At 40.0% G+C, this 68251-nt stretch overlaps 1 protein-coding gene across 2 annotated transcripts; it reads left to right on the top strand.

Moving 5' to 3' along the window:
- Positions 1–13938: 13938 nt before the first annotated feature.
- On the top strand, positions 13939–45199 carry EHF (ets homologous factor). Of its 2 annotated transcripts, XM_009573828.1 has the most exons (9): positions 13939–14021; positions 32386–32485; positions 35014–35259; positions 35571–35630; positions 38029–38097; positions 38189–38257; positions 41264–41323; positions 43821–44016; positions 44869–45199. In XM_009573828.1, exons 2-9 carry the CDS (start codon positions 32389–32391, stop codon positions 44966–44968), a joined length of 897 nt encoding a protein of 298 aa, XP_009572123.1. In that variant the 5' UTR covers positions 13939–14021; positions 32386–32388; the 3' UTR covers positions 44969–45199. The 2 variants fall into 2 exon arrangements, with proteins under 2 accessions (XP_009572123.1, XP_009572124.1); XM_009573829.1 differs by lacking the exons at positions 13939–14021; positions 38189–38257 and having other exon boundaries at positions 32389–32485; positions 44869–44968.
- Positions 45200–68251: the final 23052 nt, after the last annotated feature.

Genomic DNA, 68251 nt, shown 5'->3' with positions numbered 1-68251 from the left:
AGGAATGCCCCTTCCAGAAAGCCTCCAGCTATGCGGCTCAGGTGGGCGCTGCTGGTGGCATGGAGCCGTGGTATTGATTGCCAGGCTAGCACTATCTGGTGTCCTTGAAGTAGATGGCACATGTCTTCTGACTTTGCCCTCTGCATTTAGATTTGGGTGCTGGGTGTTAAAGTACTCTTTTTTTTTTTTTTCCCCTCCATAGACACTATGGTAAACACTCTGCTTAATTAGCAGAAAACTCAATGTCTAGGCCAAGTGAGGATCATGAGACACTCTGCAGTACTAGCAATGACAGTCGCCCTTGGCACCCACTGAGACGTCGTAGCTCCTGTGGCTGATGCACCCTTTTCAGAGGCTGTGAGAATTTCCTGGGGAAATGCATCTAGTTGAAGGTCTTTCAGCCACATCCCTTTTTCTCTTTAGGGCATAAGAAGAGCCAACAAAACTGTACTGTATAGGTCCTGTATATTAGCGAAACAATGATGAGTTTCTCTCTCTGTATCTTTCTCAAGGGAACTGGAAGAGTGATTCAAAGAGCTTTGGGAATGTATGTTTTAATAACAACCCTGGACTGTACTTGCTGGTCCTTGCATTTGGCTTGACATTTTGTTTACTATAGTGTTTGTGAAACAGGGACAAGCCATAAACATCCATCTAGCTGCATCTCTGCAATGACATGCTCTGACATGCATGAACATTTTCAGTGGAAATGTTCCTGCAGCCATCTTAGATCTTTGTGGGTTCTCAAGTCATCCAGTTAGGGAGAAAAACAACCATAACATGTTACTGAGGTCACAGGATGAATAAGACATTATGAATAGTCATGCTGGAAACAAAAGCTTTGGTGAATACTCAGTGAGAACTGTGGGGGTTGACAAAAGTTTGCAGAGCAGTTCAAAATAATGAAGCACATGGAAAAATGTTAGCTTGTGGATAATTTCCAGGCAAAAAGAGTTTCTGAATAAACTGTTCAATGTGGGGATTTCACTCATCCTTATTTTCATCTGAGCTGTGAATCATCTGGTCATCGTTTTGAAGGTAAATCTTTAAGTAAAAAATACGGGGGTGTGTGCGGAATTAAATGTGTCAGGTTTACCCTATGGTCCAGAGCAGTGAATAATTGCTTTGTGTTGCTGTAGCAACTGATGGCTTAATCGCCTAAGCTTAAGCTTCTCACCAGCAGTATCAGATCTTCTGAGTGGGTCATAAATAAATGTGAATATATCTTCTTTGCATCAGAAATTTTGCCGACAGATAAAATACCTTTCTTTCCTATGCCCTTTAAAGAGGGCATATACTAACATGCCCACATAACTTGTCCATTTGTGACAAAGCTTTTCTCCATATCACATCTTACTGTTGATTCACAACTTCCTTCATGAACTGCTGGAATTTTATCTGGAAGTTTCAATCAGACGTATATTTATAAGCTTTTCTCAAATATAGATTGTGAACATTTATACATTTTTTCTCCCAGCATCTGTATAAAATGATATAATGTTTTACAGGTCTGGACCTGAAATACGGTTATCATATAACCTGCCTATAGTCTTGCAGAAAGTCTATGGTATAAAGAGAAATACACTCCAGATTTCCTAAGATCAACCTCAGATCCTTAAATACACAATCATCCAAGCTAAACATCAACTCTGTGATCATGGGTACAGGCATATCTGTCCCTAATATGATAAATGGCAGAAATATACTGGCACAAAATGATGGGGTGAGGTTGAGTGTTAGAATATTTACTTTTCTCAGTCTTATGAAATCCTTGCATGTTGTTCTGGTTTTTTTCTCCTTCTGAGGTAGATTTTCAGATTTTTTCTTAAGCGATGCATCTCAGTTCAAGTTCACTTTGGTCTTCCGGTCACTTATTTCCCCTTTCTTCCACAAAATATGAAGAGGTTTGCCACCTGTTAGGAAATTTCCAAGGGAAGAACAGAGTTTGTAGCAGCAATCAGCTGAAAGGATGAATGCGCTTATTACACAAAAGTGCATGCTTAGCAATTAAAATATTCTAAAATAACATCGTAGTTGTTTTTGTGCTTTATGTACAGTATTAAAAATAAAATAGTCTACCACAGGTAATTTATGAAAGCAGCTAATAATGAGTTCATTATTGCATAGCAAGCCAATGTTGCAGTCGTGGTTATAGGCCTAGCCAAGGTCTTTGATCTTTTGGTTCATTAATGTATAAATGAAAAGACTCTAGCTTTCATCTCACATTCATCGGCTAATTATCTCAGTAACTGGTCTCACTCAGGTCTCACTCAGTTCTTATTCAAGGACTTACCCTTTCATTTTCCATCCTCTATACAGGGAGTGAGTCACCAGAGTAATGATTTATTGTCCTTTCGTATACGAGATTTGTTATTTTCACAGCTCTGTCCAAGGGACTCATCTGTCTATAAAATTTGCAGTTGAAACAATTTGAAACATACCAGGTGATGTAGCTATTTGCAGTGACACCACTGGATATTAGTCAGGAGGAGCTCGTTTTTAATAGGAAAATGCAACACTTAAGAGTTCAGCCAACTGCAGGGCTGAACTGAGTATCATCAGAGCATTACTGTACTCTTCGGACTTCTTCCTCTGCTCCCAATCGATCAGGACATGAAACCCATGACTGTGAATAAGATTTAATGCTAAGAGGGTGTTTAAAAAACCAGGGAAATTGAATTCTTGGATCTGTTAGCCTGGGTATTTGAGTGCACTCTGTCAGAAGTGAACAGCAAATAATTTCCTCTTGGAAAACTTCGTATCAGTTTAAAGCTTCCTGTCAGCTCCAGGATCTCTACACAAGAACATGGTGTAGTTTAAAGCTTTCATTCACTTCCAAGTATTGCAAATGGGCACTTCTATTCAGATCAATTTCAGTCAAAATTATATATATGCAATAGTCGTATATATATATAAAATATTCATTCTCAGTTCTAAGTGAATGAAATCTGATCTGGATGGTGATTTTAAAATGGGGTCTTTGTTTTTTACACAGATTGTGGTTTTCACCTTGCATGTCAAAGAATCTTAATAGTTACCAAATGGTGCTTAATAGCTGATTGCCAGTCTCTCTCTCTCTCCCCCCTCCATCTTTTTCATTATTTTAACAATAATACTACAATGTCAACAAACAGGAAGATTAAGTTCCTGACTTAGAACTTGCATACCAAATATTTTATGCTAGGATGCTAAGACACAATCCTATGTTTCTTATTACTGTAAACAAAACACATTTCTTGAAGAATTATGTCATTAGAAACTCACATTAAATTAATAAGTTTTATGGTGTTAAAAGGATGAATGCTTGGAATGGTAAGACTGTTGATATACCTGCAAGTTCTACTCTAATTTCTTTTTTGTTCTATCTTTCAATGAGTGATGAATCCATGTATGAACATATCATGGCTTACCTGCCTTGACTGCCATTGATTTTCCAGAGATGAGAGCTGGTGCTGGGAATGGAGCTTGTTCTATGCAACTATGCTATATGGAGAAAAATGCTGAAGGTGATATTCAGCAATGGTTGGATTCACGAATAATTAACCATCATTTTCAGGGGAATTTGCTTCTGTTATTTTTTCACTATACACAACTGCACATGAACAGGTGGCTGCTTTCTTTTAACTTGTACCCTTATGGACACTGGATTTCATGGTGCCTCAGTGCCTCTACATATAGCATTACTGGAGATGTGAAAAGGGATATGATGTACAGTTTAGAAGATGAAGTGACATGGCAAGAACAATATGACAGTGGATTATAACTGGAGCATATGGCTGAACATGAGCAGGGCAAAACTGAGCCAGGTGACTAGGATAAGCTTCTTGCCAGAATGTGATAAATCATTAAATAGTCTTGTAAAGGAAGGGGTACAAGTGCCATCCTTAGGAATACTTAAAACTAGTCTAGATGATAGACTAGTTACAATGGTAGTTATAATAGCAGTTTCAATTCATGGAATACACCTGATTGATCAAGGAACTGATTTAGAGGGACAAATAAAGCTCTAAAGCCCTTAGCAACCTGGTCTGATCACTTATCTAACTGTGGTTTGAGCAGGAGGTTAAAGTAGAGACCTCCTGAAGTCCCTTCCAACCTGAATTATCCTATGAAATAAATACATCAAAGTGTACGGTGAAGAAAAGAAATATGGAAAATGACTGTACCATTTCCTATACAGTCCATAAGTTGAAACTCCCCCTTCCCCCGGCTTTCCCCTTTTTTTCTCTTTCCTTTTCTTCTCCTCTCCTTTTCTTCTTTTGTAAGTCCTGGGCATATTAGCATGCTTTCCCCTGTAGCTGTGTTGCGATCCAAGAACATGCTTTTTGTGCACTTTCTGTCCATCTCCAAGAATGCTCCAACATAAGCATGTTGTGCCAGTCACCATTTAGATTAGATCATCAAGACCAATAACTAAATTATGTAATTGGCAGTCATGACAGAATAGCTAATTCATTTCAGTAGCAATGGTGCAATCTCCTCATACAGAAATAGACTTAAAGACTGTGTCCATTCTTTCCTCCAGATGTGGCTGCTCCATAGGTGTTTCTTTCAGGTATGCTCTTGAGAGGCATTTCTGCAATGAGTGTATTTGTGTGGAGGTGTGTGGTAAAGCCACCTGTCTGCTTAATCAGCAGCTCACTTTACTCTTTTGAGGGGATTGACTCCCACTATTAGGGTGATGGCAGCAGGCGTTGCTGCCTGTTCATATGTCCTGGCACTTAAATAGAATTACTTTCACACAAAATAAGCTCCCCTGTGGAAACTGCATGTAAGTAGAAGGATTGCCTGCAGGACATGAGACCAGCGGTGGAGTTTCCTGAAGATCACAACTCCAGCTCCAAGGCTTTCACTGGCTTACTAGAAGAACAGGGAGCAGCTCAAGGAGAGCCTCAGTCCTTTGAAATTCAGGGCTGTGTTGCTGTGGGTCACTGAGTCTAGTTTGCAAGCCACAGAATGAGTCCTAGTAAAGTCACTACAATTTTTCTCATTCTTTCCTCCCACAGATGCACCATGCCAGCTGCTAAAAGCCAATTCAGAAAGGGCATAGGAGAAACCTGGGAGAAGGTTTTTCTTTCTAAACAAATCAAGTAATTAATTCTGAGTAATGCAATATTGCATAGTAACCCTGTACAGGGGTGATGAAGCGCCAGCTTCATGCCAGTGTGCCTCACTGAAGTACCTGCGATATGGTTTGCATGGTCACTTTCCACGATTTAACAGCCTGGCTGGTAAAAGGCAAATGCACCTCTTCAGTGCTCACTAATCAAACAACCACATAGCTGAATAAAATTGGCCCCTTCTCCTGGCGAAAAGGATGTACACGTACTTCCAGCTGGGAACAATGTGTCAAATGTAAGCATTAGAAAAATGAAATCTTTGCAGAGTAAAAGGTATAATATTATAGCTATCAGACACAGACAGCCTGTCTCAAAGACTAATGCAGCAGAACTCTAAAGACAAGGGCTGAACTTCTGTGCCCCCCAAGTTTAATTAGCATGATAAGCACTAGTACAATAGTCTGGTATATGCAAGACCATCATTTATGGGGTGCCTACTTAACTCTGTCGAGTCTTCATATCTAGACATACCCACTGAAACTTGGAATGTCTCAGAAACAGGAATGCATTCCTCTTTATAGTGTTACATCATTTCAACAAGAGTTACCTCATTAGCAGCATAGACTAGATAGATCTAGAGAGACAAATTGCTGAAAGGCTGTGGCAGAACCCAGAGGAATAACCCAGGCCTCTGAAGTCCTATCTATGTCCTGCTTAGCAAAAGTATCTGCTCCACAGTGCAAGTTTTGTAGTGGGAACCAGTTGACTTTGAGGTCAGCGTAAAATATTTGCTTAATCTGTCCTCTATCTCCAGTATAACAATATTTGCCCTGGTCATGCATGCATTGAACATGCATATTCCCTGGCAGATAGTGTACTGGTATGTACAGCTAAGGGATGTGAAGGAAACTCTTGGGACATATAAGGATATGGCACATATATCTACTGAAAGATTTCCTTTTAACCACTAGCAAAGTGAAAGTATAGTAAGGAAAGGGTGCATTGTTTCAATTTCATTATACAAACAAATAAAAGTACTTGCAGTTCCATGGAATTTTAACACAGTTAATCATAAACCTGATATTTGCACCTCACGGGCACTGAACATTGTGTAGATATTGGAGTTGGAATAAACTGGTTTGAAAAGATTTGCCTGCTATAGCTATGTTCAAGGGTTAACCCTCACTCCCCTACTCAGATGCTGGCAAAGGAAATCCTCTCATAATCACAGAGATTGGAAGTTAACTTACGAATTGTTCACACCTCATGCTATCTTGCAGGTAGCTGCTTGCTTTGAGATGTCCCCAAAAGGTCTGTTCTGGAATGATTCCTAAGGCTAACTTGAACCATGAAGGGTTGGGTTTTTCATGTCCTTTGTACCTATGCTATGTTCTTAGACCCCTTCATTCATTTCTGTGAAGCTATTCCAACTTTGCCTTATGGCAGATGTGTCCACCCCCTGACTCTAAAGGCTGAAATCTTGGAGGCTTCTTTAACAGCCTTTCTCAAATACATGAATGTACCCATTTGAATGCACTCAGCTCACATTTATGCACCAAGACAGACATATGCATAATGAGTTTCTTACTTTATCCCCTCCTCAGTCATTCAGTCATGCAATGCTCACCCACATGCATGCAGACGTGCATGAAAATGCACTCATACAGAATCTTATTACTCTTCAAAGTCATGAAGAGTGAGAAGCTCACATTGAAGAACTTGGTCACCCACATATTCATGCTGCCATAGGTCTCTGTTGGGCGTATTCTTACTTGAGCAACCCAGGGGAGCAGCACTGGTGCCATAGATTCCTTATAACTAATCGAATCCATAATCTCCCAGTCAGACGCTCTGCACCCCAACCTGTCTGTCTCTGTATTCTCAGTTAGGACCTGTGTTGTGCCGTCCTTGAACTGCTTTTGATCTAAATCTGGATGTAGGTATTTGTGTCCAGGGATGCCCTTGACTCCTCAACTCTATTTCATCTTGCCATGCCGTATGGATTACAAGGGTGACTGCCTTGAAAAGTAGTTGATTACAGTGTGAACAATTTCCATTTTCTCATAACTGGCCGTGCCATCCCTTTTCATTCCCATTTTATTGGCTCCTTGATCTGTCCTTATGATATATAACTGGTCTTTTGGCAGCCTGTTGTCCTAACTTTTTAATTTCCTACTTTCCCAGCATATAAAAGAAACCATGCATGCTCCTTGTAGGTGTCTGCTGGAGATTATCTCAAATCAAATCCTCTCCTCTGAACAGCTTTTAAGTTTGGAAATGTTCAAATGATTTAGATTTATAAAGACTCCAGGGGTCCTTTAGGGAATCCAACACCCTTAAACTGGGAAAAGTTTAATTTCATAAGAAACACAGTTAGAATTGGCATTCTGCAGCTGGGAGCTACTTACCCATTTGTAGGTTTCCTAAAAAGTTTGACATTATATACTGTATATAAAACGCCATAGTGAAATACAGGTACAGAGTCACTGATGAGGAATGAGCTTGTCCAGCCAACCTACAGTGCTTATCCCCACTTTTTCCTATGTTTGTAGCTTAATAACAAGGTATCCACATGACATGATCTCTTCTAAGCCCTATAGCTGTGCTCCAGTTCTTATCTCTGTCAATCAGTGGCAGCTGGGGGATTGCACAGTGGTTTGTAGTTACAAATTGTCCTAGCACAAACATACTTCTATATTCACCAAATTTTGGGAGCGAGAGGTGCAACACTCATAGAAACGGTTGTGCCACTCCTGGCCCCTGTGGCTTTATAGTGTCCTGGTTTATGAATGTAACAGGAAAAGTACTTGAGCCCTGCTAAAAATTTATCTCACCATATTTGTGCTCCTTTGTTTATCTTTGTGCATTACTTTGTGTTTGCATTCAGTGAGAGAGAGTTTTATGTTCTCAAAAATCAAAGGTTTTGTTTTGCTTTGGTCCTGGCAGCATCAAGGTGTTTGCTAAGAGATTCAAACCACAACAGATAGAAAATACCCATTAGGTCATTTTGCCCTGCCTGTTGTTTAACACCTACTATTGGATACTTATGAAGCTTTTTCTCTGAGACATCATTGCACAGTCAGTATATCCTCGTAATAAAATTTCAAACTCCTGAAAAGACAATATACACAACTATATAAAATTCTGTTAGATATAGATTGCCAAAACCTCACAGAAATCCATGGAACTGCATCAGTTCATATGGGCAGAAAATAGTCTTGTAAATAGTTTCTTACCAATTGGTCCTGTTGACTCCTTACAATTTTTTCACATTTTTCTTTCAAATGAGAAGCAAAACATAACTGATACTGCACTAGCTTTAATGTTCTCCTCAGTGCTACATATATTTTTATTTGCCACAGACGTTATTTATTAATATTAATCTCTCTCCCCATTTCTCATATGAGTTCCAACAGTTTGAGCAACAATGGAAGCTCTTGCACAAAGGAGTGGCTGGATGCCACTGCACTGTTACATTGAGTTGTTTTGACCTGCACACTGAGGAGACCAAAACAAACACATAATTAACAATAAGCCTATATTTCTCTAGGATTTGCATTTTTTTTCTTTCAGGATTTGTGTAAGCAAGTCATGTTTGCCCTGCTGGTTCATTTTAGCCTTTTGTTACCCTTATCTTTTCCATGGAAAACTTAACTTGTTATTTATAATTTTATTTATAATTTGGTTTCTACCCTATCCCTATTCTATTTCTCAGTGCAGGTGTCTATGTTTTTTTTCCGTGAATTTCTCTCTCAGAGCATGGACAGTTTTGCAGTAATCCTTGCAAAGATTCTTGCATATTTTTTCCTGCAAGGCCCTAAATTAAACAGATGCACACTGGATTTTGCCTTTTCTTTACCTTTAGACTGCCGTAATAAGAGAAAGTACTGTGGCATTTCCAAGAAAATGTCCATCCCTTGAGCTGCGATGTGTGGAAAGGAGGCCATAGAGTCAAGATGGGGGGTCCTCCCCAGGAGCAGGAGAAGTGGTGCTTAGGTGGTACTTTCTGGCTGGCAGCTGGCTTTGCTAGGGAAGGAATTTGAGGGGGCTCATTTTTATCCCTTTTTTCATCAGGTTGTCCAATACCCCTCTTGAGGCATACCTGGATTGGCAGGACATCTCCTTTTCATCAGGAGAACGTACAGAACCAAAGGGCTTTGTTACTCAGTTACTTCCAGTTCATCGGTTCCAGTTTACAGCAAGTTAGGGTCTGTCTGCCAACTGGGATGTGTGTGAAGAAGCTGAAGAATTATTAACATACATAGCTGTATTGGTTTAGAAATTGAACCTTCATAGAATTGTATGCAAAGCTGATAGTCTCTTGTGATCATTGCCTAGCTCCTCATCATTACTATCTTTACTTATAATTTTTCCAAATAGTGACGAGTAGAGCTATAATGGGATTTTGCTTGAGGTTGAATATGTTTGGAAAAATCCAGACAAAATGCTTAGGATATTTTCTAGACTGATGCCACCATTTTTTCATATTTAAAAAAAAAAAAAAAATTATTTTCTTTCTTTTCTGGGAGAAAAGGAGTCTGATTTCCAGAACTGCTAAGTATTAAGATCTGAAATGAAAGTGAATGGGAGCTGTGCTTTCAGTACTTTACATAACTATAGAATACCAAGTGCTCTAAATACATTGTGCTTAGGCATCTCAGAATGGATACCTTGAATTATTAAACACCTTTTTAGGATTCCCCATTAAAATAGGGGTAATAAATTATTACCTTCTCACCTCACCAGGGAAGCATAAAGACAAATAAATGTTTTGGTGCTAATACTGTAATATTAGTGCTAATGCATTAATATAATGTAATACACTAATGTACATATATTAAATGTTTATTTACATTATAAATAAAAGTGTTACTATAATACCTCAAATACCATGAGGATGAACACTATAAGAAAACTCATGAGGAAATGAATAGAAGTTTTCAGAGTTTGATTCATGTGCAGCAAATACAGCTCAGGGCCACTCCCTAGTATTGACTAGCTTCTCTTCGAATGAGTACCATCTTGTCTGTGTCTTAAGTACAGTACCTCCTAACCTGTCACAATGTTAATAATGTTCTAGTTCTGTTTCTTGTGTACGGTTTCTAGAGTTTGAATAAGTGATGTGCAAAGATAGGTGTTTCAGCATTGGGTATCCTGTGGGTTACGCTCACAAATGAAACCTTTAGATCCCCTGTACAGACCTCTGCCAGTTGTACTGAGAGTAGCTGCTGGGCCAAATGGGGGACTCACTGGACAATTTGCCTTTTCAGGAGGGTGGACGCACAGCAATAGCCTTTGTTAGCTGCTGGGAAAGCCCTGTGAAGCCAGGAAATGGAGAATGCAGAAGGAAGCTGCAGCGTCATGGAATCCATTATGTGGACTATGATTTTCAATGAGCTTTAAACTGGCTAATTTTGGTTGGATTTTATTGGGAATGGTAAATAGCACACCCTTAACTCGACAGCCCATTGTAGTCAGTCCTTGCTTCAAACATAAATGTCCCTGAGCTTTCCAAACAAAAAGCAGGAATATTTTTTAATATGAATACAAAGAACAGCGTTTTCCCCCTGCCTTTTTTAATTTGTCGGAAAAACATACACTATTATGGATGACAAATATTCAAAATTTTGTTGCAAAGCAAACACCCATGATTGAAAATTTCAATTTAACGAAGCAGCTAAGGGCTAGAATTTGGCAAACTGTAAAGAAAAAATTACAAGGTCTTGCAAGCCTAAGTAATAGGCAACCTTAGTAATAGGTGGTGCTTGCCTATAACATTGAACACTGTTTGGAAATAGCATCTGTCTTGCTTCTTCTGGCTCCTCTAGTGGTGTTTGTACAGGAAATGTATTGTTTTACAGCAAACTTTATGAATCGCTTCTGGTTTTGCTGCAACAGACCGAAGGCAGGAACATCATACCCTGAATTCTCTGATCGCTTGGCATGTCTAACCTACATATCAGCCTATTACCTTCTCCTTTTGATATTCCACTGGAATTTAAGAAATGAAGCAGAGATTAATATTAATGAAAAAGTAGAAATTACCATACATTTGTTCTCTGTTTTCATCAGGTGTCAGACACTACAGTAACAGACGCCAATTTAAGAATCTAGACAGATTTAGATAATTTCCTCGATGCTTGATGGCTATAATTAAATTAATTCTGGGAATCTGAACTGACACTTCTGCTATACTGTGAATGTGGCTTCCTAGGTCCTAATTATAGAGGTTTTAATGTTTTCTCTGCCACCTAGAATTGTGTGGGGACCAAAATCATGTTAATTTTGTGGCTGCAGTGCTGGAGAAGGATATGCAGAGCAAAAGGTCTGCCTGTCTCCGAAAGCCACCCGTAATCCTCTCTGTGCTGAACCACATGTAAGTGTCAATAAGCATACTTGGGAGCATGGGGGCAGCATAGCTGGCCAGGCAGGGCAGTAAATTTAAGAAGCCACCACCCTGTGTGGCACCCTGCCTTTGAAAATAGCACACTACTAAATAATGCATGCTGGTGTGCCGGCTAAGTTAGCCTCACCTTGCCCAGACCTGTTGGTACAATGTGCTTTTTTGTCTGTCTGGAAGTATTCTGGGTCTTAGCAACCAGAGCTGTCTCTGCCCTTGGGAGCTGAGACAGAAAAGGATTACAGCCACACAAACAGAAAGTTACACACCAGTCTAAGTACCATATTTGAACTAAATTTCTGCTGCTTTTGCTGGTGTCCTTTCTAGCAGTAGGAAAAGTCTGATTTCCCTTGCTATGTTGAGATCCAGTGGTCACATTGTCCTGTGGTGCTTCTGCAGCATACGGATGAGATGTATTTCAGTGTGACTCTTCAATTTCCCATGTTTAGCTCAGTGGAACGATGTAAGAGGTGGGTTCCTTGTTAAAGATGTCCTTCCTGGGAAGGGAAGTGCTCTTTATTGCTTTCTCATTCTTTGCTTACTTCTTAGCTTTTTCCTGTTCTCCTGCTCTGGATTGATCATTCATGCTGATATGATGATAAAACATTATTTTGGTGATGAAAGCTTTAGCATAAATACTCACCAAGACATGACCTGGTATGCAAATATTTAAACTCAGTGACATGAATGCTTAGAGAAATCTTATGGGTACTAGACCTACTTATGAAAACTCCAAACATTGCCTAGCTGTTTTCAGTGACATCCTTAACCCTTGGTGTTCTAATTACAAGACAATACTGCTCTCCAAGATGGACATTTACAGCCTTCCTTCTTCCTCAAGGACAACTTTATTTGATAGGTGAGAATCAAGGTGAGCAGCCATGGAACTTGACTGTAACCTGGGTGAAAAACGATGGGATCTTCCCAAGCAACACTTGTAAAACTTATCTGTGTGAACAAAAGCAACTCAGGTTTTAATTTAATGGTGTTAGTGTGGATGATAGGAACAAAGGTGACATTCCTTGAGTCTAAGATCCACTATTTATCTTGAAATCAGGTTCAGGTATGAAATAAATAACAGGTATGAAATATTTCCCCTACACTGACAATGAACCTTGATTAATAATTAATAGTATCTTTGGGTCTTTGAAGGACAATTCGTTCCCTGTGCTTGGCAAATCTAGCACTGAGAATTCTTGTCAGCATCTGTCAGGAGGGAGATTTATGATGAGCTCCGGAACCAAAAGTGAATAAAGACTGGAAAATTAACTTCACACAGACCACTGAACAATCACTGTATAAAAATATTCAGCACTTCTTGTGTTTTATGCATACAAATTAATGAAACCTTCCTACATTACCACATTTTTAGCTGTTTTCATGTTCGATGCCTTTTCTGACTAGTGAAATAACGAGAGACAGATGAGGGTTCATATTTCATTTAGGCACCTCGTTTCCTGCTCAGGTTCATGGTTGCAAGCTAGAGAGGTACCTCACACATGGTCAAGGAAAACTTTGGACTCAGAACTCTTAGACCTCTCCTGCAAGCACAGATCTTCCATGAGGAAACAGCGTTTCCTTGCTTTTCACCCCAGTTGACAGCTGAACTGATGACTGAATTAGTGAAAGGCCTCTAATGCAATGCCCAGGCCATAGCTCAGAGAAACAAGCAAAAATATTTTGCCTGACTTCCATGGGCTGTGGAGCAGGTGCTTTAAGGAAAGTTTTAGCTCTCCCTTGCTGATCTTATAGAATTAGAAAGGTTAAAAGCAGAAAAATGTAAAATTGAGCACTCATCTGCTGATTTTCTGCCCTGCTAACCTGCATGTAGCTGAGCTTTCATACTCAACCCCATATACACATACAGTGACAATTTTTTTTCCTCATTTTTACTTTCTCTCAGATGCCCAGAGAAGCTGGAAGACCAAGAGACTCCCCTTTCTGCAGACTCATGCATTTCACAGGATGCTCAAGGTATGAAAAGAAAGAATTGCACCCATGATATTGGCTCACCCAATCCACCTCCCTGCCAGAACAGGGTTATTCCATACCGTACATCTCCTAATGTTATTTCCAGACTAATTTTAATTTTTGCTTTTCACTTCTCCTCATTCTAATTATAATCTCCCTATCTACCTGAAATAACCTCCATTAAAAAAAAAAAGGGATGGTCTTAAAAAAACAACTACAAAGAAATCAATCCCTCATCCATTACCAAGTTTTTCTTTTGTTCTGGAGCCACGCGTGTAACCCGGTTAGACCTGTTCTCTTTGAATAGTTAGGACTGAGCTGCCTTATGCAAATGCTCCCAACCTCATCTTGGTTGTTGTTGTTGCAGACCCAATCAAACGAACAGGAAGTGACCTAAGGAATTTCCCTATTGGCTGCCTGAGTGTTCAGCAAAATGTTTTAAAATTAATATCACATCCATTTATCTTCACTCCTGGGAGTCTTTAGGAGACATAACCTAGTACCTGTGTTTACCCAACCTACTGTTCTCTAGACAGTTTTCCCATTGCCTCAGTTAAGGATTTCCACTCCAGAATCTGCAGCTAAATGAGGTAAGGTGTTTGGGGTACTTTTTTTTTAAACATATACTTCCTTTAAATTAATACCAGTGAAAATAATAAAAAAAAAGATAAGAAGTGTCTACTGGACTCATGCCTACCTTACCGAGCCCCTCCCTTCCAACTTTGGAACAGCAGCTAAGCTCATTTGATCAAAAGGCTTTTTAACGTTACAATAAAGACTTCTGTTTTCCTATTTTGAACTTGTATCTTACTTCTGTTTAAATATTTCTGTTGTGTTTGTTTGATTGGGGCCAGATCTGCTGCCTTTACTTACCCAGAATGTCATAGACTTTGAATTGAGCCAGTGGCTTCGTCAGAATTACTTAAATTTTCCTGAGGATCCTTCTTATTATGTGATATCTAATAATATTGTGGGTCCTAAATCTGCTGCTTTTGTCCACAGAGTGGTCATCTGTTCAGTAAGGCAAGGGGCGAGAAAGTGGACCTTCTCAATACCATCGAGAGTGCTGGTGTCGCAGAACTGGGCGACACTTTACATTGAAAGTGTTTCTGTTGCTTTTAGTGATAAGGATGTTGATGGTGATTGTGCTGATAACAAAAAAACCTAAAGTACATTTATGATTTGGCTCAGTTTTATCCTCAAGGCAATTTCTTGGCAGTTCCTGTGGTGAGGGGGGTTCTGCTGATCTTAGTCCCTTCTAAGCTAAAGCGCCACACAGAACCTAGCTCAAGAACTGGGTAGGTAAATACAGTGTGAGTAGAGGCCTGCAATGTCTTTGCCGGTTTAATTTGTTTCTCTTCCAAAGGTAATTTTATTTGAATAGAACCAGAACTGGTGCTTAAGGTATAGACACAGCTGTTTAAGTAATGGTAGAAGTGAATGTAAAGAAAAAGTTGCTCAAAATCTGTGTTGATTTTGTAATATATGTGTAATGGGCTTAGTGATAAATGTTTGCATTTCACCACATGAGACATTTTAGGCACATGTTTTTGTGTATATGGTTATAAAGTTATTGAATTATATCAGTAATGTGCTTTTGGATTGCCTCATCTAAAAATATCATATGTCACCTTTGCTTCTAAAGTACATCCAACTATCCTTTTTTTCCTATTCTTTAGACAATGAAACCAGTTAATAATGCCAGAAATGAACCTTGAGGTAAAAGTTTTATTTAGTGATTTTATTCGTACTTATGTCACATGGGACTGTGTTAAATATACCTGTCTTGCATCAGTATTTCCTTTAATTTGTGAAAACTTTAGTGGAATAGAAAAATGCACTCCTTTAAGTTTTGTTTTGGTAGCAAATTTGCTGGTAGCAATTTAAACCATTTTTCTGACATCTATTTTGCACCATAGAAAATACCAGAGCTGGAAAATATAGCAGTTTTATATTTAATGCAAATGCAGAAATGAAAGAAAACAGCTGCAATTAAAACTAGAAAAACAAGAGAATTAAGGTGTTTCACCAATCACAATCAATGACATGTTTAATTCCTGGCCCTTAGTTTTCAAAACCAGAAGTGATTGTTGTGATAACAACATAGGACTTCCCAGAATTTTTCAGAGTTTAATTAGGTAACTTGAAGTACAGCTTATCTTCTAGAAAACTTCCCATCTTGAAAAAAGAAGTCCAGAATTTAAACAATGGGAAATTCACCAGAACTTTTTCAAGTGCCCCAGCAATTAAATACCATGCCTTTAAAAATATTTTATCTCATTTTCGGTCTGATGTAGTCTAGCTTCAACATTCAGACACCTGATTTTTTTGTCTTTTGATGGTTAGTGTGAAGTTCCCCTGGGTGGCAAATTTCTGTTCCTTGTGTAGGTAGCTGGGAACAAGTCTTCCTTAGCCTAGTCTTTGATAATTGTGGTAGTCCGAGCTCCATAGGCTATTTCCTGTCACGGAAAATCTTACACTACAGTGAAAAACTTCTAGGACAACAACCTGTTCCACTATAAGCTTTTCCATCCTTTAATCACTTCAATGGTCCCCTCTAATTGTTCGACATCTGCTGTGAAATTTGGATGTCAGGACTGGACACAGGCTGTAGGAACAGCAGTGCCAAACACAAAGGTAATATGAGTCAGTATACCGGGAGTTCAGGGTCAGGGGTTTATAAAGTATGCCCAAGGCTTTCTTAGAGTCATCGTCCTCCAGACCCTCTTCTCACCTTCGAGCATTGGTCCTACATGTGGAGACAATGTTATCATTAGTAGAGTTGATGTTGCTTGCTTGCATTTTTTTTTCATTTTTTTCTAGTCCTAGTGTCATTTGTAAAACCTATAAGGATGGTAAAAATAGTGTATTTTTCCCAAGTCATAGTAGTAAAGGATCTCATATCAGACCAGAATAATGCTTTCTTTGCCTCAGCACAAATTAGGTAGCCCTTCACAGCAATTTATAGGGTGACAACAATACGTATTACCCCAGTTGTGGTGAGATCAGGCAATAGAATGTGGTCTGTTTAACATGGGATATATTGCCCTCTTGTCACCTGAGAGAATACGCTGTGGTATTGCCATAGTAATTTCATATTACTTCAGATATTCTCAGGGTGTTTTGAGTTTTCAGCAGTGGTGAAAATAGACAATAGGACAGTTGGACAAAGACAAAATTAAATCATTTGGCTCCCACTGAACTTCCTTAATTTTTTTTCATTCCCAATGAATTTTATTGTTAACATCAGTACTTGTTCTGTCTGGGAGGTGCAAGGTAACAAATTGCAATGGAGAGAGATCAAACTGGAGCGGAAAAATCATCCAAAGACACAGATGAAGAGAGATTAGGAGGGAAAAGGAGGATTTCTCTATGTGCGTCTGTGTCCAGGCAGGACCGACGTGTTAGCCTGTTGCCTGTCCCACAGCAATTCTCACCAAAAAAACCCTGCGAGGATGAAATTCTACACCTGCTGAAGAAGTGAATATTTATGTACAATTCTCACAGAAGAGGATTAATGATTTTATTGCCTCAGTGAACTCAGAGAACTGTCCATGAGCCATGACACCTTTCCAGAATTGCCGCTTACCTTTCGTCCCTTGTTCACCCCTTACACACTCTTTATAAAAATGTCTAACTTAGCCTCAGGACCAAACCATTCAGTCTTCTCCCAGGCAAACTTTCCACTGACTGCAGTGTAACCTGGATCTATTCTGTGGGGTCTACAGTTATATGCTTTCTATTGCTGTTTACTTGCCTAGATTCAATTCCCACGCAAGTATCTGAGCTCTTTCTGCAATACAATGAATACCATCTCTGTGAACTGGAGCAATGACCTACTGTACGGATAGACAGGTTGGAAAGTGGGTGCTATAGGACAGAACTGTCTGGCTTAAAAATTGGTCAGTGTGCTGAGACCAAGCTACAGATAGTGATGAATGACCCCTTTCTTATTCTGATAGTAATGTGATCACTCTTCATAGGATTTTCTGTGGTCTTGAAGTGCTGTCTTTCTCATCAGCCTTCCTACAGTTGTGAAGTAGGTATTCTTGCTGAGGACTAGGCGTTCCTGTGGCAAGCAGCACATAAAAAGAAAAGGGTCACAAACTTAATTGTCAGTTGTCATTGCTAATGACACATGATGTTAGGATGTGGTAGAACCAAATATAAAGGCTTTGCTGTAGATGAGGAAATGAACAGAAATACTAAGGATTTTTGTAGCTTGCATAGTTTGTGATGTTTAGTGAAGTGAAGTCTCTGCCCAGTCTCACAGCTTAGTTACTATTGAAATTTCAAGCTCATAGAGTTTTCTTCCTAATAATAAGTGCCTTGTGAGCACCAGTGAAGTCCAACACCATCTTCAGGAAAGCATGCTGGCTTCAGCCACTCAGACAGCCTAGTGCTCAAGGGTGCTTCAAGATCTCTAACCACAAATGTCGTCTTCTCTTTCTCCCTGTCCCTGCCTTCAGCACACTCTGGAGCTTACATGTATTTTGGCCTCTGATGAACCAAGGATTTATTTCAGTAAGTTTTCAAGAAAAGGGTACATTGCCAACTTGGTAAGGGTGAAATTCATAAGTAACACTGCTGATAGAAAGGGGAAGCAAAGAAGGGTTTGTTCACACAGCTGGTATAAGGAAAAAGTAAGGATTAATTTGGTTTCTGTGGAAGTAATCAGGAGTCTTTCTTAGTATGAGAGCTGCTTTGAGCTCTACTGGGGATGCAGCTTGCACCAAATCCCTCACTGAATGCCTAAAATACTTGGGACATTTGTTGGTCGTCGGTCTATAGATGCGTGAGAATGAGTAAACATGGAGTCACAGTAGCCAGTGGAGCAATCAACTGGCATTTGGCATTTTGAGTGTCTCCCTCTGAGGAAGAGCCCTCAAAAGCTCCCTTTCCAAAAGCTGATGTTGCACGTGGTTATCGTCACCTATTCCTCTGCTGATCTTGTGAAATGTGCTCCACAGGAAAGAGTATGAGAACTAGTAGACAAAACAGCTAGCTGGGGCTGGATAATCACTGGTTATAGACCAATAAGATGGGGCAATAAAAGAGAATTGCTTTGCAGTGGTGAAAAGAAAGTCATTCTACTTAAAAGATCTGCAAACACGTAGAATAAAAGTTCCTACCTATTATGGAGGAAGGACACAGACATAAACACAAGATATTTCCTCAGCTCACAATCAGATGTAGCCAGAGTAGTCTCCTGAGCCCCTATAAGTCTGTAAGGATTAAGCAACTATGTGTAAAAATATGCTCTATTGTCCAAATTACTAGTGCCATCATCAGAAGAATTGCTTTTGTTTTTTAAAACTGCCCTGGCTTTTCTTTCATCTAGCAGTGAACAGGTAACTAATTTATATTGCCATACAATTAGCGAACCCGTGTAAAACTGCCCAGGATGCTATGGTCAGGAACCAGACTAAGTCTGTGATATAATGATTACCCCCAAACTTTCTTAATGATTTTTACTGAAACATATAATTATTATTACACAACTGTTTAGCAGCTTGCATCTTCAAAGTACGCTTGGTTAAGCAATTGTCTCATAGATTGGCATGGCTACAGGGGGGCTTTATCAGGGAGTCAAATTCTGACACATTCAAGGGCGCTGTTGTCATCTCTTTTGCAGTGGGATCTAACACACTGCTCACATAGAACAGACTTTACTTGTAATCTTCCCAGGCAGCTGCCCTGACAGAGGAAGATGAAAAAGTTTTAGAAGACTGAATTAATAGGTGATTAGATGAGTAAGATAGCCTTACAGACTTACCAAAAACGGGATGTACAAAATGAAATAGTTACAGTTTTTCCTTCATTTAGTGACTTGCAGATATCCTTACTCTCCCTAAGACTTTTTTTGATGGAGCTGTAATACTTTGTAAGAACAGGTAGAAACTTCTCTTCTTTCTTTAAAATCTCAAATGATTAAATGTTTTTGGATGATAGTCAAATTGTAGTCAATCCAGTAAATTTTTCTTAGTCTGCCTGTAGCCACTCCCAATACACACACACTCACACAAACATACTGCACTAAGTACATGCACATGCACATCCCTTATCTCCTGCACAGGCTTTCTTGCTTTGCTTTTTAAAATAGGAATTAAAATATTTGCCCCAATTTCAACCAATTTTGTTTGCTAATCTGAATGACTCCTTCATTTAATCCTTTAAAATGCAAAGCTATTTGTATTTGGTATTTGGTATATATATGTATTTTGTTGGTAGGTATAAATGGCTGACTAGCATTGTCCTGCAGCGAGCAAGGGGCTGCTAATGCCAAGAACCCTAGCCCGAGCTGCCTGCGACTTCAACACCTACTGTTTTTGCCCTGTGCCACAGTAGTTTTTCTTGCAGGAACACGTGCACGGCCTGAGAGCTAGTGTGCCCAGGGCCACCCTTCCCCAAACCCTGGACTATGAACAGAGCCTGCAGCTCTAGCACCAGCCAGGCTCTTCTATGCTAGCATTGATATAATGGAGGGATGCACAGACTCAAAGGTGTTAATGTGCTACTATACATGTGAAAAGCTAACAGGGCTTTGGGTCATTTAGAACCAAGGTATCAGCCTGCCTTATGCTATGACACATCTTCAATATTTAAAATCTTATGAAGATTTAATCATTAAAGATAAAAAGAAAAGAAGAAAATACTCCCCAGCACCTGAAAATGGCTGTTATAAGCATCTCTGCTAACACTCTCTTCCTAGAATAATGTTAAAGTTGGTATAATTCACATGGTAATAAATCTCCTTTTGAAGAAGATAGTTGTTTGAAATAGTCCGGAAATATTTTTATTGGTTTTGTTGGTGGAACCTGTTCCAGTTACCTTGAGGACTAAGCGAGATACATACCTGTGCAGGGGAGCAAAAAGAACTGAGGGAGGCAAGCTTTTTTCCCCATTTCTGACTACTCCAGCCTTCATCCTAGAGACCAGAGACAAACTCTGCAGTTGTGGTAAGACCTGGCACTCTTGTGCCACAAATAGATAATTGAAGATGATGGGTTTTGTCTGTTTTACTGGTTATAGGCTTATAGTGGTGTTTGAAAGAAGCTTCCTTGGCCAGGTCAGCCAGTCTGACTAAGTAGAAGGCAAAAAATGAAAGACAGAGAAAGAAAAAAAAAAGAAACAAAAATTTAAAAAGAGAAATAAAAGAAATAAGGAGAAGAGAAGGAATAGCAGCGACCAGTGAAAGAGGAGGAACAGGATCACAAACTTCACATCCTAGGTAATTTGAAACAGTCAAATCTGGTAGTCCGCAGAGGTTGCATTTCAGGATTACCATGGTGAGGCTCTGCAGAGGGTTCCCTGGTGACCGTGTGCACAACGGCCATGTTAGGCAAGTTTATTGCTTCTAGCACAGCTGTTCTTCGGTGACATTACTGTCTGTTTGCAGTAATATCTTAGTTTGGCATTTGATATTTTCTGTCTTTTATAAACAATTCTACATAACAGGCTGAGTTGCACTTTTGTTACTTGGACAACCTGAATATAGGTTTTTTACATGCCAGTTGTTTGGAATGGGGATCCTCCCTCTCTGTTGCCAGGGAACTTGCTTTTTAAAATTCCTTTCTTTCATTGTGATTAAAAAAAAAAAAAAAAGGAAAGGAACAAAAAAAACGCCTTGAAATAGCCACAGTTCCACAGAACAGAAATTTTGAATTTCAGCCAGCTCTACTTAGGAATTTCTAGCTCATTTTCAGGATCATACGTAGGTCAAGGGCAGCTTTTTTGATTTAATACTTCAAGTGCAGATTTAATTGTTTGGCTAACTTAACATTCAAATCTCTGCTAGGCACATAATAGCCATGATGCATAGAAGAATCTTGGTTTCAGTCTGAACAGGTCTCTTTTTTATAGAAAATTCTTTCCCTTATTTAATACCTTCTCTTTGCCCTCAAAAAACCCACAATCATCATAACTGATCTGCATGTTGAAATTTTTGCTGGAGATGTGATGCAATGGGTAGCAATGGAGCTTGAGCTGGAAGATATAAGTTGGACTGACTTGTCCATTGACTTGTTATATGACTTAAGCAAATTATTTCAGCCCTGTGTCTCAATTTTCCTATTTGTAATAAGGAGGTAATGCTAGTTCCTTCCTTCTTTTCTGTGCTTTGTGCTATTTACTTCGCTGCCTGTGCGGGCTCTTCCTTTTCTGCTCTATGGTTGTCAGTGTTTTAGGAGTTCTTCCATCACTGTGGATGCTTTTGCAATAGATGAGCCCTGCAGGCTTAATTTTCAGAAGAACTTAAAAGTAGCCCAGTTCCCAGCTGAGTACCTACTCATGGACTTAATTTTTTTTTTTTTTTAAATAGTAGATTAAGGGTTGGAGTATGTGTGGGTTCATATGGGAAAGCAAACCCTTCCAGTGCTTCAGGTTTTCTTTATCTCTCAAGGAAGTTCCTTTACCGCTTACACTTAATTTGTTGCTTTTTCCTGCTAATTTTAGAACCACTGTGTCTAAGCTGATTTTTCTTTATGTATTTTGTATGACACCTCTTCTGACTTAAGTCTTAGAACAGTGTGTTACTTTGACCTGTTGAGGTTTCAGTTGATGGAAAAGTACAGTATTGAGCTCTACTCCAACACCAGGCTATTCTGTAGCAAAGGACTATTTATGAAGCAGGAGAGATCTCACATAAGAATCGAAAGAGTACATTTGTACAAAACCCAATGGGAAAAGCTCTATCGTCAAACCGGCCCAGGCTGTTGAGGCAGATGCCTGCCTTTGCTCTTTTGTTTATATTCCAACAAATTAAAGCTGACCTGTGTTGTTATCGGAGTAGAGCAGCAGGTGCAAAAAAATAACTCTGCTGCCAACTCAAACGAAACGGTAAGACTAATACCCTCTGGGAGGTATTGAGAAGATAACAGAGAGCCATGCCAGCAACTGAATTAACGGCTGTATTTACGGTGGGTTTTACTTAATAACCTGCTCCTAACACTGACACATAAATACTCCATTGTATTGTTTAATGCAACCACTGGAGAAATCAATGGAAACAGGATGGGCAGCTCTTGCTGTGCCAGGTGAGAAGGAGCAACGCCATGGAAGTGTTGCTTCTCTAACCACAGGCAGGAGAGAGGAGGAAGCTGTTCTCGGCATTTACGAAAGTGGTGAGACATTGTTTCCCACAGCTTCTTGCCTCACCTATAGAAGGTGGCTGAGAGCAAGGAAACTTCATTCCCCCCATTTGCTGGTTGTTTTTAATGAAGGCAGGGAGCATAAATGAGCCCCAGTACATCAGCTACTGTCCCAGTGCCATGTGGCTCTGGGAAGCTCAGGACTTCCTCGAAGTCCTGGGTGTGTGGGGCGAGGGAACCTGCTGCTACACCCAGGAGTGAAGCAGACAGCTCTTGTGCAGCCAGTGGAGTGGGATGCCAGGTCCAGCGGTCTTGCAATCTCTTATTCTTTACACAACAAATACAATATGAAGAAACTACATGGATATAGCTGGGCTCCAAATAAATGTTTACTAAACACACAAACATGCAAGCCTGAATGACAATCAAAGTAATGGTCTGACAGCAGGTTTCTGAAACAGGATCAGTGAGCTCCATTGAACTATTTCAGTGATAGCCACCCGCTTGGGGACACTTTCCTTTGCAAACAGCTGCCCACCTTGGGATACTTGGTAGTCTAGAGAGGAATGCAGGGAGAGCAGGCATCCTGGCTGGAACTATCACACAGGTGGGATTGGCGAGTCCCGTCTTGGCACTTAGGAATATGGCTGACCACAGCAGAGGAGTTAATAGTCGGCCATATAAACCCTCCCTGTTGGCTGCACAGAATGATCCTTCCCACCATGAGTCCTGCACTGCCTCTGCTATGTCTCCTCCTTGAAATATCCTTTTTGCTATCATGCCAGCAAAAGAGTGTGATCAGGTTGTGGTTAGTCAGGCAGTGGGTTGTAATAAGGTCTAAACACTGCTATTGACTGGGTTAGTCCTCCAGCAAGCTACCTAGTTTAGGATAAAATGCTTTACGCTCAACTTCCAGCTTCCCCGTCCTAGCTAATTTGTGCTGTGCCCCTCATGTATTTAATGAAGAAACACAATAGTTTTTTGATTGAATGAATCAATTAATGTAAAAAACAGTAGTCCCAATGGGAAAATTTGCATGTTCCCCAAGGCACTTTGCTGGTTTTGATCTCCATCCCATGTTCCTTATTATGTTTAGTTCTCACTCAGAAACCAGCCCCAAAGAGGAAACCTGCAGTTTTCAAGCAGATGCCTTTTATAAAAACAAAATGTATGAAACAGAGTTTACAAAAAGAAAATGAGAAAAAAAGGATCTTTTTATTTTGGAAGTAGGCAAATTAGTGGTTGTTACTGTTGAAAACCAGACTAGTCCCATAACAAAAGAGAAGTGCTGGTGGTGACAGTGGTTAAAATAAACTTCTCCATGAAATACTGGCTGCTGCAGCAGCATATGTCAGAATCTATATCTGAGTTGCTGTTATGTCAGAAACACTTCAGCACTTAATGAGAGCCAAACATGAATACAAACACAATTATTATTGTTATTATTGTCATTATTCACTAATAACTGAACAGTCATGCAGGCTACATTAGCAGTACGGAAAGCAGTTCCCTCGATATGCTGTTAGTCTTTAATGCAATGGGAAGCTGTCGTGGAAGAGGGAAGTGGTTGGGGAACCAGAGCCAAGGGAAAAGGAGAAGGTGTTATAACATGATGGTAATATTTTGTTAGCTGATGAGGTTCTTGCCTAATTATAGACATGTCAAGCTACAGGGGCATCTAGAGTGCTTTTTGGCCATTTGTATATTTAGTGATTTGTAAGTAAAGGAAAGGTGTTTAGCAAAAGGAGATTAGGGAGATGAGCTGGCTCCTGGTTAGAGGAAGGATGTACCAGAGAGATAGGAAGGACATGAAAGGAGGTGTGGAGTTGTTCCATGAGGTGTGGTATTAAGTGCTGAAAGAAGAATAAAGAGCAAAGGCAGTTTTTCCCATTATTGTGTTTTCCAAGACTCTGTATCCCTGAGGCTAGACTGATGAATCTATGGCAAATGACTTCTAAATATTCAGGAAAAATGGCTGACCCAAATTATCATGAACTTGCTGAGGTGGTGCAGACAGTAATGAAAGGAGTGCAATACGCCGGTCAAAGCCATGTTTTGCAGCACCAACTCTGAAGAATAAAAAAAGAAAAAAGCCTGCTTTTTTGCCATTTGTTTTGGGAATATATCTACTTGTTCCAAACACTCTAAGGATATGTTAATGCAAAAATGACATGAACATTTATCACAAGAAATGAAACCTTTTCTTGACTTGCTTTTGTCTTAGCTCTATGACTAGCAATTCCACTAATAATATACAGATCTGTGCACAGATCTTCTGCAAGAGGAGAATGAGCTTTTTTGACAGTAAAATAAATGATGATATTCTTTTTTTCATATTCAAAAACTAGTGGCATGGCAAGAAGAGGCACATCTAGCCTGTGATGTGGCAAGGAAGCATGGATCCCAAACACTGGATCCTTGTTAAGTGGCAGGTTCCAGTTCACTGTTTCCTCTGCTAAGGTAACATAACTATGGGTAAAATTTGCAGAACTACCAACCTTTGGCAGTTAGCACTGTCAGACACATCTATGCCTTGAGGACTCTGTTCACAGTTGGCCTTCTGTTTGCTTCTGATTTAGAAAAACAAACAAACAAACAAAACCTCTTTTAAAATTCTCCCTTTTATTTTCATTATACTAATGAGTACCTTGAAAATTGAAGTCAGTTCATATGAAGATTGTTGACTGTGAAAAAAAGGGGTCAGAGAAAAAACAATCTATAAGAATTTGCATATCATCAAGTAAATTTTTTTTTTTTTTTTTTTGCATTCATAAAGTGAACTTTGTTCTCTCTCAAAAAGGAAACTGAACTATGGTTTTGTCTTTAAATTACATCATTAAAAGAGAGATAAGAACCAAACCCAAACCCTGGAGCGGAGGGATAGCTCAGATACAGATCTAGATCCTAACTTTTCTACCCAAGCTTCTCTGGTTAAAATACATGTGCAGGATTTTGAAGTATCCATATGAACATGTTAAAACAACCACCACATGTCTCTCACAAAAGTTGCCTTGTAGTGCATCATGAAAATCAGATCTTTAGTAATAAAAGATTCCAATCAAACTTTATTTGATTTTGTTTATCATGATCCTATCTGTAATGTAGGTAAATGTTAAATGCTCCTTTTCTATTCATCTTCCTTTTTCTGGTCTTTCAGTTTGCCTTCATGTATACATTTAATATACAAGGTTCAAAGAAAACAAAAGAATAAACCCAACTCTTCCTTTCTAAAAGCCCACAACAGTAAATGATCAAGGTCTTAATGTAGTCTCTGAAAGCTCACCAAGAGTCAGTTTTGCACATGCAAAGATGGGTTTATGCATATGAACCGCAGCTGTATATACCAAAAATATAGAAGCATAGGAATGTGCAGTTCAGAGAGGTGTGGAAGGGAAAAAGATTGGCCCCAAAGCCCCAAACCAGAATCCTGAATACAAAGAGTTTTAGAGATTATGTAGAAAATTTTCTTATAAAAATGATTCCTTGAACTTCACGCTCACAATGTGATTCAGTAAACACATTTGTTACTGTGGCCCAAAGGTACATATGATGGACTAAAAATGAAATGCATCAAAAACTCAGTATGTTATACAACAAATATTGAGTGTGATCATAGTGCTTCTTCATATGAACTTTCTTCAAAGCTTTCAAAGAGTTTGGAAACAAATGGGGTATGTTTGCAGTGATATTAGTGGTGAGTCTTGAGATTATCATCAGTCACGCCAAGCTGCATAGGCTGTTATCTGAATGGTACCTTGCAGGTCATAGCAAAGTGGTCCAAAGTTGAGCTTTTTGTTGTGAAGTGGATCCCTGCCAGAAATCAGCCTGCAGATGAGTTGTTTCTTTTGAGGCTTCTCTCTGCTTTTTAGGCACTAAAACAAAGGGATGGAAACAAGGAAGTGTGTGATGGCTACATGTGGATCTACATGGCCAGAAGAGATCCTAACACACTGCAGAAAAGGTCATAGCTGAAAGTGAGCTGTGGCAGGGATGATATCTTATCTGGGAGTTTGGCACAGACACCAAGGATGAACCTGAGACCTTTGCAAAATAGTCAGATAGAGATCACAGGGCAATCTTAGGGTCAGCCATAACTGTATGTATAGGCACACTGGCTCAGAATAAGGCCCTGGAGCCCTGGTAGTGATACACATTAAATGAGAGGAAAAAAAAGACGACCAGAAGACCAAAGGTCATGGTAACATGCAAACAGGCTCTCAACATTCATATATTCAGTTTGTGCCTGCCCTTACCGCCACTGGAGATGCAAAATAGGTGGTTGGAATGCAAAGCAGCTAATTGATCATATACATTACAAGTACAATGCATTTATGTTTCTGAAGTAACCATATGTGTAAAGCAGGTCCACCTGCTTTCTTGTACATGTCCTTTGCTTCTGGTGTTTTGAAAACTCGGCCCACTTGGTTGTCTTTTGATTTTTCAAGAAAAAGATTAAAATTCAGATTCTGTTCCTCTGCAGCTGCAGTTATTAGCTGGTATCATTTATTTTAGATATTGCTGTTTAAGTGTTTGACTGTAATCCAAGGTGCACTAATGATCTAAAATATTTAACATACTCTGTAGATACTTGTTCCATGAACTCCAAGCTCTGAAAAGCAGGGATTGTGCCTTCACTGTGTACATAACATACTTCAAAGAAAATAGGCCCAGGTGAAATCTACATTTGAAGTTCAGCCATGATGGTAAAAGGGGAAAAATGGGGAAGCATCCCATAGCTGAATACACCAAAAGAGATCCACCCTTTTGGACACGCCAGGAGGAGCTGCACTGAGCTTGTCTCAGCTAGAAGTCACTCTTAGACTTTGCATAGCTTAACGGTGGAGTCATAGTTTAATAGTTTCAGTCAGTTTTGCATTAGACATCTTTTTTTGTGTTTTGCATAGAGTGCATTGCTTTACAAACGAGAAATCTGTAGGCCCCCTTCCCCTATGGGCTCCACACCCCCTCATATTTGTGATTAATGAGACCCTTGGTTCAGTTCAGTGTTGTAACATAAGCAACCATACACATCAATGTCAGAACAATCACTTTGGTTGTAATACTTTAGGATTCACTCGTTTTCTCTGCACTACTTACTCGCCTTTCATACTGTGTTTAGCATTTTACTGTCATTTAATACGAGCTGTTCTTGAAAGATTCTGGTTCAAAGAAAGGATAAACTCATTATCTGGATGTTAAGACTCATTGGGTTGAATGTGGAAATCGGGATCAGAGTAGTTTATTTTCAGAGCACACCTGTAGTGCAATAAAATAATTTGCATAGAGTGCACTATACAGTGTTCAAGGTTCAAGGATTTGTAAATATGTTTTTCTGCAGTGCTGGATTTGCTCCATGGGCAGGCCATGGCTCCTTGCTCTTTCCATTAGCGCCATTTACTGAGTGGTCAGGTGGTCAAGGAAGACAAGAAGAACAGAGCAAATGACCTCCTGTTAATGCCAAGTTGCTGGGTTGTGGGTCGGTCAAAGCTCCTCCTGACTCCAGTAAGAGCTTTCACTAAGAGAAGCTGTCAGGGTTTGGTCTTTGAATACCACCTGATATATTGAATGTAGGTGAAAGATTTTTTTTTGATGCATTCATCCCTTCTCATAGGACTCTCCCTAGAAAGAATGTTGCTGAAAACGAGTGCACAACTGTATTTAACCTTGCTGATTGTGTAAAGTGTTATTTGCATCCTTTCATAACTGTGCAATGTTCCTAGTAGTATTCTAAGATTGTACTCCAGAGATGGCTCTTCTTCAGTGGAAAAGAATGAAAATGTGTGTACAGATACCTGCAATGCACACACACAGAGGCATATGTGTATATAAATGTATATATAAATACATGTGTGTATATACACATATGACATTTCATGTGTGCTTTCATTCATAATGTACTATGTCTTAGTAGAGAGACAGATCCGAAGATCTTTATATTGTTTTCCGAAATCTCAGCTCAGGTAGAATCCCTTTTTAACGTGCTTTCCTGAGGAAATGAGCATTTTGTGGTTATTCTGTCTGTGTGTTAGCTTTTGCATTTGGCCTGTAACAATCTTTGAGTCCCATCGCTAATTTTAATTAAATTTGATATGGTGTAGAAGTCTCAAAGATATGGAGTTCTTACAGGATTAATGAAAACTGGCTGCCAAGTACAGGAGGAAAATCTATTAATACTCCATCTGAAAGAAAGAGTGAAGCTTGAGCTCACTTCTTTGAGACAATGAGATATTATGAATGCCCCAACCGTGGGAAAAACTTCAATCAGCGCTCACATCTTACTAGACACTAGAGAATCCAACCACAAGATACACATTCATAGGAAACCAGGCTTCATTAGTTCCACCGTTTGCTTTGATACATGGCATATGATTAAAAGAAAACTGAACATATTAGGTGTCCTTCCCCTTGAGGCTTCACACCCTGTAACCAGGTTTGTCTGTACACAAGGGAGATTTGAGGATTTGGCCCTAAACTAATGAAGAGCACGCCCCTTCCGATATCCTGACTCAAAATCTTTCCAAGTATGGGATGAGACACTGCTATAAGCATAAATCTGCCATGAACTTGTATCAAAGAAAGGCATATAGAGGATGAAATGGAGAAAATCACAGTTTAGTTTTCATAGGGAAAATATTCTTGAGCATGATGCTGTACACTTCCAAGCATAGACGTGGAAGTTACTTTAGTGGGACTTTATACTCACTCTGAACAAAGTGCTAGAATGATTTCCAAATAAGGATCACTCTTGCATTAAGATAAAGGAGGTGATTTGACAATTTTCAAGTCACCAAAAACCCAGTACCTTGAATAATACACAGAACTTTGGGAAAGTTTGAGTTAAAGCTAAATCCAGTCCTGTTCCTGTGATTAATGTCATATTGAAAATTCTTCTTCTCATGCACAATTGTTCCCATAGGTGATACTGGAAATTAATTAAGTTGTTCTGGATGAGATAACTTATATAGCTTTCAAAACCAGGATGTATTAATTGATTAATTTATAAAGCAAGTTCTATGCACATTATCTGAAAATACTATTAATGTTGTTTAGGGATACTGTGCACAACAATTGTCTGCTAGACTGTGATGGGGGAAGAAGATTTTAAAGGAAAATAACTGAAATACAAATCTAGGGAAAAGGCTGTCAGAGTGCTTCTTCTCAGATCTCTAACATGCATTGGTTTTGGTTACTGCTGGGGTGGAAAAACTATGCAAGACACATGATTTGGTTTATTTAACTATCCACAGCTTCAGTTGCTGAGTCAAAGTGTCACAGGATCTTTTGGTTTGGAAATTCACCTGATTAGTTATGAAGAAGGAAAAATGAGAGTTCACCTGAACCGAATTTTCAGGGCAAAATTACACAGGAGCTTGAACACAGAAATCATTTCAGTTCATATGCACACATTTTCCCACATTTTTATTTGCACAAGTATCAGGCATGAAAATTACGTAGAATTCCAGAAACAGCAGAAGTTGCAGAAGACGAAACCACATAACACAGTACCTGAAATTCTGAGATGACTTCTGAAAATGTGACTTCAGATCAATAAGTTGAAATTCAATATTAAGTGCATACTGTATTTTTTTAAAAAGAAATGAATTTACCAAACTAAGTTCCTAAGAGTGTGTTGCTAATCCTCAAGTTTTATAGTTTTCCCAGAATAGCTGGTATTCTACCTCACCTCTATTTGATACCATAATAAGGTCTTTATCATTAATACTTCATTCGTTCATACCTCATTTTCTTAAATGATTAAAACCTAAGTTAAATAAATAGCTTGATATATCATCAACCTGTACAATCTCAGGAGTGTATGTCAAACAAAAGATGACTGTCAAATATGCATTACTGCTTAAAAGTTCTTATATATCAAGTGTATGAGCTAAATTATATTAATGTTGTATGTTGAACATCTTTATAATCAGTATAATAAATTTAAATGCTTCCTTACACTTTCTCCCTCACAATACTGTCACTTGGCTTTAACATGGGACTAAAAAATGTCTTCTCTTCTAACTTGCATTAATTTACTGACTGATATGACAGTCATCTTTTATTTGGTTAGAGTGGGACAATAGGTATCTCTCTTAATTGTTAATATTCTATACCTCTACATACCTGCTATGAGAAATTAAATTCTCCTTGCTGGTCACTGAGTCACAGATTGGCTAGAATTAAGAGTGGAAATCAACTGTTAAAACATCCATGGTTTGATTTTGCCATTCTGTATAGCTACAAAAAAAGGCCCTGAACTAGGTTATACTGTAAAGCACTATTCCCCGTGATAAACTTCCTAAGGCTTTGGCCTTTTAAGCAATTCTCAGTAACCTCTCTCTCCCTCTCCCTCTTTAAATACATATATATATAGGGGGAAGGAAGAGAGAAAGACTTGTAACTTTAAAAAGTTACATAATTTATTTTAAATGACAGAGGAAAATATCAACCCAGGTCATTTTCAGGCTGTTCTTTAAAACCAAGGCTGTGAGTGTTTCCCTTGACTCCTTTTCTTCTACCAAAAAGGTTGCTGGTATGAGCTTGTAGGGGGTCAGGATGTGCTCTCAATGGAACTTTTCTTGTTGGCCTCGGTGGGTAAACAGCCAAAACTTTAACTTTCACAAGTCCATTTTGTATTTCATCCTCTTTTTAATTCCAAGGTGAAGTCTAGGTGCATGCACATGCCGTCCTGATGTCTAACGTTTCATTTTTACGGACTTCGTGGCTTTCAATTTAGAATATTTTTGAACAATGGTTTGTTTTTTTTCTGGGTATTAATATAAGAATAACAATCTGAAGCCCTTATAATATATAACAAATTACTTTCCCAAACTCTTGAATAATGTCTATGGTTATAATGTGTGTTTTTAAACTTTGAAACTTCATACCTGAAGATAATGTAAAATATCAAGAATATACCTGTAATTGGGGAATTTTGTATACCTTCACTGGAATGATTAAGCATGTGATAAATATGTGATATTTTTCTAAAATATCATATAAGTAGGTTTTTTTTTTTTAAGTATAAATAAAATAAAGGACAGTTTTACTCATGGTGCTAATGCTAAGATAAGTAGAAAGGAAAGTTTGTGTCACTTAAAAAAGGAAATGCTGTCTTGGGGGTGGTGTTACTCCAAAATGCTCTTTCTATTACAACAATGGCTGTCTCATTTACAAGATCTTTGACTGTCTGATTTTTTGGTGGTTTGAAATGTATGTTCTGTGACGTTTGTTACTGAGAAGCGTTATGGACACTGCTGACACAGATCAGATAAGAAACTGGGTCAGCTGACAAGATATTGCCTGTAATGTTACCTCCCTGGAGCATTAACATGTGGGTCCTTCTTTGTGAGGAAGTTTCTGAACATGGGTTGTTGTCAACTGTATAGTTTAATTTGCAACTATTGAAAAGTCTTTTCTCTCTCCTAAAAAAAAGAAAAGAAAAAAAGAAAAGCATGTTTAAACAAAATTTCTCTTTAAATTAGGAAAAAAAAAAGTAAAACCATTTAGTATTTCATTTCTCAAAGCTTGGCAGTTTTCCTGTATTGCTCTGTCAGGAGCCTTGTCTTTTCATTCGGCTTCATTTCTGATTACAGATTATTAATTTATGGATGGGCAGCTGTAGAAACTTGCTGCTTGCATATGCAAAGCAATCATGGTAATGTTTATCATAAGGAGATTTTGTGGCAGTGGAAAAGGGGTTGTGGCAACATGTTCTTGATTTCAATTGTATCTTCTACAAATGGAATTGGCTTCCTCACTTCACCTTCAGCGGACTTTTTTCTTCTTTTTTTTTTTCTTTTTTTTTTGCCATTTACCTCTTGGACTAAATACCACTCACTAAGCAAACTGTTCGATTCACTTACAGATCATGATTTTGGAAGGAGCTGGCAGAATGAGTATCAATTCCAGCAGCAATCTACTCCACCAGCAGCCTTCCTGGACAGATGGATATTCCACATGCAATGGTAGGAGAAATTCAACGGCTCTGAGCCATGTTTTTTCGGGGAAGGCACAGGGCAAGGGGCTACCACACCTTTAAGCATGTACAAGTATTATTTTTCAGTAATACTAATTTACTGGAGTTTCACTTCCGGTAAGAAAAATTTCCATTTGTTACTTTATTTGTAAGAAGCTGAACTCGCAACACTAAGTTTCTGAAAGTGGCCAGTTTATGGTGCATTTCCTTACTGGTTCTTTTTCTTAAAATGAATTTAGTGGTGTTGAAAGTGCCAGAAGTTCCCTCTCCTCAGTCCAGCATACTTTCTCTCTTACCTTTACCCCTTACACCTTCTCTGAACCAACATTACTGTTCAACGCTAATCACCCTTTTGGCTTTCCAGGGGAATAGTCTTTTTGCTCCTTTACTGTATATGCTTTTTCAGCTCAAATTACTAGATAGCTTTCTAATTAGACTGGCATTAGAGCACTAGGTAGCCTGTGATCTGAGAACTTTTCTTTTTTCTTACTGTTTTCTGATTATATGTATATATGTATATATAAAAATGTGTTCATATATATATTCTCTCTCAGTATAAAAATATATATATAGACATATTTATATATATAGTGTTTGATACAGTTTTTAAATTCTTTTCATCACTCAGTTGATGGATAAACCTTAAAATCTAAGCAAACACATACTGCTGTTGTCCTTCTAATCCAAATAATGCTGCAACAAAACTTACAATGAAAGTTCCCAAGCAATGAAAATCTTGTTCTTTTTTATGTGTAATTTCTAAATACATAGGAATACATAAGCATGCACTTAATAAATGTGCCGACCTGTCTGCAATAGCTTCATGGGGAAAAAAGTCCTGGCTGAGTTTCACTTTGCACAGGATTTCATGAAGGGAAACAGCGGGGTCTGTTTTCATGTTTCCAGTGTGAAACTCTGCAGGATTCACTTATATTTTGGAGGGACAGGAAGCCAAAAGCTCACACCAGCCTCTACAATCGTTCGCCACTTCACTTCCTTTTACCTAGCTACTCCTTCCTGTCACTAAAGGCTCTCCATTTACATTAGGAGTCTAGTGGCCTCTGAAATTCCTTTACCCTTCTGAAGTGATGGGAAGATGTATCAACCTCCTTTTCAGGGAATACTTGACGGCTCCATCAAACCTTTATTCTCTGACATACCACACTCAATCATTTCCACACTCATTCCCCAAATCCTTCAACAAGAGGATGAGAAACAGTCCTGCAAAATCCCTAAGTTACTGACACAGACCTTGTTGCACAATATTGATAAAGAAACCTAAATAACTGTGGGGCTTTTTTGTGTTTACCTGGAAACTGGCATTGTGCACTGTATCTCAACCAAAGAGACCTGAGGTCTAGTGGGACCTGAGGGGCAGTGATTTCCTAAAATCCTAACTGTTGCTTGTGGTCCTCTACCAATACCCACTGTTGTCAGTATTTCTCACAGCTGTGTGGGTAATCTTTTTCTTGGGGAGCCTGAGAACAGACTGGTGCCACATCCTGGAGTGGGGCTGCTGTAGAGCTAGGCCATGGCAGTCTTTCCTTCTCCCGAAGTTCAACCACCTGTGCAATCTCTCATTCCCTTATCCTTAAACCCTTCATGCGCTTGTGAGCATTTTATCATGCCTCCATCTCTGCCTGGCATACTCCATTGACCTCCTTTCCCAAGGAATAAATTGCACTGAACTCCTTTAGCCAGACCTTCTGTGAGGGCAGACTAAAGCAGTCCTGCCTTTGCTCTTATCTTGCATAATTATCCTATCCCCACATAAAATTTCTTTCATTTGCACATGTAAATTATTGTCGTGCAATGACATACAACTGAGAGCAGTTTAAAAGATTGCCAAGAAAAGATTCAGACATCCTAACAAGAAAATTAGGCAGCTTCCATAACTAAAAGTGAGTTTTACCACTGCATTCAGAAATCACCTTACCTGACTGCAGAAATTATGTGCATTTATCAGAATGCGAGCTCTATCATGAAGCTGTGGGCCATACTGATAGGCTTTTACTATGGAACAATATAAGAGTGCCTTGGCTTTTACCATTCTTTGTTTGAATCACACAATTCATATTCAGTCCTTATTAAGTCCTTACTAAAAGAAAATTTCCACATCACATTATGAGAATTTTGCAAGGCTTTCCTGTCATTTTCTGATGCACTAAAATTATTTTCCCACACAAGGATCAACATACCTTTTCAATAGTACTTCTGTAAGGTATCTGCCATCAAAGAATTTTGGTGTATTTAACCAACATTAATAAATTAATTCCTACATACTCAATCTGCCAAAAGAGGTGTAATGTAATAGTTCCCAGTTTTTAACTGGAAAACTGAGGCAAAAAAACCCCCAATACCTTCTCCAGCAATAGCTACTGAGCTAGTGTTAAGGACTGAGAAAAGAATCTAGATCTGTGGACTTCCAGGGCACGCAATTTAGCTACAGACCTTTCTTGTGGTCGACATAATCCTGTGGTGTTAACAGAGACAGTAAATACCTATTTTCTTTTCCAGTGTCCAGCAGCTTCTATGGAACCCAGTGGCACGAAATACACCCGCAGTACTGGACTAAGTTTCAGGTCTGGGAGTGGCTGCAGCATCTCCTTGATACCAACCAACTGGATGCCAACTGCATACCCTTCCAGGAGTTTGATATCAACGGGGAACATCTGTGCAGTATGAGCCTGCAGGAATTCACTCAGGCAGCTGGGACAGCAGGGCAACTGCTTTACAGCAATCTTCAGCACCTAAAGTGGAATGGTAAATAGATATTAGGCAGAGACGCACGTGCAGTGGTCTGAATTCTGGGATCTTCAGAAATTGCTTACGTTTCCCAGAGACCTACCTGGCAGATCTCATTTGCTACGTTTGCTATACTGCTTATACCTCATTCACTGTATTGCTAAATTGCTTAGATATGACATAAGGTAAAAATCTGAAGGACCAGGGGAAAGGGTATGTTTCCCACTGCAGAATTAGCCCTCTGGCTCAGTTGTAGCAGATGCTGCTTGGAGCTAATACCTTTGATCCTCCTGTGCTTGTTGTCATATGTCCTATCTGCTTTCTTGCAGGCCAGTGTGGAAGTGACATGTATCAACCTCATAATGTCATTGTGAAGACAGAACAAACAGGTGAGTAACAGTTGGGTAACTTGTCTTTTCATGGTGACAAAAAGGAGAAACTGTCCATTCCAAAAGAGAGATATCAAAATGGCATTAAATAAAATGGAAAGTGTATCATGCAGAATAAAAGAAGTAACACAAATTATCAGTTAATGTCTACTTTTTGAAGTTTCGAGTAGTACCACCATATCTTAGTTTGCATGTGGCCACTTTTCCTGGGAGACGTCTGCAGTATCAGCAGTCTATACTGATGTTCAGGGTTGGAATAGTTTGCAGTGCTCAGGGAGTGCAGCTTTGTAGAGGACTTCATTCTATGCTTCATTCAGCAGATTTCAAACAACTATTTTCATAGTATTCTCAGTTTAAAAAAAAGACAGAAAAAATATTTTGTTGTGAAGTGCTGTTAATGTTTGAAACATAAGGAAATTCAAAAGAACTTTTAGAGAAAAAATGTTACATTTCCATTTCTTCACATGTTTCAATGAAACTGAAATTCAAGTAGTATTTTGGTTTGACCAAATCTGCATTTTTCCTGTGGCAGTCTTTTTTTCTAGTGTGTTCATAGCTAGATCCCTTTCTTCTCAGGCCTTTTTTTCACTGAGAAAAGAACTTCAGCTTGGTTTGATCCTCCTCTTCAGGCACTATTATTTAGCTGGTTCCTTTGCCAGAGCACCTCTGTCTGTATACAAACACTCTCTATCCCACTAGTCCCAGCCTCTTTGTATGTGGGTGTGTTCATGAGCCACGTTTTAGTATCTCCTAGCAGAATGAATACAGATTCGTAGCATGTGATGTCTCCAACAAATACTGCCAGCCTGTTTATTCAGCTAACCTGGAGGAGCCCAGCCTCTCTAGCCAGGGACACTATTCACTTTCTCCTTGCAGCAGGCAAGCATTGCAATCTGCAATCCACTTCTTGCCTGTGCCCGCGTTGTGCGGGTGATGTGCATGCAGCAGCCTCCATGCTTGCCATATAGGAAACTACAGTAATCCTTTAAGTCCTGATTTATGAGATCTTGGTATAATATCTCTTCCTCCTCCCACTAGAGATACACAGTGCAGTGCAAAGTACCTCAGCTGCACATCTTGGAAAGATCAAAGCCCAGGACTAACTGATGGTTGTCCTGGCTGTGCTGAATCAAGAGTGGCGTGGGGGGGCTCTGGTGATGCCGACCGTGGGCAGTGGAAGTGGGTTTAGTTTCTGCATGGGGAGGAGCAGGCGGTGCAGATTGGGGCTGCTGAGGAAGGGACTCCTTGTGAGCCAGCAGGGACGGGGCTGGTGGTTTAGAGGGGAAGCCTGCCTCATCTTAGTAGACCGTCACAGTTGCAAAGACGTGGGTATTGAAAAAGGCCAAAATGGGAAGACAAGCTGTCTCCCCATGTTCTGGCTAGGTAAGACCTGTTTTCAGAGGCAACATTAGGCAGATCAGGTGTCCAAGCAAGCAAAGGGTGTGTGCTATTGTAGGAACACAAGCTCTGGGTGCCCAAACTTGCAGCTATTACTTAGCATGTCTGCTAAATTCCTATGTCATAAGTGGTAACTCAGCCAAACATGATGATTTAGCTATAACTCATTTTTGTTTTTTTTGAATTTCATTTATATGAACATGAAAAAAATTAAGTAAAACCTAGATTTGAACCTTACATCTCATCCTTTCTGACCTGGATTCAAAAGAAAAAGAGATTTTTAAGGCTTCTGACCTCAAAGATGCACTGTGAAGAGAGTAATTTCCTGATCAATATACAGGTCATAAAGACAATACTTCTGTTCTGCTTATATTGATCCATCTGACCAGAAGGTCACTAAAAATCATCCATCTTCAATCATGAAGGTCATTTTAGGTTAAGGATGGGGACTTGACGTGCCTGGAATAAAATGGGCCTTCATCTAAGATTAGACTTTGATGTTTCTCTCTATGTGCTTACACATGAAGCTCTGTTTCAGAGGGGACTTTCGAGTTCTACCATTGTAGAAATAAATACTCATTATAAGCATCCTCCTGTTTTACTAGATATTTGAGAACACTTTAATCTCTATGGCACCAAAGCACTGTCATAATCACCAGGGGCTGAGAATTCAGGACTGGATTGGGTAGAATTAGAGTTGATCTGGCACAGGAAACCTCCTTCAAGGGCAGGCATAAATGATATATTAGCCAGGAAAAGGAAGAGCCTATTACATTATTTCTAAAAGTCAGTGTTTTGTGTAAGCACATTTGCCTGAGTATGCAAAACCCGATTCATAATCTGAGTGAAAGGAAATTTTGTGCATAGCCCCTTCACTTCTTGGTTCCCTTCACAGCTCTTTTTTTGCACATTTCTTATTCCCTCGGTGCTCGATATTCACCTCTGTGCCAAAAAATGTTCTTTTAGTGATCTGATTTTCCTTTTGGTCCTTTACCTTCAGATCCATCGTTAATGGTGTCCTGGAAAGAAGAGAATTACCTGTATGACAGTGGCTATGGTAGCACAGTAGGTAACTAACATCACAATACTTCATGGATTTCTGAGATGGTTTTATTATTTTCTGAGGCTCTTACTTTAAATGTCTTCTTTTTGATTCCCAGAGCTATTGGACAGTAAAACATTCTGTCGTGCTCAGATTTCCATGACGACACCTAGTCACCAGCCTCCTGGTAACGAACTTGTAATTATATTGTTAATTGTTTGTCACTTGTCCCAGAGCTACCAACATATAATAGTCTCTGTTGTAGGATTGAATCTGAGCTTAAGTAATTTTAAACCAAGCAATACTGATTCTGACAGCTCTTTCAGTTAGCATTATTACAATAGCTTGCTTTAAAGAAATGCTTTTTTCTTCTCTCTGTCAAGACAAAGAAGATCAAATAACCTGCAATCTCCACATATCTTTTAATGTGACTGAGTCAAAGGGGAAGATGTTAGTGTCAGAGAGACGAGATGTTCCAGCTCCACCACACTTTTCTGTGGTATAGCTGGGTATGGGCAAACAAGTGCCATGTTCCTCCCCAGAAGGGGCTGCGTTTCCCTAGTGAGCAGTGGTTCATGCTGATTAGCATGCTAGGTTTGGGGTTGGTTCTGGGGGAGCCATAGGGCAGGCACCAAGCCCTCTGCCCAACTGCACCAGCAGGAGGGCTTCCTATGGGAACCCGACTCACCTGACAGCAAGGAAGGCACTGCACGCCTCTTCACCCCTCCACAGTGCTTCCACGAAGCAGAGATACAATCTGCCTGCTAAAGGGCAGGAGAAACAGCAAACCCGTTTGCCGTAGTGCCCGACAAAAGTGCAGTCCGGGCACACGTGTCGCAGCGCTCCGTGGGCCATGTCCCGGGGGCATGCACCAGGGGTGGAGGTGAGAGAGCAAGACAGTGGGAAAAGAGGAGAGCAGAGATGGCAGAAGAGTGAGACATGCAGGAAAGAAAGGCAAGTCCTTCTTAGGAGGCTGTTAAGCAAACAGACCTGAGGGAGAAAGCAGTGGAAGTCATGGGAGGATGAGAAAGGAAAGCACACTGCTGTAGATGCAGCCTCACAGGTGCTACCTCTGCACTGGGGGCAACCCTGTGCCTCTGCACATGGGTGGCAGTCACAGCCTCTGTGCCTGCCCGTTTGCTGCATCCCCCAGCCTCCCAGCACAGTCGGACTTGCCAAGTGACATACAGTTTAAATTAATGCACTCAGCAATAAATGAAAAAAAAAAAAAGAGAGAAAACCTGACCAGGAGAATAAAACCACCAAATCTTAAAAAAACACAATCAAACACTGTTTGCTTTCTGCGCCACCTCCACCCACTCTCACAAGATGGCTACCAGGATTTCGGTGCTCTCTGACAGGACTGGGGACCTGTCAAGATCCTGGCATGGTGTGTTTTACCTGCTGACTGCTTAAGCCTAGAGCTAGGGTGGCACACCAAGGGCACAGCCTCCTGTAAAAACTAAATTTGTATATCCCGTAAAAAAACGGCTCATTCCTGAATCATATGCAAATACTGTGCAACCTTTTGTCAAAAGTTTTGCAAGACAGCTTTGTTGAAACTGCATCATAACTCTTTTCATCTGCCAGGCCCCAGCCTTCTAACATGGCATGTTTGAAACCGGTCTCCACGTAGGAGTGGAGGCAGAGCGGGAGGCTATTTACACAGCTGAAATCCAGAATAAATCACCAGCTAGGCAGAAGGTGACTGAACTTCCAAGAATAAATCTCCAGCTAAGTGGAGCATAAATATTTGCAAGCGAATTGTGGGATTTTAAAATGAGGAGGATTTATAAAAGAGGCAAAATAAAGGACTGGGTCCTGCTGTCCTCGCCTGGAGTTCCCACAGGCTTTTAATAACATCAGGGGAATCATAATCTGAGGAAAGGCAGTGAAATGAGCCTCATTTTACTTTTTTCCCCCAAGCTGAGTGAGATTCAGGCTAGTTCCTGCCTTTGAGAGTCTGAAGGCAAGATGACTCAGAGCGTGTTTGCTGCTTGGGGGTCAAGGATAATAATTATGTCAGGCTCAGAATAGTGGAGATTAGGCTTATCCTCACTGACCTGTTCAGTTTATGTTTCCAGTTATATATGAATAAAGCCAGTGTGTGAATAGCTTTGCATCTACCTTTTCACATGCAGTTATTGCAGTTGCTTGTGCAAATCTGACAAGTTTCTATGCAAATGAATATTTCCTGTGAGTCATTTTCCCATGCAAATGCCCGGTTTTCATGAAAAGTATGATAATCGTGCATTCATAGAAGCTGGGAAAACGTGCGTGGGACCTTAAGTTTTGCTTTATGGAATTCAGGCATAAAGTATGCCGAAAAGCAAACACAGAAGGGGCTCCCTCTCAGGGCTATCCCACAGATTTTGCAAGACTTAGAGTGATCAGATGAAAACTATTCATTAATGACAAGAGCTGAGCCAGGCTGTGGTGGTTTGAGGGCGGGAGGGTTGAATGTGCAGACTGCGAGGTAGGTTACAGTCATGAACAGACGGAACTTTCCTTTTTCTTCATTTCTGAAGAAACGCTTGTGCCAGAAACCCTATTCCTCCTCTGGCTGGCTGCAGGTGATAAAGTACCATCGATGAGAAATGGCTTGTTTCTATGGCTCTGAGCCACGGAACAATATATTCATGTCCAGCTGCCAAAAACTCCTACCAGCACAGCCTTGTTCCCCCACCCTGCCCCCCCAACCAACAACACTTTGCCAGTTCATTATGTTTTAGTCAGGTAGGTGTTCTGTGCATTGGTACCAGTGCATACATTTCACATTAGATCATCTCTTCAGAAACAAATAAGCCCCCAAAGATACATGCTACTGCAAAGACTAAGACATAATGGGACAATTCAGGATTCCTTTTATAGACGTGATCGTCTTATTTTTCTCTCTCTCACACATAACATGAGGTGAGGTATTTGTTAATCAAATTTAGGTTTCAAAAGCCAAATGTTTACCTCTGCGTTCATTCTTTATTCATCAATGGTCTCTTTGTGAAGTGTGCTGATTAACATATAGTACAGAAAACAAAACTCTCCCCCTTCCTCCTCACTTAGATTACCTTTTGAAAAGCGATTATCTTTAAAAGAGATACTCGTTCTTTTTTGTGGTTTTATTTCTTTCAACCTGCTAGTCAATGGAAAGCCTTTAATCAAATTTACAAATAGGCTTAATTTTCCTTCTCTTCAGATTCTTCAGATGTGAAAAAATCGCAAGATCATACCCCAAAGTCCCACACCAAGAAGCACAGTAAGTCAACATACATGTTTATAATGGTTGGTGATCGAAGGAAAAGAAACACATTAAAAACAAAACCCCTTCAGGAGGGAAAAGGAAGCATTTTGAAAGCAAAACTGGTTAGATTGTTACTGTGATTGAATCCTCCAAGGATCTGACTGTTTCTAGTACTGTTTGCTTACGTTATTTTTGACTCAGTATTGTTATGCTTTTCAAATTGTTTTTATCTGTGAGGGCTTATGGGGAAGCAACCAGAAACCAGTTGCCTCTGCCCTATGGTGAGCTGGGCTGGTTGACTGGAGTAAAGGAATGATGAAGGAGACCCAGGATTCAATCAGGAAGGTCTGTGCGTGGCCATGGCCATGCTTGTGCCCATGCCTGCTGGGTGCAGCATGCACCAGAGACCCTGCTCAGCATCTCCTTGCAGAACTTCTCATGCACGGCGTCACTAGCAAGCATCTGCCCCTCAATCCTGTCACCTTCTTCTCCTCTGGTATGACAATCTTTCCACTCCCCTCATCTGCTTTTTCTGCTAGTTTTGATTCAATCTGACTCTGAAGACAGGTTACCATAATTGTGATTTCTGGACATAGTTCCATTAATGTACTTTACTGAGATATTTATGCTCAAAATATCTTCTGTATGTCTTTTGCATCCTGTGTCATTCCCTATTTATAATAGAAAACCTTAATATTGGTCCTTCACTGCATTTTGTAGTATTTTATTTCATCCTGTTTCAATATGGTGTCCAGATTATCTGTCTCTTCCTGACTCCTCTTCTTACCCTGCTCTGTCACTTTGCCCAACCAGAACTCCAGAACTTTTTATCTGCACACAGATATTTTGTTTCTTTTTTTGTGCGTATATCAAGGTTGCTAATGAAAGGATTAGATAGGACTGGTCTGAAGACAGACCTGTGAAGAACTGAGGTCACTTGGTGTGTTCAGTTTGGAGAAGAGAAGGCTGAGGGGTGACCTCATCGCAGTCTACAACTTCCTCAAGGAGGGCAGCAGAGCAGAAGGTGCTGATCTCCTCTCTGTGGTGACCAGCAATAGGACACGAGGAAATGCAATGAGTCTGCATCAGGGGAGGTTCAGATTGGACATTAGGAAAAGGTTCTTCACTGAGAGAGTGGTCAGTCACTGGAACAGGCTCCCCAGGGAAGTAGTCAGAGCACCAAGCCTGTCAGAGTTCAAGGAGCGTCTAGATGAAGCTCTTAGTCATATGGTTTAGTTTTAGGTAGTCCTGTGAGAAGCAGGGAGTTGGATTCGATGATCCTTATGAGTCCCTTCCAACTTGAGATATTCTGTGATTCTAAGAACTCAATCACAGCCTTGGCATACAGAAAAGGTCACCTTGCCATGCTGGGCTAATAGGCTACATTTCCAGTTTCTTCAGTACTGCTCTGTATCATGATCTATTGAGTATGTTACTGATGTCCAGATAGACTGGGTCCACCACAGTTTGTTAGTTCTAGAAAAAATTTATAATAACAATTAAAAATATTGGATTAGTTGACTGAAATCTACTTCTACTCATGTTGCACTCTATACCCTTTTCTATTTACCTTCATATCTTTGACTAGCTTGTTTCCTTCTTAATTTGGCCTAAACCCTTGCATTCTTTTGAAGTCAGACCAAAGGACTGCTATCTTTCTGGCCCACCGTGTCACTGTGTTTGTTATTCTTCATTCCTAAACTACTACATCTGACTTGTTGGATTTATTTAATCTTTTTTTCTTTTTGACCTGGGCTTTCTGATGCCATCTCTGCAGGAACGGTGGGATGGATTTGTGCTTAAAGAGGGAGGTCTACGTGTTGAACTGAGAGATCTGTTTTTGCCTTTTCTGATATCACAGTCAAACTTTTTATACCCTTTTCACATACAATTTTGGCTAGCCAGTTTTGTCACTAACCTTCTATCCACTCTACACCTTCTTACTTAAGTCTATCTATCCAAGAGACCTGGGACCAAATACTCATTGATGCAGAACAGCATTTCACCTCCTTTGCCTTCTCTCTGTCTTTTAAATGCGTGGAGATTCAGTATCTGCTTCACAATTATCTTGGCTGTTTCACGTACTGCACGATAATATCAGGTTACATGCCATGCTGCGGAAGAATATCAGGAAAAATGGGCAAATGAGATGAGGGGAAGACTTAAACATGTTATCTTAAGGGCAGAAACAGTGCCAAAGGCAGAAGGAAGCAATGGGTGGTTTGGCCTCTGCTTCCCCTGGTTGCTGGGGCTCCTACCTGCCTGCCACAGGGCTCAGACTGCCGAAGGCTGACACTCACCTCCAGCCTCAGTGTAAAGGCTGTCAGTGGTTTTTGCCTTTTGCCTATATATCTCTGAGGTGGGGGTCCTGCGCTCCAGGAACTGTGGCTTGTCCCTGCCGAGTGGTCACCATCTGTAGATGACACACTGCAAGAACATGACATAAAAATGGCAAACATAGCCAGGAGAGCTCTTTAGATACTCCTTCCTACTGCCCCCTTTCCTCTTTCAGACCCTCGAGGAACTCATCTTTGGGAATTTATTCGAGATATTCTTCTCAATCCCGAGAAAAACCCAGGATTAATCAAGTGGGAAGACCGGTCAGAAGGTGTCTTCAGATTTTTAAAATCTGAAGCTGTGGCTCAGCTCTGGGGAAAGAAGAAAAACAACAGCAGCATGACTTATGAGAAACTCAGCCGGGCTATGAGGTGAGCAGAGATGTTGCTGTAGAGGACTGGGGCACTTAAAGAGACTACCTGAATGAAGAATCTGGTTTACTTTTAAAAATGAATTGTCAGCAGCACCAGTTGCTTTCTTTGACAGCTGAGTCTCCCACACTAATTTTGAGATTTTAACATTATGTTCTTCTTTGTCTTTTCTTTCCCCTCCTATTTCTGTATAATATGAAATATATAATATCTAAAACATACATATGTGTTACATATATAATACACATGCTGTTGCTGTCCACCCAAACAACCAATGTAGGAAGGAAACATGGTTGTAGCAAGATGAAAGTTCACATGCTACTGAACTGGGAAGGCTTAAATGGCCCAGTAATGGCCAAAGACCTCGTTATTTCCAGCAGTGTTCAGAAACTAGACATACACATCCCCCCATTATCTTAAAATAGGTTTACAAATTCTATGTGAGGATTTTCTTTGCTCTTTGCTTTAACATTTTGAGTATTTTTCCAAAATCTATGAAAGTTTTTTGCATCTTTAAATGGAAGCTGAGATTCTTTCCTGGTCTGATTTCAGATCCCGGCTTATCTGGACCCCGCCCCCCACAGAATCTCATGAGTGTGTGATAAATATGCCAATATGCTATCACCTGAAATATGGTGAAATTCGAACTCAGATTATAATTAATAGACAGTAAAAAGAAGACATCAATTTTTTCTTCTCTGTCTTTCTGTTATAATAATTTTCGGTATTATATATATATCAATAGCAAATAAAGACTTTTCAGTTAGCTGAGGGATTACTAGTTGGCAGTGGTCTTTTAGGACTGTACATGAATTTAATCTTAAATCTTTTTCTATGTTTTTATTTTAACAGATACTATTATAAAAGAGAAATCCTGGAGCGTGTGGATGGTCGGAGATTAGTATATAAATTTGGAAAGAATGCCCGTGGCTGGAGAGAAAATGAGAATTAAATATGGCAAGAAATAACATTTAAAACACCTGGATGTAAATATTCAAAGACTATTTTCTTATATTTATGTACCAAACTGGGGTGAAAAACCAATTCTACTTCTGTCGGGAAGAAGGAACATTGTCATTATTGGTGTTAAAATTATTTTATTTGAAGTATGTCCTGTATGGGGAAAAAATGTACACAGTTTTCTGTGATATAAGATAACATTATAGAATTATGATTATTTTTCCCTTCTTGTGAAGTTTTTATCTTTTTTTTTTTAAAATCATACAGGCATAATGTGATTTATGAGTCATGCAAAGAAAGGGAAGGAGCGAAATACTAGGGCATTTAGGGAGTATGATAATCTACTTTGGAAGGCAACTATAAGTGGAGGAAACAGTGAAGCATCTCTGAGCCAAGTAGTCTTCTTCCATAGTCAGCTGGTTTATAGCTTTCATTGGCCAATATCACTTGTTCCTTCCCTCCTCTGATTTCTGAGTGTTTTAACACTTTGTTGGCTTCCAGTTTCTTTTGTTGAATCAGACAGTGGGTTCCTCTTCAGTTAGATTATCGCAGCTGCAGAGAGCAGTGGCTCTGCAAGGTGGCTGTCAGCATTTATTTGGAGAACCCATACTACCTCCACCACTCAGACCTTCTTTTGTAGGCAGAAGTTTAGGACGTGACCTTCCCTGGTACAGAGAATCCTCCCTAATCTCCAAAGGGCATTCAGCTCGTCCCAGGAAAAGGGCTATTTGTTTTTAACTAACATCTTTGAGGTGAACTGCAGTAAGAGAGTCAATCTCAGGGACCAAAAGCTATTGAAGGAAGATGATTGTTTTCTGACTGGGCAAACTTACTAAAAGGTACCATTTTTCCAGTAGAAATATTAATACTCCTCCCACCCTGTTATATTCCTAATTAAAGCATTCAAATCCATGCAATATGAAGCAGTGATGAGGTGGGCAAGCAGAACATATATTAATCCCATAGCATGAGGGAGCAGTCTCCCCAGTTCCTTCAAGTCGTATGGTCCTCCTGGCAGGTCAAGTCTCACTTTCAAAAAACCTTTGAAAAATGCAAAGCTCCATTGCGCGTAAAATATTAGTTCCCTTTGCTTTTTTCAACTCCATATTTTATTTGTATTTGTCAACTGTGCTTGGGATTCTTATTTGCAGAAAAACCCACCAACATAAAGACACTGAGATTTTGGGGACATTCAGATCTGACGGCTCATCTCTAGCAGTGCTATGCGGAGACTGAACGTTCATTGGCAGCTTTTTCTTTCTCCAAGTCACAAATGCTTCCTACTGGCACCAGGTGCATGCAGAACATGGGGAAATAAAAACTGGAGGAGGCAGCACTTCACCAGGTCACTGAGTATGTGAGATGTGGGAGTTGAGAAACAGGATTTTCTCGGTGATGTTAACAGAGGTGAAACCAAGATCGATTCCAACTCACTTTTTCAGGGATGGGGAATTTGGAAAACAATAACAGGGGCTGACAAGTCCAGGACAAAAAAAAAAAAAAAAAAAAAAACCCCCGAATATTAAATCCATCCAATATCCATTTCATCAGGTGTCCCCTGGATTTGAATCCATATTAACTTGAAATGCAGCAAGGTGCAGATGGAGGTTGTAGGATATTCCATTTTTTGTTTGTCTTAAAAGTAAATAGAGATGAAACCAAGAGACAACAGAAGTATCAAATGTGCTTAGCAACAATTTATAGGCAAACATGAGAGCCTAACTTGTTATCTATACATGTAGGGCATGTCAAACAATAACACCACCTCCGACACTGTGTATGCCAGAGCTGTCACCATCAATTACCCATACATGACAATTTTTACTTTTCATAACCTGGGTGGAGAGAGATTCATCTTATTTACAAATCAAATAACAAGGCTCTGTACTTCAAAGCATTTTGTTTCTCTCAGTCTCTCTCTCTTTTCTTTTTTTTTTTTTTTTGACTGTGCTAGCCTTGCTTGCTTTTGCGCAACTCAATAATTTCCTTTTCTCAGTTTGATTAGCTACATTCCACTTGCTTTACCATCATTTTGTAGTTCATATAACAAGAATCAGGCCACCAGAGGAGGAGAGCACCTTCACTTTGCTCCAAAGACCATTCCTTCCCCCCACCCCACAGTTATTTGCAGCCCTTTGCTCCATGCTCTTCACCCTCCTCCTTCCCTGCCCCCCCCAATCCACACCTTGGGTGAAAATCTGAAATCAGTGGTACCATCACAAATCTGCAATACTGTTGTGCCTTATCTCAGGTTAACATACATCTTACAGCAACTGACTGTAATGTCTTCATAAAGCTGCTTTCTACCAGATCTCTCAACTGAACTTGTGATATACACGTGTCACCACTTGGTTACTGAGCAGCAGCTAAACCTGCTTTTAAAGGTTTTGAAAGATAAAGCTTTATTTAGACGAATTCTGTATAAATCTAGAGAGTGATTTACACTGGGGTGCAGTACAAATGACAGTCTTCCACTGTCAAGTCTTTCAGCACATTGAAATTGTGCAAATTTCTATTCCCACTCTGCAGAACTTTTCAGACTAGGTATTTGTCATTCAGCATTACAGTAGCACAAAGTTGGAATAGAAGCCAGCCAACATTTACTCTGTTTTACAAATATATTAACCTTTGCCTAAAACAAACACAAAGGACTGTTTAAAACTACAGTTCTTGCCAAGGACAGATGCAGCCAATCAAAGGGATTCTTTTCACCAGACCTAAGCAAATGGAGAAAATGAAGAGATGAATGTTTATGTAAATTACTATTTAAACAAAAAGCATTTCTGATTGCTCTTTTATTTTATATTTCAGAGGCTGAGCAATCATATTTTTAGATGTATCCTTTAAGTTAGCAGCTGCTGAACTGGTAGCACCATGTGTATAGATTTTTATTGTACCATAATTTTTCATATGTACAAAGCTCTAGATAGGAAAGTATATTATATTTATATAGTTACACGCAAATCACAATGTCAAAGGTGTTGGCATGAGCACTCTCAAAGTATATTTTCTGCACAAAATTAGAGCAACTTACTCTAAAAACATCCTGAGAAACTGCATGTAGGCTGATGAACTACACAGACATTAAAATGTTTAGTTACATTTTCATCTTTCTTTCTGCAGCACACTGCATAATTCCTGCTTGCTTCTCACAGCATCATCTTCAATGTATACATGTGGAGACAAATCCGCATTAGATATTTCACTATTGCCATTGTAAATCTCAGCTTGGAGACTATGTATCACAAACTGGTTCTAAAGACTGTTTCTATTTTTGTGGATATTATATAAATTCAAATAAAACACTCGTGAAATAAATTTTCTGATGAATGTTTATCTTCACTTTTTTGTGTCTTGAGATTGGAAGTGACTAGTATGAATTCCTTCAATACTGGAGAATATTTCAATATTGGTGAAAGGACTGATGTAACTACTACAAAATCCAATAGCTTAAATTTACTAATATGCTGAATAGCCCATCTGTTGTGAAGACACTGGATTTCCAAACCTCTTTTACGTCTCACAGTCCTCGCTGGAATACTCGATTATGTCGACACAGCTAGATTGCCTTTCTTGTTCGGCTGCTAAACTTTACAAAGGTCTTACTTCAGCACAGATTTAACTTCAAGATATTTTGAAGTGTGTGCAAGGGCTAGGCTGATTAAGGGTGATATTATTCACACTGAGCATATCCTTTAATGAATCAAAGCAGCTAAAACGATGAAATACTGTCCTTCATGTTATTTTTTCATCAAAGTGGTGGCTACAAAAACACTCAATGAGCAAAGAGAACATCTCTCCTGATTTGGTCTGCAGCTTGAGGAAAAAAAGTGAAAACCCCTATAATTAAGAGAAAGTCAAAGTGGGCCTGTATGGCATTTAAACTTTGTGGGGGACTGTGGATGTATCAGTATGGTGCAAGGGTGCAGTGCGTGGACCTGTAATGAGCCAACCTGTAGCCCCCGCCACTGCCTCGCTGGGTATCCTGAGCTGGTTGGCAGCATGGGGCACCATGGTGGTGCGGTGCGGCATGCCTGATGCAGTGACCTGTGCTTGTTGCTGTGCCAGCATGTCTGGAGTTGGGCTTGAATCTCAAACTGTGAGCTTCACTGCAATGGGACAAATCACACTGTCATGCTCTATAATCTGCAAACGTGCTTAATTTTAAGCGAGTGACTGATTCCACTGTATTTGAAATTATGTGTATGGATGTTTGAGGATGGTGGCTCTAAAAGTGTTCAGTCTATATTGAATCAGCCTATAATGGAACCCAGAATTTCAATGGGCTCCAAAATTATGTCCACCTAAGTAGGAGAATATATTTGAATTTTAAACACAGGTACAACCCCCATGTTTAGCATGCAAAACCAGGCCAGTGCCCTGAAAGGGTTTTCATAGTTTAAGAACTTGGGAGTCCCAAGCCAGGTTTCAAAAGGAACTGGAACCAGATTTCAAGCAAGTTCAGACTGAATTTTAAATAAGCACACAGCTGGTTTTCCAGTAAATGGTCAGACCTTTGGTTTCAAGCAAGCTGAGGCCAATATTTGAGGCAAAGACAAATAAGAATATTGTTTGGAAGCATGCAAATACACACTAAAAACACCCCAAAACTCTTCTTTGGTTATGACTTAAAATCAAGCAAAACTTCAGCTTTCAGCTGCATTCTAAGGCCATATGAAATAAAAATTCAAGGCAAAATTCAGAATTTGCAAATCCTATGTAAATTGAGAATAAGTAAGAGGAGTACTGTAAACAGAGTCTACCAAGCTATTTCTAAACCTGATACAAATTTGTGGGCATGTCTGCATCAAGGACGAGTGAGAATTGCTTCAGGTAAGTGAAATCTGGTACTGCAGAAAGATGAGCAATTAAGAGTTACCAATACTAATAGCTTCCAGGAAGTGTGAGTAGGATAATTATAATAATTTGAAAGATAGATTATCTATCTGGGTTTTCAGCATTTGCTCCCTTGCTGATGGAGCTTTGCACAATGCGGTCTAAGCTGAGCTTTGTGCCAGTCAAGAATTTCCTCCAACAACCACTCTTGCTGCCTTTCCCCAGATATTTAGCTCCTTCAGTCACCTGACTCTGTTTCAACACATGAAAATGTTAGAGAAAATAATAGGGAAAGAAAAGAAAAGGCAGGAGAAGGAGACTGAGTAGATGGCCGGGTCTTACTGCACCAAACAGTTCTGTGTGGAAATACAAAGGCTGTATGCACAAAAACAGTTGATGACATCCAAGTCAGTCTATAGTCTTTCCATCAGAGGTTGGTTGCAAAAATTGAACATAAATTAGTGTTTACAAGTTTAATTATAACTGTAAGGAGAACAAGAAATTAGAGCAATATGCCTATGTGCACTGCACAATCTTGTGAGCCTAAAAAAAATATTTAATTATGAAAGTAAAACGACAGAAGCACTACTTCTGCTGAAGAATTTCATCCCTCTGTCTTCAGAATGGTGTGATATTCTCCTTTGTTTTCATCTTGTTTTGAATCTTCAACAATAAGGTTCAGTCTCAACACAGAGAACGAAGAGGGAGATGGATGATCTGTAATGCTGTAGCATGTATTGCAAAATAAATAGCCAAATTATAGCTTCTTCTTCCCAAGCTTTTTGGTTCCTTATTCAGCATTTATACTGTTCCTGGGAACACGGTGCTTTGTGTGAGGTTGGGGGTAAATTTAGTCTAAATACGTGATGTCAGTAAAATGAAAAGGAAAAATAAAATTATTTTTAAGATTGCAAATGTTCTTTTTCTACAACTGAGGTTCTAATGCATCTGGCCCAATTAGTTATTATACCATGTAGTATTATTTTTCTTGAGATGTGACTGTTAACTTGAATAGCTAGATCTGGTTTAAAAGGACTGATTATTGCTGTGAGAAATTTGAAACACGCTCAAGTACTTACATTTTAATTTAAGTAAACCTGTATTGTTTCTGCAGGAAAGGCCTAACATCAAGATATATTTTACAAGACTATTTTCATGTTCAAAAGCTCTCATTGGCAAATTTTGTAACTGAAAACCAAACAGATTTCCAACATACCAGGAAAATAAACAACACAAAATAAATCAGGAGGGTTTTTTTGTCATTTTATTTTTAACTGTTGAGAAAAGGTTATGTAATAACCTTCCTTTTATCATTTTGTTTCTGCTTTTTACATTATAATTGTTGCACCAGCAGTGAATCTGATTTAATGAATGGAGTCACCCTTTAAAAAGTATTTTGTATTTTCTATATCCTATCGAGCGGATGAAGACACAGGGAAATTTTAATTACTGACAGGACCTGTTGAATATCTTTCTCTGTAAAGTAGACACATAGGCTTGGGACATATGCATGCCGACATACCCTAGATGGGATGTTCCCACAGGAACTGGCTTGACTAAATCTCTTAAAGAAACTGTTATATTAATAAGATTTGACTAAAGATCTGTTAAGCAAACCATTCAGCAACAGTAACGTAAATTCAAACCTGGTAAGAAGCCCCAAAAGCAGACAGACTGCCAAAGGTAGCTCCAAAAGAAGTGCTGGTGACGCTTTTGTACTTCTCCAGTGACTTACCTGTTTTTAGAAGTTACAAAGATAAACATAGAGTTGTAAGCAACTTTAATCATGAAGCTCAAGACTGTATGAAAATCCCATGCTCACTACGTTGGCATCAGTAGCTCAGCATTCAGCTGCCCCTCACTGGAAAGTTTGTTCTGGTTTGAGGTTTTTTTAGAAGAACCCTATTAATGAAAATTTCTGGGTAAAAATCAACTGCACCTGGCAGTTGGAATTATATTTTGCTTAAAGTATTATGGTTCACAGCAGATCTGACATAAGCAATCATATCTTTTCATTAAAATTAAACTAACTAAGGATCTGCCCCGTGAATTTTACATCCTGATGGATCATTGCTGCTACCTTGCTTATCTTCCTTTCTACCATAGGACCTCCTTCACATTTCACTGTCATCCCCGATGCATGTCCCTAATATCTATTCAATGCAGAGTATTATTTGATCTAAAGTGTTCCTTTGAATGCTACATAAAAGTGGGAAAATCTGGACACAACCTACAAACATCTCAGCATTGCAAATTTTTTTGCCTCTCAAATCTTGTTGAGGAACAGGGGGACAGGCTGTGCCAGAAGTACAGTTTCTGTTCCTAGAGCTGGCCTGCAAGGTCCGCTCAAGAGCAATACAACATAGGCTTTTGCCTTTACAAACAAAATTGCTGCATGTGCACCACTTCTTGGCCCTGTGGAAGTAGGAATGCTTCATAAATATTTGTCAGCTGGTGTTATACATTTTATGTATGTCTCCTACTTGATTTTTTATTTGTATCTGAGTCTGCAGTTTTATGTCACTCTCGATGTTGAGATAGATTCTTCTTCCAGTGATTTAGTTCAAGTGACTTATTAAGTCAATCAGATCACAAACTGAGATTAGCAGATGGACTATTTATTGCAAATATCACTCATCGTGAAAATCACTTTATTTCCATTGGCAGATGCTTCTCGACAGATCCCAGATTTTTACATAAGTATATTATATGCTCCAGGATTTCCTCATTTCAGGCTCTGGGTATTTCAGTGAAGAGTGAATGCCTTTTCAAGCAATGATTTCAGTATCAGTGACACATCTTGTGAATTTTTCAGAGGAGCCTCCCCTCTCTCCTCTGAGAGGTGAACAGACCATCATAGCATGAAAATTCTCCGAAAGCCTCCTTCTTGGAACTGAGGGTGTTCAGGGGCTGAACACGACACCTTATAAGCTGCTTTTTAAGGCTCCTTTCTGAATCTTGAATACTTTGGGCAATAATGTGACCTGCAGCATTGCGTGGCAAGGAGATTCTTGTGCTTCACAGCTCTCTAGGGAAGGCTGCAGGACGGCTCCATAGCAACCTATAGGTGAGAAGAAGCACTGCGTTTATCCAGGTTGCAGCCTCTGGAGACTGTAGGATTCACTGTGTAGAGAGTTTTAGTGCCACTGTACACCCTCATCTCCCAGGCTGCGGGTCCTGCATTTCTCAGATGCGCCGGGCAGATGGAGGCTGAAGATTTTTAATGTTCTTGGGGAAGCACCCCAAATGCCATGATTATGAGCACTGCAGAAAGGTCAGGAGATTGATGGGACTGTTGAAGCCTCTGGAGGGGATGCTGCCATGAGGGTGCTAAGACACAGTCCTCCGCTGGAGATCATGAGGCACTCTGGGAGAGTGGACTCCACCTTCTTCAAGTCTTGCAAATTTTGCTCACTATTTGTCAGCTCCCACCCCCAATCTTTTCTCCCATCCTTTTCCCAAGTGGGGCAGTTGTAACGTTGCTGGCTGTACCCACAGAAACTGCTCTTCCCCTGGAAGGGAATGTAAAGAGTTTGTCCGCCAGCCCCCTGGTCTTCTGAGTCGGCTTTCACGGGCTAAGACCAAACTAGCCCTTTGGCTCTAGCTCACCTGGTTATAGGCTGTGAATTTGCCAAGTCAGGGAAATTTAAAAGTGCAGACCAAATCTGCAGCCAGGGGCTCTCTTACTGAATCATTGCAGTTCAGAGAGAATGGAGGATCACACCACAGGTCTGATGTTGCCCTGTTTCCTGTGTACTATGGTACTTCTCAATGCAGTCATCACACCAAGCCTGTGCCCGAACACTGACAGGAGGAGAAACAACATTCACCACCAAAGACTCACAGACTGCAGTCTTATGCTGTCTAAGATCCCTGTATTTTCAAAGAAAGCTTAAATAGACAGACAATTAATTAAAAAAAAAGGGGGGGGGGGAACGCCTTGAATTTCATCCTTCTCATGGCAGATACAATTATAATGTCTCAGGTAATTAGCTTTGCCTGAGATGATGATCACTCATTTTAAGAGTATATAAAATCTATGAGATGCGATCTGCGATGTGAGGCAACCTGCAAGTCTCCATGCATCCTTCTAGAGTTCCCTCTGTACTCTTATATCTCTCTCTAAATCGTACCTCCTCTCCTGGGGGAAGGCTCACCAGAGCTTATCAGATTAAATTACTGCTGTTTCATATCAATGTTCTCATGTGAAACCAGAATACAAATAAGCCAGGACTACCTCCATACCCACAAATAATTACAAATGCCGATGATTCACCAGTTATTCATGCCAAACCAATATTTTTCAGTATTTTATAGTTCATGAGTGAAACATTTCAGCATGTTCAGGCTGAAATCATTGGCATGCCAGGAGGTATCTCATGGAGAAGGGCACTCTGCACAGGGACATATGGCATATTCACCAGCTGTCATGCAATCACATATGGCTTATGGACACTCTTCACTTTTCCAGTAGGTTTCCAGTAGGGGTGAGGGGATAATAAAAGTTATATTTGCTTTCAAGGAAATTTAGATGATAAAACTAATCCAATCTATTACCTTGCTGCCACTGGAAAAGGGATATACTTTGCCCTTCCACCTCCCCAGACTTATTCCTGGTGCAGCTTGGCTCATGCCTGCTGCTGTGACCCCTGCCCAGCCATGCTGGTCCCCACGGCTCGGAGGTTGCCCGATGGCCCTGCAAGCTAGTGCACTTCTGTAGAGCTCTGATCAAGCTGGTGCGGGTGAGGGAGCAAACCACCCCATTGTGTCAGCCACCCTCACCCCCGCCACTGTCAGTGGCTGCAGAGGACTGGCAGCATGTCAGATGGAGCAGTTTAATTTTGCTATAAAAACAGAGATCAGGATTGGCAGTGCTGAAAATGTGAAGGGTTGGAGGACTGCAATAAATTTTGAGGCTGACAATCACCCTTTGGCTCCCTAAGACCTGAGCTCACTACTTCAGTGAAGGAAAGTAATTCACACACTGGGCTGTGTGCTCATACTGGTGAGGAGCAAGCCAGTGCTATCAAATTTAAGGGGGCAGAATACAAAGACCTATTGTTGGTGTCCCAGGATCTGAGCAAGCACCATCTCATCCCAAGTATGTTCTATTGCCACAAAGTTTGGTCTCCGTGAACAGTTGTAATGAGATCTGCCCCTTTATCTTGGTTTCCATCAGATGTAATTTTTCAGTACACATACAATGAAAAATTACGTGCTGGAGTTTAAACCCCTTTTTTCTGGTGTGTAGAAAGATTTAATTCACTATGCACAGATAACCCATTTGTTTATACTCAAGTTAAAAACAAAGCCAGCTAATAAGCTTTGCTGTCACCTTTAATAAATGGTTTCACAAGATAATAACTCCATGCGGCTACGCCCAAGGGCCATTAGCATTTTTAAAGCCTCTTTACGTTTCAAGAAAAAGTCACACTGTAACAGCCAGGAACACTGTGGGAGAAATATTACAAACTGATATTTTGGTCAGACATCAAGGTTACAAGTTACAGGGGACCTGTGGGCAGAGAACCTTTAAGCAGATCCCCCTCCCCAAAAAGGGTGTACACCAGCAAGCCTTTCCTCAGCTTGGAGTAAGGCAAGGCTGGAAGTGGGGCCCTATCAGAAGCATACGTCCTAGCTCAGCAACCATGCAAAACACCTTGAGCTTGATTGCAGATTAATTTAGTCATAGCCTATTTAAGCTGACTTGAGATCCCTGCTGAAAGGGCAGCCCTGGCTCCCTTGTCTTGTTGCACTGTGCCTGTTGTTGGCACCAGCACTGCTGCATGGGTTGGCCCCACTCACTGATAGATCCCCAAATTAGTCTGAAATGAAAAAGGGTAAGTTTTTTTCTTGGATCTGCACATCCTGAGGTCACAGGATCATCAGTCACCACTCAAGGGAGAAGGTAGAAACTTGCAGTCAGAGGAGCAGGAGAGGGAGGTGACTTCCTACCCCTTTAGGAGCCATTTCCAGTTAGATCGGTTTAAGCCAATTTGTGAAACCTCACAAGTGATTGCCTGCTTCATGGAGAGGACCAGGGGTGACCTAGCAGGAGTATTATGCTTTGATAAATATAGCAACACCTTTCCTTAAATTCTGTGTGGTAATGAAATGATTTTGTGTTTTACTTTTGCCATGATGTTTCCTCTGGCCTTAAGAGTGCTTTTGTATGCCTAGCAAAGCACAGGTCTCCAAGGACTGATGAGACTGGGGTGTGAAGCTGGGGAACTGCTCCCCCTACCCCACCACTTAACACAAAATGTGGGAATCCAGGATGACGGCAAGCCTCCTCTGCTAAGCAGCAACCACGACTTTGTTGAAAGCTAGTAACACAAGGTGTTAGTTTGGGAAAGATACTTCCCAGCAGTGAGTGTCCTCAGAGGGTGGTGAGGTGGTTATATGAGTCACAGGGATCTCTGAAACTCTGACATCCACACTGCCTGGGAGGGTATGTACGGCCCATGCTGCTCAGGGAGTAAGGGAAGAAAGGGGATCAAAACTACTGATAAATGGGTTTGGGTGTTTGGGTTTTTTTTTTGGGGGGGTGGGAATGTATATCACCAAGGTGAAGAGATGTGTTATAAATGATGGAATATAATTAAGAAAAGGTGAAACTGTGAAGATGAGTTTTGGGAATAACTTCTTGAATGTACATCTTGTCCTTCTGGAGGGCTGGTTGTGTAGCTGGAGGTGCTTGGGCAGCAAAGCTGCACTGTGCTCACCGTGCTGCAGTGTGCGTTCAAATTAGAAACCATTATAACTGTAATGACTGAAATTGCAGTGTGATGCATCTAGTCCTTTTGAACTCTGGATGCTGCATTTGCATATTAATATCTGAAAACAATTACCTCATGTCTCTTAAGGGAAGTCCTTGAGGCCCCATCACTGAGCACCAGTAGGGCCTGATTTTCAGAAGTAGTGAGCAATCACCTATCCCATGAAAAACTAAAATGGAAAATAAACTGCAGATAACAATCTGGTACCAGCAGAGGGATAGGATAGGTGTGACCTATTATGGTTTTTTCCATCTCAAAACTTTATGATTTGGCTGTATGCATTCACTTGATATGCTAGTCAAAATAATAAAATAATAAAAAAAAAATACTGTGTGATCAACCCACACAGCTCCGTTCCTCAGTCAGTTCCCACACCTTCATTTGTCAGCCCATTCAAAGGGCTTGGTTGAAAAAAAAACCAAAGAAACCATAAGTGGAGTGGATCATCACAACACTGCAAAGGCTTGGTTACAGACAACTAATTTCTTTGGTCTAGATTATTCCCTGGGCTTATGCATCTGTCCAAAGGAGTGAGGCAGAATAAAGCATTTCCCACCTAATGCTACACAGCGACTACATGTTTGGGTTCAGGTGTGATGCCCAGGTCAGGCATCTGTTCTGCACATGCTTTCCCAAGAGGAAGGGTGCAGGGGTCAGGTGGAGTCATAGCGATGCTTCTCTGGCTCAAGCGGTGGACAAGGGGAGATGGGAACTGCTCTATGAGGAGTTAAAGATACTACTTGCTTCCAGGAAAAGTCAGGAAAGAAAATATGACTCTCGCTGAGTAAATTTGAGGGTTTTTTTTAAAGCAAGATAGCTACAAGTATCCTTTCAATCTAGCCCTACATAAAAGGCTCAAGGTAGTAAGAGGTCTATGGTCCAAATGTTTGGTTAGCAAGACGTGGACTCTTTATAGCTAGGAAGGCTGAGATACTGCAGTAACAGTATCCGTCCTCCTATGCCTGCCATACTCTAGTGAAAAAGCAGGCAAGTGCACTGAGTGTGCCTTGCAATGGAAAGGGATAACATTGAAAGAGTTAAAGTTTTACCATTTTACGTTGTTCTTCGGTATGTTGTTTTCTATCTACCAAATGCAATAAAACATAAATCATAAATATGACCTGGATCATTACCTGTATGAGAAAATGTACCCATGTGATCATATATGAGTGGTTTCTCAGAAAAAGTCAATTATCTTAACTATGAAGTCCAAACTTGTTAATCACTCCAGCATGTGTCATCTCATTTTCTCATCGGCAATGTCTGATTTTTCTTTCTCCAGCTGTTGTCTTGAGATACTGGAGCTGGAGGCTTCATTCTTTTTCCTTTAGTGTAATTGTAAATGTGTTTCTCCTAGATAGATCCTGCTTTTGATAAACAGGGTAGTATGCTCATACCTCTGTTGAGTGCTATGTGGTTACTTATTAAGGGACTTGTTATATGCGTGGGAACATAAAATCTGCTGTATTGGTTTTGATCACTTGGAGGGATCTTGCAGTGGATAGTATCAGCCATTTCAGATGGAGACTCTCCTGTTTATCACTGTGTCATGTTGTATTCCAGACACAAATCTTTCTCAATGCCTCAAGTGATTGCAGCTGAAGCACTGCATGCAGAAAGCTGACTTACGACAAATGTATATGTGTGAGATGTGAGAGATCTAGCTACAATACCTAGTCTCACTAAATTATTTCTGGCATGTGGTATGTTTGAAAAGATTATTTCTGCAATGCTGTTAAAATAAAATTGATTAATGCTTTTGTGTTTTATTATACACTTTTATTTTCTGCACTAATACGGAGATAGCAATAGTTTGCCAAAGGGAACCAGTATAGTCCACAGATGAGACAGCTCAGGTAGTGGTCACTGGAGTTGTTCGCTCATAAACCTTTAACTCTACTTTGGGCCTGTCAGTTTTACTTCACCATGTAGAAATCATAGCCCTGGTACTGAGTATCAAAGGCATATAACACAGCTTTTAAATCTTGATACATGTGGCATGGTATGGAAGAGGAAAATTGCTGCTATTAAGTTTTCCTTGGTGTGTGTCCTAGGGAAAACCAGAAAAGAAATACTAATCTTCTTAAATTAATCACAACATTTTTTTTTTTTCCCCAGAAAGCATGTTACAAATAAGTAAAAGCAACCATGACTTATAACTTCTGAATTTTTAACATATTATTCTTTTTAATTCTCTTGAATTTTTTTTTAAAATGTATTACAATGTAAAAAAATGTTGTTTTTTAGTTTGAAATAGATTTGTTTTCTTTTTCCTTTTTCCACAGTCCCCACCTGACTAGTGAGAGCATTTTGAACTTTTGAAACTTTCCCACTGGAAACTTGGTTGGACTTCTGATCAGTGTGCCCACACAAATTAACATCAGCAAAAAAAGAAATGAGACCTCAGACTGGAAAGGTAAAAGAATATGAGTTAGATGTTTCACATCAGCTGGTCTTTTCAAAATCCATTCAAAACTGCTTAGGAAGGTGGCGGAGGCAGTCTTTGAGTTGTTAACAATGGCATTCAAAAAAGAAAAGCAGAGATCTGGTAAACAGAAAAATATAAATACAGAAACTATACTTTAAAAAGGGGTGGTGGTGAGAAGTTGACCAAGGCAAATATAAGTCAGGAAGTGTAACTTCAGCTTCTCCAAAACTATTGCTACAAATAATCAATCTATTTGCAAAACACCTACAAAAGCCACAATAGATTTCCAAGCACCATTCCAACCAAATTTATTCTGTGATAGCATGATGGGCAGACATTTCTTTAGGAATACGAGAGCGAATGTGCTAGGTTCAATGCGCTAGGCTTTCGACTTAATACTGCTTCACAGGATACTTTCATAAACAAGGTATAGAAATATGGTCTTGGTGAAATTACTCTAAACTATGTTCAAACTGGTTGCAAAATTGTACTCTGAGAGTGGTTATTAGTGATTCACTGTCAAACTAAGTTGGATTTAACGCGGCTCCACTGTGATCTGTCATGGGCCAAGTACTATTCAATATTTTCATTAATGACTTTGCTCATGAAAAAAAGAGAGTCAATTTACTGAGTTTGTAGGTCATGCCAGCTGGAAGATGCAGTAAGCCCTTTGAAAGAAAGGATGAAAATTCAAAATGATGATCACACATTACAGAAGTGATCTGAAATAAATAAAAGGCCATTCCAGACAGACAAAAGCAAGATCAATGGCTCAATATGTTGCACAAATATGCAACAGTTGCACAAATACAAGATGGTAAATGACTTATTAGATGGTTGTTAGGTTCTTTAGAAAAAAGGAATGTAACATTGCAGTGGATCACGGGTTAAACATGAGTTGGCAGTGCCATGGTATTGTGAAAAAATAGATGAGAACATACAAATAGGTGTGACAACTCTGAGATAACAACACTGCCCTTCCAGCCTACTCAGCAGCAGTTGAGACTAGCTTTAGCTGCAATATCATGTCTAGCTTTGGACACTGTATTTAAAAAAAAAACCAACCCAAAACAGAACCAGGAGCCTGGTAGTGTAGCAAGAAGGGCTAGAGATCCAGTAGACATGTTTTGTGAGGAAAGATTAGAAAATCAGGATTATTTTATAGAAAGATGGTAACAGTCTTCAAATGTATAAAAAGTTGCCAGAAAGGAGATAAACCTTTCCCCATTTCCAGTGAGACAAAACGAGAAATAACAAGCCTAAACTATAGAAAACAAAATTCAGGTTAGATGTATGCAAGAGATTTGTGATGGTACGGATAGGAATCCCAACAATAGACATTTATAAGAACAGGTTAGACCAACATCTGTGGGGAATTACATAAGTGCAGCTGATCTTTCCTTTGGGTGAAGGATGGACTGACTTGATCTTAGATCTCTTCCAGCTTGGCTTTTTATGACTCTGCAATATGTCTTCGTAAGTCATGTAGGTTTTGATGAAATGAGAATGGGTCTATGGAAAAAAGATTTGATTTTTTTTTTCAAAAATATTTTTTCAAAATCTTTTGGCCAAGCTGCATGTATTGACAGTTCATAAAGTTGTCTTTTGCTAGGATTTCACTGTTGTATTTGGTCACTTGTTTCTATATTCTGCAAGAAATTATAGGCATTTCTGGGACAGAACAGTAGCATATGGACATACCATTTGAATTAGAATATGTACAAAATTCAAGCTGGCTGCAGAGGACAAGGGGGACAGCAGATCACGATGACCTACTCTGAGTTATGTTTGAGCCTCACCTATCTAACCTATTAGGTAATTGTTTACTGTGCACTGTTTCCCTGAAGGTGAGTGATAAAGCAAGTTCAAGTTTTAAAAGGAATTAAGAGAGGTTGTTTATTGTGGGAAGCATTAACCTAGATTTGTCTATACTTCTACAGTGGCAGCATCATGTGCTGCAAATAATTGCCCTTCTATCTACAAAAAGATAAAAATTTGCCTGTATGCATATAATACTTATATAGCCCATTCTGCTGTAGTATCCTAAAACACCTTTCAACGCTGTCCTTGAAATATTGCTGTCAGAAACAGAAGTACAATTATCCTCTTTTTACACACCATTTATACACAGAAAATATAGTCAAGATCTATTTGGTGTTTTTGAGATGCTTATGTACCTGTGAAGACTTGAGCTGAAGCAGCTTCCTCACAGCCATACAAATAGAGAGATCCTGAATGCGAATGCATCTGCCAGATACAGCAGCTGCCCTGTGCTGGGATTGCTCTTTCCTTTCATTTAGCTGTCATGAAGCACTAAACTGCCTAGTGGAGGCACTCTCATTTTTACTGAAATGCTTTTGGTTTTGCTGAAAGTGTTAAAAAAATAAGGTTTGATTATTTTTATTTGGTTGTTTTTTTTTTTTTTTTAAATCTTATGCAAACTTGCCAGTCTGTACAAAATGACTGTGGTAAATGAATAGTGCAAGATTTTAGCAAAATAATAATAATAAAAAGACAAAACCTGAAAAATGCAAAGTAACATAAACATTTCTGGTTTGACAGAAAAGCCCATCTATCCAGTTAATCAGCCTGCTAAGTTGCCTTTTTTTTCATGGAAAATTAAAACTTTTAGCCAATCCCATTCTTCTTGTTGACCTGTGGGAGACAAAGGAGTCCCAGTGGAAGGTGGATATGTGGAAGAAACAGTTTGAAAAGAAACAGAACGAGTTAAAAGAGTTTATGCTATTTTTTTCCTTTCACATACCATGTGTAAATCATCTCGTTTGCAACACTCTCGCATTCTCTGGTTTCATTCTCTAGTTTCAGTCTTGAATTGAGTTCTCAATAAGTAGCTAAAGAGAAAAGAAGCTGAGAAATCTTACCCACCACTGAACTTCCATAACACTACGAACAAAGCAACAAGAAAAGGAGACCTAGTCATCTAGAATGCAGCTGATGATAGAAAGAAAATACATTAGCGTCACTCTTCTAAGCTGAGTAATGCTTGGTATTTAGGAAGATAGTTACAAAAGGCTGGCTGCAGCCTACTAAGACTAATTGTCTGAGGATTGTCTGTAGTCAATGAAAGCTTTGTGTTTGCATTTGGGTTTTGGACACAGAGGATATGTGATGCCTGTGTTGGGAGAGTCAGCAGACAAACTCATTGCGGGTAAGCAGCACACTTTGCACAGCACTCCAGGAGGAGTGAAAAACCTATGCAAAGCATATGCTGGCTCTGGCATCAGATCACATTGGTTTGCAGCAACTATAGATAAGTGCTAACAACTGATTTACTTAGTACTGCTAAATTAGTCTTACTACTTAGGACAAACCTCTCTCTACCTTGGTGTTTGGAGAATTTCAGTGCAAAATCAAAAGAGAGAGGATGACCCAAGAGTTAGCAAGGTGGAAACGTCTTACTGAACTTGCCAGACCACAGCAGAAAGGATTTTGGATATCTAGAATGACTTGCCACCTGGTAATGTCATCCTCAGGCACATGAAATGATGTGGGATTTGGATGTGTCAGGAAGCAAGGACTGAGCCTCACACTGCTATCTTCTAAGTATAACTTGCTCTCTTCCTGACGCCTAATAGGAACCAGGATATGCCTAATCAGGCCAAACAAAAGATGTAGAGATTAAACTACACCATTAGTATGCAGTAACGAGATGACTGGAGAAGATCCTTCACATGCAACAGCTTCATTTCCATGCTTAAATGATTTACTTCTTTATTAAGTCCACTTGAATCAGCATTTCATGCAGGGAAATTAAATGTATGTGAAAGAACAGTTGGCATCTTGACTACAAGCTATGCTAGGGATGCAGATTTAAATACACAAGCCTGCAGAGTTGGATATTACTAATGAATGAAATAGAACAGAAAACCCGTTTTCATACGCTTACTCTTGCCAAAAATCTTACAGAAATTCTGAAAGGTAAATGAAGAGTATTTAAAAGATATAAGAAAGCAGAGCAATCACCAAATATAATTTCTCACAACGCTGCTGTTTCACTTCACAAGTAGACTATTGATTTCAGCAATGTAGGAAAGGTGGCAGAATTATCTGCTTATAATTATGATCCTCACAGCTTTAAGACTCTGTTACTTTTTATCTGACATTCTGGGAAAATAATTATAGCTTGTGAATACACCTGTCCTCCTCTGCTCCAGACCAGAAGCAGTCATGATATTTTGACATGAAATGATCTATTTCTAGAAATTGCTAAGGTGAACTTTTGCTTGTGATTTCGCTGTAGATTTCATTATCATTTCAAAATCAGCTCCTGCCTCACCCCTCCTCAATCATAGGAGACAGGACGAAGGCTGGAGAGATGGTGTTGAAGATGGCAGTCCTGTTAGGCACCACCTTTATGCACCAGGGATGCTGGCACTGCACTGGCACCATCCGGCAAGAAGTTTTAGTTATTTCTAACATGGGCTGTGAATCGGAGTTGACTGCTGCAGATGAAAGACTCTGTATCTCAATTACTCACTGCTTAGCTATCCAACACACCCAAGGTTTTCAATTTGTAATAAAAACACACTTTGATCTTGATTCTCTGGAAAGAGGGCAGTTTGTTAACCATGAACTGATAGGATTGCCTCTTATACCAAATAGTTCAGCTGTGTTTTGAGAGCTTTGTAAATTCACTATGGCACAGAAACTGGAAACTTCTCCCAATTAGAGTTTTCCCTTGCATTTACAGGGAAGTCACCTGAAATCTAAGATGTAATGTAACTTTTCAGCATGGATTTCAGTTGAATTGTCAGGGAAATGAAGATGTCAGGAAAAATAATATTTAAGAGGCATTTCAATTGGTTATGGGAGAAATCTTCACAAACAGCTATTTGCATTCATATGAAGTGCTTCTGATTAATATTTATTTAATTATGAACTGATAACAGATTTACTTTGCTGTTGTAAAATGAAGATGTAGAGGCACACGGAGAATCAGTCAGCACAACTGACTGAGAAACCTTAAACCCTTCCCAGAAACTGACAAGAAGGGGTGCACAGAAATGCCAGGCAATGCACTTTGATACTTGAACTTAAAGCAAACACCCTGAAATGAGCCTTATAGTTGGGATCTGAGCACCTCACGGCCGTCATCACAGCACCCATCATCCATTCAGCCTTGCCCGGTGGAGAACAACATATTTTACTGAGGGCAGATCTACACGTTTACACATTTGCACAGAGGAGGACAGGGGCTGTCCCAGGCCATGCAGGCAGCGCCAGGGTGAGGACATTCCTGTGGCTTGTCTCTGTTAATCTGATACATTTCTGTTCATCGTAGGGAAGAAAACAGTCTAAACAAAAAACCTGGCAGACGGGTGCAATTTATGAGGTAGTTCAAAGTAGCAGTGGAAGAATTTTATAAATAAACGCAGGTGATCAAGCATTTGAGAGATTTTCACAAGAAAATGTCAGCAAACCACTATTTTTTAAATGCCAGGAGGAAAGATTTGGCAAAGTGAGCACAGGTCACTGGGGAGCTGCCCAGGAATAACACGTGTATCTCTGTGACCTTTCGGATGCCTTCTGAACAAAATCCCTGGTGGAGGCGGGGCACTTGCTGGTACCATGACATTTGCTGCAGAGTCCCTGTAGGCCACACAAGCTTGTCCCTCTCCCCCAGTGTTCATTCGGCAATGCTATGGTTGCTTTTGAATTAGGTAGCCAAAAATAGCTGGAGTTTTTTCCTGAGATGACTTTGTTTCTCTTAGTTTACAGGCTGTAGTCACGCATGCTCTTGGCAGTGATGGGGCACAGCTTTGTGCAGAAGGCATAGATGATGGCTTTTGCCTTTTTGGTCCCTCGTGTTCAGACCTTGCATTTCCTTCCATGTAAGCTGAGAAATGTTTGGCTGCTCTATTGGTGACTGGTGGATTACCATTGGTTACCTTGAAATGTGGGTGCTAAACCAAGCATCTGGGAGGTAAACCTTTGTCCCGTAGTAACCGTCCCCTCTAGTTTCTGTATATAAAAAGATAATTTTCTTTATATCTGTCATTTTCTTGTCTCTTTATGTTACCTGTGGTGATGCTAGAGCAAACTTAATGAGGAGATGGTGAAGTTGCAAAAGTAGTCAGTTTATCTGATTGTATTTGTTTTCCCTCACTGTTCTTTAAAAAATAGTTATATGTGATTTGTAATATTTGCTGTAGCCTGGCAATATGTATAGCGGAAACAGATCAAGATTCAGTCTCAGATGAAGCCATCATCCTCAGCTATGTGTGTGGGAGAGGCATGCAGATAACATTTTCAGCCCATTTATTCAGTTATGTAATGACCTTTTCCATTTATGGTCTCTATTTAATTTACTACTTATTTATTGACTTAATTAATTTAAGTCACAATGGTTTAATGTAAATCCAAATCATAACATATACCAGACAGCTCAACCATAAATCAGACTAACCTTTGGTTTTCATGCATTTCTTCTTTAATGAAATAACAAAATGTCCATTACCTGCCCTTTAAAATGAGACTTGAGAAAGTAAATCATTTGGTTACTGCATAGAAAAAACCAGTTCAGGGAGACTAGGTCTTTGCCCATAATAAATACAATAAAGGTTTAGAAACCCTTCCTTTTAAAAATATTTGCACTCACCTTTCGTGTTATTTGGCTTCAGTTGTGATTGAAAGAGAAAACATGGTGGGGAAAATCACTGCTGCAGTATAACTTTCAAACTCTCCGAAGTCGGGAGCACTGGAAGGCTCTTTTTGCAAGATTTCCATGTGTCTCATTAAAGAAGGTTGGTGTCTAAATTAGGATATTTACTGAACTAAGCAAAACCTTGATTCTACTGTAAACAAGTCATAGCACGAGTTTCAGCAGTGTGTGCTTCCTCATTCATCTTGACTCTAGCTCTTCACTTGCTGTTCAGCTTTTCCAATCACCATGTGCCTAACATACCAATCGAGGATTTATCTTTTTTTGTTAAACGTGTCAATGGTGAGTTACATTATTTGGGCTCCAGCCTCGGGAATCAATCCTTTTCCTTCCATCCCTCCTCCCTCTAGGCCGGAAACGTGAACCAGAATGCAAACCACGAAGACGGGGCTGTAAGGAATGTAACTCAAACCCCGTGTTTTCCACCGAAGAGAAGCACAGCCCAGCACGGACTGTGCTGGGTTATGCAGTGCAGTCAGGTCCCTCTGCAACATGCACCCCATACAACTCCCCCAAAAATGAGCAGAAAAAGTGAGCGAGGAACCTGGTGATGCCGGTAAGAGCTGTGTGTTTGAGAAAAGCATCATGGTATGCCGAGGCTCCCCCTGTGTCAGAACCAGCAGGTTCAGCTCGGGTGCAGCTAAGGGCAGGGTGCAGCGCTGGGGTGCCCTGGTCATCATGAGCAGCCATGCTGGGTGCTGGAAGCAGGCTAGCCACAAAATTAGCATAGACCCTCTACTGAACTGCCTGTGCACAGCACCTGGTGCAGTGCAAATGCGTTCCAGGTGGTTTTACACTTGCTGCCCAGGGTTGTTGTAGCTCCTTAATTAGCAGGGTTCATCTCTTGCATCGTTAGGTGGATCACTGCTCTGAGTGATGTTGTTTCTGATGTTTGAACTGGCTTGCACACTTCTGCGTGGTGCTACCCTGCACTCACAAACTGCTCCATCTGATCAGATCTTTTGTCCCTGTAATGGGACAATGAAAGGCACATGGACAATTACTCCCCTAACTTATCAATGTAGACAACCCATGTAGTAATAGAATATGTCAGCTAGGCTTGCAAGTGGACCTGAGGTAGTTTTCATTTAGCTTGATCAGGTACTGGTGGCATTTGAACTGGGAGTGTGTGGCCAACAGCCAAACCTGCCTGGGAAATGGGGTAAACCCCCGGGCAACTAGCCCACGTACCGCTCTGTGCAACCACAGACAGACGTGCAAGCTCCAGGTGAAAGCAGCTGGGATCCGTCTCCACTGCACTGCCTGATGTATACCCTCGGGATGCACCCCCAGTGTCCTCAGTGCTCCTGGTGCTGACATGCAGGAAGGCAAGGGACAGCTGTGACGCTGGTGAGCCACTGCACTTCAACACCAACAGCCAGAGCTCAACCTGACCATCTACAACTGCTCTCCAGCTTTTCCCTGTGGTGCACCCCACATTCTTCTGTAACATATTTCTTCCTCATTAGATGGGGCACATTAAACTGTGGTAAGCCATACAGCAGACGTTAAGCCTCTGCCAGTTGATTATCCATGTGGGTGCCTCCCTTTTAGCTGCAGGCAGAGCTGGGAACAGAGGTCAGTCCCCTGCTGAAGGTCTCCAGAGAGGCCCTCCCAAGAAACCAAGATGCCGCGTGGTCCTTCTGCCTGGGGCAGAAGTTGGGCAAGTCCCTTCCGTAGCATTTCTGAGGACAGTGCACACTGGTGAAAAAAGCACAGATCTTTAAACTCCAAACTCCCAATATTTCAGCCCAAGAGGCTGGTCCCCAAGTCTGTTGGGTTAAGAGCACAGTGTTTAAGGAAAGTGGAACTGCCTATTTCTGTGTTAATGAAGACAGACTGTACCCTATATTTCTTCTCTGTATTGACTTTATCAGATTGAAATCTGATGGGTCTGGTATATTTGCGAGAGCCTTGTGTGCATTGTTCTGCTGTTTGGTTTTGATAAAATGTGGTATTGTACTTGATGTTCTTTAGCTACGTCAAACCTTGCTTCATGGCTAATGCATGGCATTAGTCCATACCACAAGTTGTGCAACACTTTGCAGCAAAAATATTGATGCTTCTTGGGGATTAAGAGTGTTATTTCAGTGTGAATTTAATGAAAGAGGGGAAGGCAGAATTGGAGGAAGAATAATTTCGCAGCAAAATGAATTTTGGCAAGTTGATTATAAGGAAAAAGCCCCTCTTTCTTTACCTGTTCAAGCATTATGCATTCATTCATCTGTTTGTAGAAGCAAACCTTTTTTTTTTTTTTTTTTTAAACTTTTCAGTTTTAATTTCAAGCTGAAGCAAAGCAGTAATGACAAAAAAGCAAAAAATTTTGGCTGGAAGCCCTTCAGAAAGCACATCTAACCAGGGCTAGAGGAGAGAATGATGAGGAATTTTACAGTAGCCAGTGTCTCTCTCTCCCAGCAGGTATTTTCAATAAAGTCTCAAGAATTGGGACAGTTCAAGCCAGCATGAACTGTGCAGTGTTTCTCTCATCTGACCAAGTTCCTATAATTCTGCTGAAATGAATGGGGTGATAGCAGAGGTGGCTTCGGTCCG

Source organism: Fulmarus glacialis, unplaced genomic scaffold (assembly GCF_000690835.1).
Source record: "Fulmarus glacialis isolate BGI_N327 unplaced genomic scaffold, ASM69083v1 scaffold13183, whole genome shotgun sequence".
NCBI lineage: Eukaryota > Metazoa > Chordata > Aves > Procellariiformes > Procellariidae > Fulmarus > Fulmarus glacialis.
This window is presented reverse-complemented; position numbering and strand designations above follow the sequence as displayed.

Coding starts and splice junctions, on each gene's coding strand:
- EHF (XM_009573828.1), top strand. CDS start 32,389: ATGATTTTGGAAGGAGCTGGCAGAATGAGTATCAATTCCAGCAGCAAT. Junction 32,486..35,013: donor TGGATATTCCACATGCAATG/GTAGGAGAAATT, acceptor TTTCTTTTCCAG/TGTCCAGCAGCTTCTATGGA. Junction 41,324..43,820: donor GTCCCACACCAAGAAGCACA/GTAAGTCAACAT, acceptor TTCCTCTTTCAG/ACCCTCGAGGAACTCATCTT.